Source organism: Piliocolobus tephrosceles, chromosome 8, assembly GCF_002776525.5.
Source record: "Piliocolobus tephrosceles isolate RC106 chromosome 8, ASM277652v3, whole genome shotgun sequence".
NCBI classification, from domain to species: Eukaryota; Metazoa; Chordata; class Mammalia; order Primates; family Cercopithecidae; genus Piliocolobus; species Piliocolobus tephrosceles.
The window spans coordinates 141,038,581-141,110,669 of NC_045441.1; the positions used below are offsets into that span (position 1 = coordinate 141,038,581).

Consider the following 72,089-nt stretch of genomic DNA (forward strand, 5'->3'; position numbering starts at 1 on the left):
GGCCTCCCAAAGTGCTGGAATTACAGGCATGAGCCAGCGCGCCCGGCCTAGCCAGTATTCTTAATTCCTTCCAACATGTCAAATAACAAATCTTTTTAAGATAATGAAGTCTTTAGTCTGATACAGTAATATATAATTGATAATTTAATATGAAAGCTCATTATTTTTTAATCATGTTCCTGAAGAATAAGTTATAAATCTGTGAATAACAGTCCATTAAATTAACACTTCTTTTATAGAAAGGGGAAATGGAAAATCCTATCATATTCAAGGCTAGACTTCTGCTGTGAGTTGCTGAGTTTTTCATACACACTTGGCACGCACAATTTAGAGCTTGAAAGGGAAGGTAACTGAATATTCACATCTTTTCTGCAGAGCTGAAAGTAGGAGTCTAGAGTAGAGGAAGATTCTGAATTGTACTGACCATACACCCTGATGGGGGAAAATTAGCATATTTCCCCAACTTACATATGTTTATAAATTACTTAAGTATAACATGTATTGCATATAATAAAAGTACACAAAATTCAGAAAGATGAATTATTAAAAAATATATACATTCGTGGCCAGGCGCGGTGGCTCAAGTCTTAATCCCAGCACTTTGGGAGGCCGAGGCGGGTGGATCACCCAAGGTCAGGAGTTCAAGACCAGCCAGGCCAAAATGGTGAAACCCCGTCTCTACTAAAAATACAAAAATTAGCCAGGTGTGGTGGCAGGCGCCTGTAATCCCAGCCACTTGGGAGGCTGAGTCAGGAGAATCGCTTGAGCTTGGGAGGCGGAGGTTGCAGTGAGCCATGGGAGGCGGAGGTTGCAGTGAGCCAAGATCATACCAGCCTGGGTGGCAGAGACTCACTCCAGCCTGGGTGGCAGAGACTCTGTCTCAAAAAAAAAAAAAAAAAAAAAAAAAAAAATACACACACACACACACACACACATATATTTTCATGATAAAATATTTAGTGGGAGCGTACAGGTGTGTGGGTGTGAACAGCTGCCATCCTGTTTAATTTCGTAACGTGGCTGAAGGGCAAACCCCATTGAAGGGCTGTTAGTCTGATGACTTTTTACTGTCTGCTGACACGTTCCTAAGACAGGCCTTGTTCACAAGGGAGACATCCCAGGAGGCCCCTGAGAAAGTGGGAAGAGAGGAATGGAAGGGAGGAAGGCAGCAAGCGATGTGTCCATGAAGCGGTTATCGCTGTAAGCAACTGGGCATGCCTCCTGCTGGGGCCACTCTGGGAAACCGCTCAGTGTCCGCTCACTGAGGGCTGAGCAAATCCAGGTGTTGATGCACCAAATGCCCCTGGTTGAAGGACAGCCCAGCTTGCCCCTCATGCAGCCCGGCAGGCTGTGACGTCGAGAAGACACCCTCAGAAGCCCTGGCTGTTTGGAAACTGGTGGGCCAGAGAAGCAGGCCCAGGACTGGTGGGTGGGCACAGACAGGACCTGCTGCATCTGCTAGGCTGCGTTATGAAGAACATGATTTCCAGCTCAGTTTCTTTGCAGCGTTCCTCTTAAACCCTTGAAAAGAACGTTCATGAGATAAGTGCATTTACAGTGAAATAGTTTTAACTGAATAGGTAACATACAAATGAACAAACCCATGAGGACACTACTGTAAATCCCATTTTTCCCATGGAGTTGCTCAGATACATATGTGACATGTGACACCCTGACATACAGATTGAAGGAGACTCCTGAAGTCAATCTAAATATCAAACCAATATAAATGGATCTTTTCTTGAATTAAAATGTATTAATAGAATTTCTAAAATTTTCTTCCTCCACCATATCACCTTGTATACCCCTTGAGGTGCATGCTCCCATTCGGGCCATCCCTGCACCAAAGTTCCTATCCATGCCAAGTGCGGTGGCTCACGCCTGTAATCCTAGCACTTTGGGAGGCTGAGGCAGGCGGATCACTTGAGGTCAGGAGTTCAAGACCAACCTGACCAAAATGGCAAACCCACCTCTACTAAAAATACAAAATATAGCTGGGCGTGGTGGTGCATGCCTGTAATCCCAGCAACTCGGGAGGCTGAGCCAGGAGAATCACTTGAACCTGGGAGGTGGAGATTGCAGTGAGCCGAGATTGTGCCACCGCAATCCAGCCTGGGCAGCAGAGGGAGAGAGGCCATCTCAAAAACAACAAAAAAAGTGCCTGTCCAGCTCTCAGCTAGAAATGATTCAATCCATTTTGAAGTATGCCTGACTATTCTAAATAGGTAAGAAAATACTAGTAATTGGCTGGGCATGGTAGCTCACACCTGTAATTCTAGCACATTGGGAGGCCGAGGTAGATGGATTGTTTGAGCCCAGGAGTTTGAGACCAGCCTGGCCAACGTGGTGAAACCCGTCTCTACAAAAAAATACAAAAATTAGCTGGGTGTGGTGGTCCATGCTTATAGTCCCAGCTACTCAAAAGGCCGAGGTAGGAGGCTCACTGGAGCCCAGGAGGTTGAGGCTGCAGTAAGCTGTGATCGCACCACTGCACTCTAGCCTGGGAAACAGACTGAGATCCTGTCTCAAAAAAAAGGGGGGAGAAAAAAAAAAGAGACATCTGAGAGAGAGAAAAAAGGAAAGAAAAGACGCCAGGCGCAATAGCTCATGCCTGTAATCTCAGCAGTTTGGGAGGCCGAGGTGGGTGGATTGCGAGTTCAGGAGATTGAGACCATCCTGGCTAACACGGTGAAACTCTGTCTCTACTAAAAATACAAAAAATTAGCTGGGCGTGGTGGCGGGCACCTGTAGTCCCAGCTACTTGGGAGGCTGAGGCAGGAGAATGGTGTGAACCTGGGAGGTGGAGCTTGCAGTGAGCCGAGATTGCGCCACTGCACTCCAGCCTGGGCGACAGAGCGAGACTCCGTCTCAAAAAACAAACAAAAACAAACAAACAACAACAAAAATTAGCTGGGTGTGGTGATGCATGCCTCTAGTCCCAGCTACTCGGGAGGCTGAGACACAAGAATCACTTGAACCTGGGAGGTGGAGGTTACCGTGGGCCAAGATCACGCCACTGCACTCCAGCCTGGGTGACAGAACAAGACTCCATCTCAAAATAAATAAATAAATAAATGCATTTAAACTTTCTTAAACAACAAAGGACTTAACTGAATTCCAAAAATGTGACACCAAGTTAAACATGTCCATTTTATTTAGGCAGATATATGTATATATTATTTATTTCCTTTTAAAGCAAGCTTAATACAAAGTTTAATTGCTAAAATCACTTTGATTCAACAGCCTAGAAACAGAATAGTCTTTAGTTTTACTGGGCTAGTTTAACAAATCCATTCTCTAAAGAAATACTGTTAATTACCCTGGAGTTTAAAACTTTAGGGCCAGGCACGGGCCTGCAATCCCAGCACTTTGGGAGGCCGAGGTGGGTGGATTACTTGAGGTCAGGAGTTTGAGACCAGCCTGGCCAACATGGTGAAACCCTGTCTGTACTAAAAATACAAACATTAGGCTGGCGTGGTGGTGGGTGCCTGTAATCCCAGCTACTTGGAAGGCTGAGGCAGGAGAACCGCTTGAACCCAGGAGGCAGAGGTTGCAGTAAGCTGAGATCGTGCCACTGCACTCCAACAGCCTGGGAAACAGAGTGAGACTCTGTCTCAAAAAAAAAAAAAAAACACAGAAAAAAAAAAAAGAAAACTTTTAGCCGTGAGCAGTGGCTCACACCTGTAATCCCTGCACTCTGGGAGGCACACATAGGAGGATCCCTTGAGGCCAGGAGTTCAAGGCTGCAGTAAGCCGTGATTGTGCCACTGCACTCCAGCCTGGGAGACAAAGTGAGACTCTGTCTTGAGAAAGAAAAATTTTAAGGTTTGCATAGTACTCTGCAAAAGACTATTCTATGATACATATCAACAAAATTTAACCCCACTTTCTCCAATAATAAAAAAGTGTTTTTTTAAACTGTTACTTTTTAAACAACGTGAAACTAATGAAAATTGGTTGCTGCTTTGAGAATCATCTTGTTTGGAGAAAAACATCCTGTGCTTCACCAGTTGCTGCCACGCCTTACAGAGATAGGGTCTGTAGTCTATGTCCACGTCACACTGGCGTCCAGAGGCATGAGAAGGTTCTTCCGATGAGTTTGAGGCTTTCTGCATTATAGTTTGTGTCGTTGCAAAGAGAACCAGGCGATAGTCATTTACAAGCTTCTCTAAGCACTGAGAACATTTCCTCAGAGTAGACTCCTGTAAGGTAACACTCTCTCCTCCATTGACACGGTCTATCCAGTAAAAAGCTGACAGGCTATCCAAAATCAAAAGGCAGAGAGACGGGTGACTACAAAACATACTTTCTAGTGAGTAAAGTGTAAGAAGTAAGTGGGTGCTACTACTGCAGTACACCAAAAAAAATCTTCCCAGGCAGTATTTGATTATTTCTTCAGAGCTTTGGGATAGTCTGTGCTCAAGAATTGTAACCAGCCGGAGCATATCAAAGTGGTAATCTGTATCAATAAATAAGACTTCTACTTCCAGGCCACCTTCTGATTTGGGAAGTATACATCGTGCTGTTAGGTGATAAAGCATTTCTGTTTTTCCTGTTCCTTCTGAGCCATGAAATTCAAGAATATCACCTGTGTAAAATTTAAAAATCTCAGTCAAAATGCAGTAGCTCAAGGGTAGGCTACAAAATGCAAAGTCTGCAAAAAAGTTTAAAAAGACATTTACTGGAATGTGAAAGAAAATCTAAATTCACTTTTGCCAAAATGGAGCTGTACAAGCAAATACAATAAACGAGGAAATCGGAGCCCGGTGAGAAGGTTGGAAGAGGTTAGGGGACTCTCCTCGGGCCAGGCTCACATGCTCTTCCACTTCAATGTGCGAGATTTGAAAATAAAGAGCCACAGATCTAGGGCCTTTCAAAAATCTGATTACTACCGTACACACCATTTCTGGTACTGGATTACACCATATCCATTCTTCCCCTCTTCCTAAAGTATAAAACCCTAATTTGATGAGGAGGGAAATGTGTCCACTTTAAAACTATTTTTCATGGTCTCCTTTGAAAAGGTGACCAGGTAACACAGCTGTCACCAGTGAGATGCAGGCTGCTCTCTGCCAATGATTCTTTCCTATCCAGGGACGCCTTCTGCCCGCCGCGCCCTCCTGTGGGGGTGGAGCAGCATCTGCAAGCAGTGAGGATGAAAGCGCCCCCCCCCCCCGCCAGGATGGCAGCGTGGAAGACAGAAGGTGCCCAGGACTCTGGGCATATGGAGCCCCCACCAGCCACGTACAGCCTGCCTCTGTGCCACTCAGGATGTGAGGAAAACAAGCCTCCACCCGGGCAAGCCACTAAGTTGGACGTCTATGCCCTGCAGGTGAAAGCACTCCCTAATTGGGGTTTCTCAATGTTACTGATGTTATGGGGTGAACAATTCTGGATTTTGGGGTTTCACACATTATTGAGGCAAGAGCCCATGGCTCTCAGGCCCTAAATGCCAACAGCATCCTTCAACTGAAAACAACCTTACACATTCCCAAACTGCCTTCAGTTATTCTTTGCTATTTGAATTATCTCTTGAAACCATGTCCAGCTGCATTAGAAATTATTTTCCTAGCATTAAAAATCAAAGTCAACTACTCGGAACATTAAAGACTCCAACTGTCCTTCTCTATAGGCTCAAATAACTCATTGAGGACAGCACAAGTTAAATCAAACGACACTGGGGAAGTTGCCTTGCCTCCAGAGCTTTTCCAAATGCACTCAACAGTGGCATTCAACTCTTGCTTGTCATTATTAATGTATGGCTGAACTACTTGATTGGAAACACTATGTTAAAATGCCAACTATTATCCCCAATCAAATGATGGTCTATATAAGAATTCAAGGGCTGGGCACAGAGGCTTACACGTGTAATCCCAGCACTTTGGGAGGTAGAGGCGGGCGGATCACCTGAGGTCAGGAGTTCAAGATCAGCCTAGCCAACATAGTGAAACCCTACTAAAAATACAATAAATTAGCTGGGTGTAGTGGCGGGTGCCTGTAATCCCAGCTACTTGGGAGGCTGAGGCAGGAGAAACACTTGAACCCGGGAGACAGAGGTTGCAGTGAGCTGAGATCACGCCATTGCACTCCAGCCTGGGTGACAAGAGCGAAACTCCGTCTCAAAAAACAAAAACAAAAACAACCAAAAAAAGAATTCAATTACTTTCTTATGATTAATTTTAGTTTTTTTTGAGATGGAGTCTTGTTCTGTTGCCCAGGCTGGAGTGCAGTGGTGCAATCTTGGCTCACTGCAACTTTCGCCTCCCAGGTTCAAGCCATTCTCTTGCCTCAGCCTCCCGAGTAGCTGGGATTACAGGTGTGCGCCACCACCCCCAGCTAATTTTTGTATTTTGGTAGAGACGGGGTTTTGCCATGTTGGTCAGGCTGTTCTCAAACTCCTGACCTCAGGTGATCCACCCACCTCAGCCTCCCAAAGTGCTGGGATTACAGGTGTGAACCACGGTACCCGGTCTTTCTTCTTCTTCTCAACAAACCGTTGTAAATTGGAGTATTCACAAATAATGTTTAAGAAATCTAGGCTGGGTACAGTAGCTCATGCCTGTAATTCCCAGCACTTTGGGAGGTCAAGGCAGGAGGATCACTTGAGCCCAAGAGTTAGATATCAGCCTGGTCAACATAGTGAGACCCCGACACTACAATAAAAAAAAAACAAAAACAAAAAACAGCCACCCATGGTTGTGTGCATCAGTAGTCCCAGCTAACTGGGAGGCTGAGGTTGGAGAGTCAGTTGAGCCCAGGAGGTAGAGGCTGCAGTGAGCCAAGACTGCACCAAATTTCTACCATAATCTTACATACAACTTGCAATTCTAAATTTACCTTAAGAAGAACTTTAAAAACTGATTCCACCTCAGCCTCTCAAATAGCTGGGACTACAGGCATGTGTCATCACGCCTGGCTAATTTTTGTATTTCTTGTAGAGACTGGATTCCACCATGTTGCCCAGGCTGGTCTTGAACTCCTGGGCTCAAGTGGTCTGCCTGTGTCAGCCTCCCAAAGTGCTGGGATTACAGGCATGAGCCACCACACCTGGCTTCGGCTTTCTTATAGCGCAGTGTTATCAGTTCTCATAGACTTCTCTTTTGTAGTTAAGAATTCTACACATGGCTGGGCACAGTGGCTCAGGTCTGTAATCCAGCACTTTGGAAGCTGAAGTGGGAGGATCACTTGAGCCCAGGAGTCCATGACGAGCCTGGTCAACATAGGGAGACCCTGCCTCTACAAAAAATTTTAAAAAAGAAATAGCTGGGTGTGGTGGCATGTGCCTATAGCCCCAGTCTCAGCTACTCAGGGTGAAGTGGGAGCCTGTGAGGTTGAGGCTACAGTGAGCCGTGATCATGTCACCGCACTCTAGCCCAGGCAACAGAGGGAGACCCTGTCTCTAAAAAGAAAGAAAAAAAAAGATTCCAGGCTCAAGGAGCAAAATTATTTTCATATTAACAACTGTCCATCTGATTAAAAGTTAACATAGCAGCTAAACCTGTATTCCACCCAGATGTTCAGTGTGCCCTCTCTTACTATGTCACTGAGGAGCTCCGCTGAACCCACCACTCCTACCAAGCGTCTTTTACTGCCCTATGTGATAGAGAACGAGGGGCCATGCAGAAGCGCAGACGGGAAACCAAGAAGCAGACCACAGCAAATCCTCCCTCTCCTGCTCCCAGAGAGGCAGCCAGGGAGGCTGACCCATAGCTACTCACCTTTCTAGAGTACTGCATGCCTTCAAGAGGCTGCTTCAGACGTGTCCTGTTTGCTCCTAATAACACTGAGGTAGGGAAAATAACAAACTCTATCGTCTCCCATCATCACACGGATCACACTATATAATCACTGACTATTTACCTGATTACGTTTCCTGTTAGCTTCTCTAAGGTTGGGACTTGAGTAGTCTGTCCCCAGCACAAAACCCTGGATCTTCTGAATGTGCTTCATCAGTTACCTTCTTTTTTTTTTTTTTTTTTTAATTTTTATTTTATTTTTTTGAGATGGAGTCACGCTCTGTCGTATTTTATCTTATTTTATTTTATTTTTTTGAGATGGAGTCACGCTCTGTCGCCCAGGCTGGAGTGCAGTGGCCGGATCTCAGCTCACTGCAAGCTCCGCCTCCCGGGTTTATACCATTCTCCTGCCTCAGCCTCCTGAGTAGCTGGGACTACAGGCGCCTGCCACCTCGCCCGGCTAAGTTTTACTTTTTTTTGTATTTTTAGTAGAGACAGGATTTCACCATGTTAGCCAGGATGGTCTCGATCTCCTGACCTTGTGATCCGCCCGTCTCGGCCTCCCAAAGTGCTGCGATTACAGGCGTGAGCCACCGCGCCCGGCCAGTTACCTTCTTCTTAAGATCCTCATGAGAGACAACTAAAGAATAAAAATATGAGTTTTGGTTTGTGAGGGTTAAGGGCCTAAAAGCCAATTGTGAAACTGGCATTTTAAATGGAAGCAGGTCTGGTAGGGAGCGACAGGTGGGGTGTGTGGCTTTGGTGGCAGAGCTCAGCAGGTAAGAATGTCCTAGACCAGGGTTGACACAGGGACCAACATAGGAGGCAAAGCAAGAGAAGCAAACTGCCCGGTGTGGGTCCTGCTGCCAGAGACCACAGGGTCTCACACTTAGCGTGGTGAGGGCCTCAGTCCTGCAGGTGATAGGGCTTGGCTGTGTCCCCACCCAAATCTCATTTGAATTCCCACGTGTTGTGGGAGGGACCAGTGGGGGGTCACTGAATCATGGGGGCGGGTCTTTCCTGTGCTGTTCTCGTGATAGTAAGTCTCATGGGATGTGATGGTTATTAGAAGGGAGAATTTTCCTGTACAAGCTCTCTCTGCTTGCTGCCATCCATGTAAGATGGGACTTGTTCCTCCTTGCCTTCTGCCATGATTGTGAGGCTTCCCCAGTCACACGGAACTGTACATCCAATTAAACCTCTTTCTTTTGTAAATTGCCCAGTCTTGGGTATGTCTTTATTAGCAGCGTGAAACTGGATGAATACAGCAGGTAAACCTAATATGGTGATTTAAAAGTTCTTCTGAAAGATAGGCTTGGAAGTACCTGCACACATCAAATATAGACAAAAAGTAGACTTTTTTGAGACAGGGCCTTATTCTGTCACCCAGGCAAGAGTGTAGCAGTGTGACCTCAGCTCACTGCAACCTCTGCCTCCTGGGCTTAAGCCATCCTCCCACCTCAGCCTGGGACCACAGGTCTGTGCCACCACGCCTGACTAAGTTTTGTATTTTTTTGTAGAGACAGTCTTGCTGAGTTGCCCAGGCTGATCTCAAACTCCTGGGTTCAAGTGATCCACCCACCTCAGCCTCCCAAAGTGCTAGAATTATAGGCATGCACCATCCCACCCAGCCCAAAGTAGAAATTTTTAATTCACATCATTCACATTGAGTTATTCCAGCAAAAATTTAGCTTTCAAAATGGTATGGGTTTTTTTTAATGTATCTCTAGGTGTCACAAAATGAAAATGTCCTACAGCCACTAAGATATAAGATTTAAGATGGTAAGCCAGGCGCGGTAGCTCACGCGTATAATCCCAGTACTTTGGGAGGCTGAGGCATGAGGCAGGTGGATCACCTGAGGTTAGGAGTTCAAGACCAGCCTGGCCAACATGATGAAACCCTGCTTCTACTAAAAATATAAAAATTAGCTGGGCATGGTGGCATGCGCCTGTAATCCCAGCTACTTGGGAGGCTGAGACAGGAGAATTGCTTGAACCTGGGAGGCAGAGGTTGCAGTGAGCTGGGATCGTGCCATTGCACTCCAGCCTGGGCAACAAGAGTGAAACTCCATCTCAAAAAAAAAAAAAAAAAAAAAAGGATCCAAGATGGTAATAAGGGGCTGGTTATGGCAGTCTAGGAGTAATCCACATAGAAATAATAGAGAAAAAGCAAAAATCTCTTTGATGGGTATGTAATATGGACCTAAAATTAAGGCCAAAACTAAATTTTTGAGATATATTCACAGTTAGAAGAGGCATTAGAAGACAGCTAAAACAGAAACTTAACAGGAAAACCAGGAAGAAAAACATTACCGGGCAAAAGAGACTGTTTCAAGAAAATGAAACAGTACTAAATAATAAATGCAGCAGAAAAGTCATGACAATGAAAAATGGCAGGAAAAGATCACTGAGTATGTCCAAAATAGTGGCCTTGGAGCATTAACTGTGTAGTCCACAAAAGCATATTTAACATCTTATGTTGTGAACCAAACTTTTAAAACTGAGATACTCAGAAGACAGGAGACAACGGGGCTAGCCTAGGCATTCACTGCTTCTAGAGCAACAGCAACGACAGAGCAGATTCCCACCCAGTGAAACTGAGGCAAAGAAGTGGAAGGTTCAATCCCTGCCTAAGAGATACTCTTTTCCTTTTACACATTAATAGCAAAGCAGGTATAAAAAAGGCATTTATAACAACCGGGGAAGACACTGCAAATGTGCAAGAGACACATGAATTATCATTAAGGTCCTTGAACTACATTCCTCACAAATACGTTTAATGATGAACTGAAATCAGTTTTATTGATTTTATAAACATTTACTGTTTGATCCTCAAGATCAAAACCTATAATCAAATATTATGTCCTACAGAAGGGACATCATCCTTTTCAATGTACTTGAAGTCACCGTCTCCTGTGTTTCTGTGGCTGCTATAGGATGCTTGTCCAGCCAAAGTATGGAACGTGACGACTTGCAGTAAAAAAACCCCTAAGGTTTGGCACTCGAATATATTAAACTAAATCAGAAAATCTGGATGATTTGGCCTTGACAGTTACTCTTACAAATAGAACGCTGTAAGGAGTTTGGGTAACAGATTGTCAGAAAGAGTTATGAATCTAAAGATCCTTCAAAATAAGGAAAAGAAAGGAAAAGCCAAAAAATCTATCATCTTGGTACCAGCCTACCAACTATATAACAAATATGTTGAATTTGCAGATTATAATCATTACAGAAGTAAAGAAGTAATGAATTGGTACATGGTACTGAATAACTCCTATCCAAAAAAGCATTAAAAATATGTTTACAGGTTGGACGTGGTGGTTCACGCCCATAATCCCAGCACTTTGGGAGGCTGAGGTGGGCAGATGGCTTGAGCCCAGGAGTTCAAGACCATCCTAGGCAACACGGCAAAACTCTATCTCTACAAAATATACAAAAATTACTTGGGTATGTTGGCACACATCTGTGGTCCCAGCTATTAAGGAGGCAGAGGTGGGAGGATTACCTGAGTCCGGGGTTGGTCAAGGCTGCAGCGAGCCATCACTGCGCCACTGCACTCCAGCCTGGGCAACAAGAGTGAGACCCTTGGCTGGGCACAGTGGCTCAAGCCTGTAATCCCAGCACTTTGGGAGGCTGAGACGGGCGGATCACGAGGTCAGGAGATCGAGACCAGCCTGGCTAACACGGTGAAACCCCGTCTCTACTAAAAAAAAATACAAAAAACTAGCCGGGCGAGGTGGCGGGCGCCTGTAGTCTCAGCTACTCAGGAGGCTGAGGCAGGAGAATGGCGGGAACCCAGGAAGCGGAGCTTGCAGTGAGCTGAGATCCAGCCACTGCACTCCAGCCTGGGCGAGAGCCAGACTCCGTCTCAAAAAAAAAAAAAAAAAAGTGAGACCCTGTCTCAAAAAGAAAAGTTTGGCACTGGGCACAATGGTTCATGCCTGTAATCTCAGCACTTTGGGAGGCCAACACGGGTAGATCACTTGAGGTCAAGACCAGCCTGGCCAACATGTTGAAACCCTGTCTCTACTAAAAATACAAAAACTTAGCTGGGCACAGTAGCACCCGCCAGTAATTCCAGCTACTTGGGAGGCTGAGGTTGCAGTGAGCAGAGATCAAGCTGCACTCCAGCCTGGGTGACAGAGTGAGGCTCTGTCTCAAAATAAAAAAAAAAATTATACAATAAAATGTAATATAAAATATAAAAAATAAAATAGAATATAATATAAAATATAAAATAAAAAATAAAAAATAAAATAAAACAAAATAAAATGAAACATTTGGATGAGAACACATGGACACAGGAAGGGGAGTAACACACACCGGGGCCTGCCGCTAAGACAAGTAACCCAGGTGATGGGTTGACAGGTGCAGCCAACCACCATGGCATGCGTTTATCCATGTAACAAACCTTCACGTTCTGCACATGTATCCCAGAATTTAAAATTAAGTTAAATTAAATTTAAATTTAAATTTAAAAAAAGTTCGGATAGGTGCAGTGGCTCACACCTGTAATCCCAGAATTTTGGGAGGCCAAGGTGGGCAGATCACCTGAGGTTGGGGGTTCAAGACCAGCCCGGCCAACATGGTGAAATCCCATGTCTACTAAAAATACAGATGAGACAGAGCAAGACTCTGTAAAAAAAAAGTTTACAATGGCATTGAGACTCTATATCCCCTAAATCTCTTACTACTTCAACTTAAGCTTTTCTATAACGAGTTCTGATAAACTTCTATTGTTGACAGATAATCTTTATAATCCCAGTCTTCTATCTGCTGTTGTTCCAATGGAGTACTCATCTAACTAGTTTTACAGCTACAGGATCTTCAGTAGTTTTCAGTAAACTTTTTTGTTAGTGACTAAACATGATGATGTTTTTTAATGTTTCTATAATATAATATTCTAATGTAGAAGTTGTTCCACAAACCCATTTTAACATATTAATGTCAGTTTCATAAGGCTCACCTTATTAATATCCTTCCCTATGGAGAGTGTACAAAGACCATTCTGTTTTTTCTTACGTACTTGATCAAAATTTGTGTTTTATTATGGAGAATTTTGGTTAGCAAATCTGCTGTACAAGAAATACTAAAGGGAGTCCTTCAGGCTACATGAAAGGACACTAGACAGTACCTGAAATCCAAATGAGAAAATAAAAAGCACAGGGAAATGTAACTATCTATGTAGATATAAAAGACAGTACAGGCCGGGTGTGGTGGCTCATGTCTGTAATCCCGACACTTTGGGAGGCCAAGGCGGGTGGATCACCTGAGGTCAGGAGTTTGAGACCAGCCTGGCCAACATAGTGAAACCCCGTCTCTACTAAAAATAAAAAATTAGCCAGGTGTGGTGGCACACACCTGTAGTCCCAGGTACTGGGGAGGCTGAGGCAGGAGAATCACTTGAACCCAGGAGGTGGAGGTTGCAGTGAGCCGAGATCATACCACTGCACTCCAGGCTGGGCAACAGAGTGAGGCTCCACCTAAAAAAAAAAAAAAAAAAAGGAAGGTATAAATGTGTTTTTATATTTGTAACTATTTTTTCATCTACCTGATTTAAGAAGGAAGTTGTTTTTGCGACAGAGTCTTGCTCTGTTGCCCAGGTTGGAGTGCAGTGGTGCAATCTCAGCTCACTGCAACCTCTGCCTCTCGGGTTCAAGCAGTTCTCCTGTCTCAGCCTCCTGAGTAGCTGGGATTGCAGGCACCCGCTATCATGCCCAGCTAATTTTTTAGAGATGAGGTTTCACCATGTTGGCCAGGCTGGCCTTGAACTTCTGACCTCAGGTGATCCACACACCTCAGCTTCCCAAAGTGCTGGATTACAGGTGTGAGCCACTGCACCTGGACAGAAAGTATTCTTAAGTAATCATTTTAATTATTTTTAATTCAGTAATAATATTAAATGTGCTGATGACCAGACGATGTATAATCATGTAGGGAACAGCTATAAAGTAAACAAAGCGTTTTACAAAATACAGAAATTAAGTTTGCATTAATCCAAACTAGACTGTTAGAAATTATGATGTTACTTGTAATCCCAGGGCAATCACTAGAAAAATCAGAAAAATATAGTGAAAATAATGACAAGGGAATTAAAATGGTACACTAGAAAATAACACAAAAGAAAACAGTAAAGGAGAAAGAAACAGAAAAGACATAAAACATATATAAAAAACAGACAACAAAATGACAATCATAAGCTTTTTGTCTTTGGTTTTGTTTTTTTTTTTTTCTTTTTGAGACAGAGTCTTGCTCTGTCACCCAGGCGGGAGTGAAGTGGCACAATCTCGGCTCACTGCAACCTCTCCCTCACAGGTTCAAGCGATTCTCCTGTCTTGACCTCTCGAATAGCTGGGATTACAGGCATGAGCCACCATACCTGGCTAATTTTTCTTTTTTTTTTTTCTTTTTTTTTTTTTTTTTGAGGCAAAGTCTCGCTCTGTCGCCCAGGCTGGACTGCAGTGGCACGATCTCGGCTCTCTGCAAGCTCACGGAATCCCTCCTGGGTTCACACTATTCTCCTGCCTCAGCCTCCCAAGTAGCTGGGATTACGGGCACCCGCCACCACGCCCGGCTAATTTTTTCTATTTTTAGTAGAGACAGGGTTTCATCATGTTGGCCAGGCTGGTCTCCAACTCCAGACCTCAGGTCCCACCTACCTCAGCCTCTCAAAGTGCTGGGATTAGAGGTGTGAGCCACCGTGCCCGGCCCCTGCTTTAACCATTCAGAAGTGTACAGCTCAGCGGTGTGAAGTATTTCACATTCACATTGCTGTGAAGCAATGAAGCAGAACTCCACAACTTTTCCATCTTGCAAAACTCACATTTTGCATCCATTAAACAATGACTCACTTCCTCCACCTCCGCAGCTCCTGGTAACTATCATTTTACTTTCTTTTCTGTGAATTTAACTCCCTTAACTACCTTAGAAACTACATGTAAGTGGAATCAAGCAGTTTGTCTTTTTGTCTGGCCTATTTCATTTAGCACAATGTCCTCAAGGTTCATCCATGTTGTAGCAAGTGACAGAATTTCCTTCTTCTGTAAGGCTGAATAATATATCAATTGCATGTATATATCACATTTTGCATATACCACTCAACCACTGATGGATGCTTTTCCCCCCAGGGATTCGTTATAAGTACACCGATGGACATTTAGGTTGGTTTTACCTCTTAGCTATTGTGAATAGTGCTGCTAAAAACAAGAGTGTGCAAATATTTCTCCAAGATCCTGCTTTGGATTTTTTTGGATGAATACCCAGAGGTGAGATTATGGGCGCATACGGTAGCTCTATTTTTAATTGTTTGAGGAACCTCCATACTGTTTTCCATAATGGTCGCATCGTTTTACAATCTTACCGACAGTGCAAAAGGGTTACCATTTCTCCACATCCTTGCTAACACTTGCTATTTCCTGTTTTTTTGATAGTAGCCTTTCTAATGGATGTGAAGTGACAAAGAAGAACATTTTATAATGATAAATGGGTCAACCAGCAATAAGACAAAATAAAAAGTTATGTGTGCTTAACAATACATGAAGCCCCAAAATACAAAAGCAAAAAATGATAAAACTCAGGAGAGAAACAGACAATTCAACAATAACAGTTGGAAACTTCATTTTTAGTAGAGATGGGGTTTCACCATATTGGCCAGGCTGGTCTCTTGGCCAGGCTGGTCTCGAACTCCTGACCTTGTGATCCGCTGCCTCAGCCTCCCAAAAGTGCTGGGATCACAGGTGTGAGCCACCGCGCTCGGCTATAACCTGATTTTTTAAATGAGCAAAGGATCTGACGTTTCTCCAAAGATACACAATTTGCCAATAAGCCTGTGCAGATACTCAACATCACTGGCCGTGAGGAAAATGTAAATCAAAAACCACAGAGAGATAACACTTCATACTGACTAGGATGGCTATTATCAGAAAGACAGACAATAACAATTATTCCCAGAATATGGGAACTGGAACCATCATTGCACTGTTGGCAATGCAATGACGGTGCAAATAAAATGTGAAGCTCCTCAGGAAAACAGTCTGGCAGTTTCTCAAAAGGTTAAATGTAGAACTGCCATATGACCTAGCAATGCCTATGCTAGGTATTACCTGATAGAACTGAAAACCTCTATCCACAGAAAAACATGTACACAGATAACCACAGCAGCATTATGCATAACAGCCAGCAAATAGAAACAACCCAAATGTCCATCCGCTAACAAACGGATAAGCAACATGCATACCCATGCAATGAAATATTTAACAAAAAGTGAACTACTAATATGTGTTATGATGTGGTGACAATGAATTATACAATGCAAATTATTCAAAGTAAAAGAGGCCAGTCACAGAAGATCACATATTACATGATTGCAGTTATACGAAGTGTCCAGAAAAGGCAAATCTATAGTTAGAAAGTAGACTAGTAGTTGCCTAGAGCTGGGGAACATGGGAGATGACAAGGATTAGAAATGAGCTTCTTTATGAGGAGATAAAATGCTCTAAAATCAGTTGTGGTAATGGTTGCACAACTGTGCAATATACTAAAAATCACTTAACTGCACACTTAAGTGGGTGAATTTTATCTCTATGAAGCCACTACATTAAAAGAAAAAAAATCAACCTAAGCACACGCCCTTTGTAAGTTTTCCCTGTTGTAGAAATACTAAGAGAACAATTGGGTACCTAAGGACTTCCCTATAACTCCTCAAACTTCTAAAGAAAAATAATTTCAAAATAAACTATAATAGCAGGACTTGCATAAATATCGTGTGTTGGGAGTAAGACAGAGGTCAAGGCAGATTCTGAAGATTTACTGCAGAGAAGCAAACTTCTCTCATCTGACACCAGTGAGGAAAGCTTAAAAGCTTCCTGTCATAACCTGTGTCTCATTTTTCAGTTGTACAGTTTAACCTGTATAACCTCTTGCAGGAGTATGTGTCTACATGACCTGTATAACCTCTTGCAGGAGTATGTGTCTACATGGGAGCTCATGTGAAAAATCCTTTTATAAAGCTTTATTTGCTTTTCTATTTTTTATAAAGGTTGTATTTTTACCATGCACAGGTGAATCTTCATCAGCAAACAGATTTGGTTCTATTTCTTTCAAGGAACTTCTACCTTCAAGTCGGGCAAGGAGCTTACAAAAGAAAAGAGAGAAGGAAAACTCATTATTTAAAAATAGAAAATCCTAGACATCTGTATTTATACCATTTTCCGAAAGTCTGTAAGATTTCAAAACTTTAGGCTGGGTGCTGTGGTTCACACCTGTAATCCCAACACTTTGGGAGGCCAAGGTGGACAGATTGCTTGAGTCCAGTTTGAGACCAGCCTGGGCAACATGGTGAAACCAACTCTACAAAAAATACAAAAATTAGCTGGGCATGGTGGCACACACTGTAATCCCGGCGACTCAGGAGGCTGAGGTGGGAAGATCACTTGAGCCCAAGAGGCAGAGGTTGCGGCCTGGGCAACAGAGTGAGGCCCCATCTCAAAAAAAATTGTTCCTAATTTTGTGGATTTGGAAGAAAATATGAAATAGGAAATCTAGTTTAGGAGAAATGTTGTGTTTACTTATTTTTCAGATATTTTACTTTTTGTTTATCTACCAAATACCGACAGAATGAGTCTGTACCCTCAAAGGAATGGATAGTCTAGTTTAGGATATAGGACAAACTGCTATGGCAAAATTTTTACCTTCCTTATAATTAACTTTCACACTGTAATTCTTACCACACTTGTTACAGTTACCTGCCTTCATTTGTCTGCCCCATTAGTTGTGAGCTCTTCATTTCACTGGGGAAGGGGACAAAGGAGAAAGGTGGAGAACTTCCTTGAGCAGTCACCACCTGAGCTCTCTGCTAAGTAAGACTCTGCCAGGTGAAAGGGGCACAGGCCGGCCTAGCAGACTCGCTAGCAGGGACAGGAGCAGCCGCAGTACAGAGGCTACAAACAGCACTGTGCACAGGGACGCTGTGCGCAGATCTGAACTCCTAGAGACTGTAGCAGCACCAAACAGGTAGGACACAGGGAAGCCCTAAGAGCAGAAGTCAGAGCATGGAAGGGATCCCATGTCATGTTTGGGAGCTTAGCTTTGGCTTGTAGACAACAGCCAACAGGTGTGACACGAAGCAGTGAGAAGTATTTAGCTATTTAGCACATAGTTAAGAGGAGACATGTGGGACCCCAGAGCCAGACCTGCTAGGTTACTGAGGTCCTCAGGCTTCTCATCTGTAAAGTGAGGATAACAAACAGCACCCTCCCTCGTAAGGATGATGAGGATTAAATATGTGAAAAGAGTACCTGGCTTATTATCCGCTTTTTTTTTTTTTTTTTTTTTTTTTTTTGAGGCAGAGTCTTGTCCTGTTGCCCAGGCTGGAGTTCAGTGGTGCGATTTCTGCTCACTGTAACCTCTGCCTTCTGGGCTCAAGTGATTCTCCTGCCTCAGCCTCCTGAGTAGCTGGGATTACAGGCGCCCAGCACCACAGCTGGCTAATTTTTGTATTTTTAGTAGAGACAGGGTTTCACCATGTTGGCCAGGCTGGTTTCAAACTCCTGACCTCAAACGATCCGCCCCCACCAGCCTCCCAATCTGCTGGGATTACAGGCATGAGCCACCGTGCCCAGCCTATCCACATTTCAAACAGACCATCTTGGTGGTTACTAGGGAACAGATGTGAGGAGAGTAAAACCATACGTGGAGAGGGCTGGAGTCTGTCACCCTAGTCTGGAGGAGGAGTGTCTGCACCATGACAGAAATCATTAGGACCACAGGCGGCAACCTCGGTGAAGGATTTAACTGTCACAAGGGAGACAAAACTGATTCTCCAGGGAATCAAAACTGATTCTCAGGTTTCTTGGGAATCAGCACAGATTTGACAACACTTCTATATGACAAAAGAAAAAAAATCTATCACAAATGGGAAGAAAAAGTCACCTTTTATTTGCATTTTTTTAAACCAAATCAAGTTGTGGAAAGACTTCCTGAAGTGATTAAAAGTTCTATGCATTCATTTAACAGGCGTTCGCTGAATTTCTGCTGCATATGAAGCACTGTGCTAGGTAAAATGTTGACTACAAAGATGAAGATGGCAACCTACCCTCAAAGAATGTGCAGTCTCGGTCCTCTTGCTTTATGTCATAAAACAAGGTAAAGATACAGGGTGCTTAGTTAGATCAGAAGTTCTGAAGGCATAACTGTGGCTGAAACTATTTTCATAAACAGAAAAAGTAAAACTTAAGATGTTATTTGCCTAGTTTGACACTAAGGTCGTAAAAGCAATAGTGGGTACCTGCTGACAGCTAGCATAATCAAGGCAGTGGCGTGGAAATGTATTAGCACACATCGCCAAGCACTACCTGCACTCAAGCAGAACAAACAAAACTAGCTTTATGTAAGAATGTCTTTGATGAAGTAAAAAAAAAAAAAAAATGACTGGTTTTACTAAATCGTGACCCTTGAGTACACTTTTAAAAATATTTAAAAACTATTCTTTGTGATGACATGAGAAACATACTGTGTAGTGAACAATTTAACCTTGCCCAAAGGGAGGTCTGGTTTTTGTCCTTGGCTCCTGAGCGGTAATCCTTGGAATGTCTTGCCTGATGAAAGTGTCTTTGAGCAGGGCACAGTGGCTCGCGCCTGTAATCCTAGTACTTCAGGAGGCCAAGGTGGGAGGATGGCTTGAGCCCAGGAGTTTAAGACCAGCCTGGGAAACATGGCGAAACGCTGTCTCTACAAAAAAATACAAAAATTGGCTGGGCATGGTGGCATACGCCTGTAGTCCCAGCTACTCAGAAGGCGGACAGAGAAGAATCGCTTGAGTCCCGGAGGTCGAGGCTGCAGTGAACCAAGATTGTGCCACTGCACTCCAGGCTGGGCAACAGAGCAAGACCCTGTCCCCTACCACCCCCCACCAAAAAATAGTGTCTGTTTACAAGGGAACCTTGGGCCACACAAGAATGATTTATGGTGGGGGCTTTGGGTCATGCAGTGACAGGCCAACCTGGAGGTGCTGGAAGCTAAGGTCAGCTATGCAGGCAGTTGACTATGTCCACCTGGCAGATCCCCAGTAAAACCTTTGGACATCAGAGTCTAGCTGAGATTCCCTGCTTGCCAATATTCTGTCTATTGTCACACATTGTTGCTGGGAGAATTTAGCACTGTTGATGACTCCACTGGGAGAGGACAGCTGGAAGCTCTGTGCATGGAACTTCCTGAACTTTGTCCTATTGTGTCTCTTCCCTTGGCTGATTTTAATCTAGATCCTTTTGCTGTTGCAAACCATAACCATGAGCATAACAGCTTTCATTGAGTTCGGAGTTCTTCTAGAGACTTATTAAGCCTGAAGGTGGCTGTGATGGTTAATTGTATGTGTCAACTAGATTAGGTTAAGAGATGCCCATATGGCTGGTAAAGCATGATTTCTGGGTGTGTCATGAGGGTGTTTCTGGAGGACATGAGCATTTCAACCAGTAGACTGATTAAAGAGGATCCATCCTCACCAATGCGGACGGGAATCCTCCAATCCCTCTTTTCTTGAGCTGGGACACCCATCTCCTGCCCTCAGATATCGGAGCCCCTGATTCTGGGACTTACCACAGTGCTGCCTGTCCCCCAACCCTTCACCATTCTCAAGCCTTTAAAGCCCTGGACTGGGAGTTCCACCATGGGCCCTCCTGGCTCTCAGCCCTTCAGACTCAGACTGCATTACACCACAGGCTTTCTGGTTCCCCAGCTTGCAGATGGTGTGTCTGGGAATTCTTGGCCTCCATAATCACGCTGTTAGAGTAGGTAGACAGGCAGGTGTGAGTGGGGCAGGACAGGCCCCAAGGAATGTCCAGGTGGCCTCTTCAGGAATGATAACTGGTTGCAGCTGGCACCAGGGAGGGGCAAATTTCCTAACAGGAAACATCTTGGACTTATGGGCAACAACTTCCTGATAAGATCCTAGGAATTGAGCAAATATGTCCAGGAATGTGCAGTAAGGAGCAAAATGGTGGAGTGTGACCAGTACATGACCTTCCTCTGGGAGCACTAGACCAGTAAGGGAAAATTGCCCTACGCAAGCATGCACAGAACTCCAAACACCAAATGGCACCCGTGGACCCTTTCAGATGCTGGCAAGTCACTGCACATGAGGCAATTAGCCAGCAGCCCACCCAGGGAGAAGGATGAGAGGAGACCAGGAAGGATCAGGAAATAGGGGCATTCAATATTTCAAGTTGCCCATTTGGTCCCTTCCAAGTGAACATTACTTCAAAAAATCTTCACTCCTGCCTTGAATCTACTTCTGTCTTGGCTGAATTCTTTCTTCCAAGAAGACAAGAACTGAGGACTGTGGACCCCAACCGGACTTGCCGCCCTGGTAACAATGTGAGCCAATTTCCATAATAAATTTCCTCTTATATATCTACATGTATCCTACTGGTTGTGTTTCTCCTCTGGAGAACTGTGCCTAACACATAACTCAGTGAGCCATCCAAAAGATGCATGATATGAAATCATTCCTGGGTAGATTTCAGTCCAACTCTAAGACAGACTTTTTTTTTGAGACAGGGTGTAATTTACTCCCGTCACCCAGGTTGGAGTACAATGGCACGGTGGGCCTCAACCTCCCAGGCTCAAGTGATCCTCCCACCTCGGCCTCCCAAGTAGCTGGACTACAGGCTCGTGCTACTATGTCCAGCTAATTTTTTTTTTTTTTTTTTTGAGACGGAGTCTCGCTCTGTCGCCCGGGCTGGAGTGCAGTGGCCGGATCTCAGCTCACTGCAAGCTCCGCCTCCCGGGTTCCCGCCATTCTCCTGCCTCAGCCTCCGGAGTAGCTGGGACTACAGGCGCCCGCCACCTCGCCCAGCTAGTTTTTTGTATTTTTTAGTAGAGACGGGGTGTCACCATGTTAGCCAGGATGGTCTCGATCTCCTGACCTTGTGACCCGCCCGTCTCGGCCTCCCAAAGTGCTGGGATTACAGGCTTGAGCCACCGCGCCCGGCCTAATTTTTTGTTATTTTTAGGAGACAGGGTCTCACTATGTTGCCCAGGCTGGTCTCGAACTCCTGGGCTCAAGTGATCCACCTGCCTTGGCCTCCCAAAGTGCTGCAATTACAGGTGTGAGCTACCGCACCTGGTCAAGGTCTTAAGATTTTATATCCCACATTATAGTTAGCCTTTAGGAAAACTACTTGTCAAGGTTTGGTAGAGTAACCAAGAAGAATATCTATAATTCTCTGAAAAGGTCTTAAAATACTCCTCCCTTCCCCAAAGTGACTTTCTCTGAGAGGATAGATGTTCTTCATGTACTTTAACCCGATCAACATATGATAACAGACCGCATAAGAACCCAGTTCTATTAAGCCAGATATTAAAAAGATTTGCAAATATGTAAAACGACATCACTTTTCTAAGTTTTTTCTTAGAAAAATACAGCTATTTTTCATAAAAATATGCTTTATGAAAATATTCAATGTGTGTGTCATTGTACATGAATGTAAATATTTTAAAAATTTAAATTTCTATCTCATGGACACATACAACATAAACAAAAGCTCTTTAGATTCTTCAATTTTTTTTTGGAGACAGGGTCTTGCTCTGTCACCCAGGCTGGAGTGCAGTGATGCCATCATGGCTCTCTGCAGCCGTGCCCTCTTGGGCCCATGCAATCCTTGCATATCAGCCTCCTGAGTAGCTGGGACCACCGTGACCTCTTGGACCCACGCGATCCTTGCGTATCAGCCTCCTGAGGAGCTGGGACCACTTGAACTCCTGGGCTCAAGCAATTCTCCCACCTTAGCCTCCCAAAGTGCCGGGATTACAAGCACGAGCCACCATGCCCAGTGGAATCTCCCATTTTTAAATGTGTTCTAAGTCTACAATGTGTAAGAACCACTGGGCTACAAGACTGCAAGAGTATAACTCAAAGAAAAATACAGATTTTTTTTTGTTTTTTTGACACAAGAGTCTTGCTTTGTCATCAAGGCTGGAGTACAGTGGTGCAAGTTCGGCTCACTGCAACCTCTGCCTCCTGGGTTCAAGCGATTCTCCTGCTTCAGCCTCCTGAGTAGCTAGAATTACAGGCATGTGCCACCATGCCTTGCTAATTTTTATATTTTTAGTAGAGATGGGGTTTCGCCATGTTGGTCAGGCTGGTCTCAAACTCCTGACCTCAGGCGATCCACCCGCCTCAGCCTCCCAAAGTGCTGGGATGACAGGTGTGAGCCACCGTGCTCAGCAAGACAGAGAGACTTTCATGGACAAGAAAGAGCACGTGGAAACAACTACAAAATATCTTCAAAGGCCTGTATATGAATGAATAACATCCTCATTAGATTAACTTGGGAAGACACTCCAATTGTTTACTCTTAATGCCATTGCTCAAAACACTTTAGAATCCTCGCCCCTGAGAAATCCTGGCAAAATAGTATTCAAGAAAGTATTATAGGCCAGGCGCAGTGGCTCACGCCTGTAATCCCAGCACTTTGGGAGGCCAAGGAAGGAGGATCACCTGAGATGGAGAGTTCGAGACCAGCCTGGCCAACATGGAGAAACCCTATCTCTACTAAAAATACAAAATTAGCCAAGCGTGGTGGCACATGCCTGTAATCCCAGCTACTCGAGAGGCTGAGGCGGGATAATCGCTTGAATCTGAGGCAGAGGTTGCGGTGAGCCAAGATCGCGCCACTGCACTCTAGCCTGGGTAGCAAGAACGAAACTCCATCAAAAAAAAAAAAAAAAAAAAAAAAGTATTATAATTTTATTGACAGGACTCTTCTGAGTGAAGATAGTATTGCTCCTCTTAGTTACCCACAAGGATTAGGCAATCTGCATCAGACTTTCCTCTGTTACTTAAAAAATCAAATTTCTTTTCTTTTTTTTTTTTTTTTTTTTTTTTTTTTGAGGCGGAGTCTCGCTCTGTCACCGGGGCTGGAGTGCAGTGGCCGGATCTCAGCTCACCGCAAGCTTCGCCTCCCGGGTTCACGCCATTCTCCTGCCTCAGCCTCCTGAGTAGCTGGGAGTACAGGCGCCCGCCACCTCGCCCGGCTAGTTTTTTTTTGTATTTTTTAGTGGAGACGGGGTTTCACCGTGTTAGCCAGGATGGTCTCGATCTCCTGACCTCGTGATCCGCCCGTCTCGGCCTCCCAAAGTGCTGGGATTACAGGCTTGAGCCACCGCGCCCAGCCCAAATTTATTTTCAAAGGAGAAAAACTGTCCACCATTGAGAATATCCAAAGCAATGTTTTACAATGTCAAAGCAGAGTATACTGAATTATAAAGGGGATGAAAGAACCTCCCAGAAATAGGAAATGGATTTATATTTACAAGTAATGGATAATATTAACAATTCACAAGCCAAGCGAATTGTTAATATTACAATTAACAATTGTAATTGTGGCTCACACCCGTAATCCCAGCACTTTGGGAGGCCGAGGCAGTTGGATGACCTGAGGTCAGGAGTTCGAGACCAGCCTGGCCAAGATGGTGAAACCCCATCATTACTAAAAATACAAAAAATTAGCCAGGTGTGGTGGTGGGTGCCTGTAATCCCAGCTACTCAGGAGGCTGAGGCAGGAGAATCACTTGAACCCAGAAGGTGGAGGTTGCAGTGAGCCGAGATCGCACCACTGCACTCTAGCCTAGGAGACAGAACGAGACTCCATCTCAAAAAAAAAAAAAAGAGAAACTTCTAAACATAAGCAGAAAATACACTTGTCTCCCCTTATCTGCAGTTTCATTTTCTGTGGTTTCAGTTATAGCCAACCACAGTTCGTAACTATTAAACAGAAAATTCTAGAAATACACAAGTTTTCAATTGCGTGTCATTCTGACTAGCATAATAAAATACCGTACCATCCTGTTCTGCCCCAGGTGGGACATGAATCATCCCTTTGTCCAGCATATCCATGCTGTATACACTACCTGTTCATTACTGTATGGGAAAAAACATAGTGTCTATAGGGTTCATTACTATCTGTGGTTTCAGCATCCACTGGGGGTCTCGGAACATATCCTCCATGGATAAGAAAAGAGGTGATTCAAAAATCTGACATAGGCCTATTACAGAAAATCAAAATTAATGATGTCCAGATTCAACGAAAGAGTCAATAGAAGCAAGGTATGGTCAACCTGCAGTTTCAGAAGCAAAAGAAGAGTTTGTTAAGTGTCCAGGATAAAGGGAACCCAAGTAAATTCTGCTTGACGTGACAGTTTAATCCTCTTAGGGAAGACTAATACATGAGGCATCAGAGCTTGGTGATGGTAGCCATTATGACAAACTGTTTCTCTTAATTCTCTAAGCAACCTTTCCAAGGCAAAATTTCCTAACTAGAAAAGAATACACAGTGGACATAACAATTTTAATCTATTTGACAGTTTCACTAATATTGTGAGTCAATAGATTTGATATTTGGATTGTAAATCAGCATCTGCTAAGTTCTATTATCGTAACAATAGCTATCTAATAATAGTTACTTGAGCTTACTGTGGTATTAGTACATTCTTTATATTATATCCTTTAATTGTTACATCAACCCGATTTGTTACTATTCTGTTTTTCACATGAGAAAACTGGTAAATGCCAGAGCCAGGATTTAATCAAGATCTCTGTGATTCTCAAAGCCTGGAATTTTTCTACTATGCTATACAACCTCAGTATCACTAAGACTAATCAAATATGAGTACAAGGACTAAACTGAGTTTTTGGACCTATTAAACTGAAAATCAGGCCAGGTGCAGTGGTTCACACCTGTCATCCAAGCACTTTAAGAGGCTGGGGCAGGAGGAGTACTTGGGGCCAAGAGTTCAAGACTAGCCTGGGCAACACAGTGAGATCCCACCTCTACAGAAAAATAAAGGTAAAAATTAAAAAACAGGAGGAAATCCATCTGAAGTCCTGTCTGGGCAATTATCTGACTTCTTTCAACCATTCCTTTAGTGGAAACTTGAACACTAACAAGGTGTCCCAAACGTCTTCAGCAGCAGCAGCATTGCTGGAGCAAGCATGTAGTCTGCAAAAGGGATAATGCTCAATTATACAGACATTTAATGGTAAACATTTTACGGAATCTCACTCTGTCGCCCAGGCTGGAGTGCAGAGGCACAATCTCAGCTCACTGCAACCCCCTGGGTTCAAGTGATTCTCCTGCCTCAGCCTCCTGAGTAACTGGGACTACAGGCGCCCGCCACCACACCCAGCTACTTTTTCTATTTTTAGTAGAGATGGAGTTCCACCACGTTGGCCAGGCTGGTCTCGAACTCCTGACCTCAAGCGATCTGCCTGCCCCAATCTCCCAAAGTGCTGGGATTAGAGGTGTGAGCCACCGCGCCCGGCCATTTACCAGTGAACATTTCATGCAAGTCAAGTATGTTCCAGGAACTGAGGTAAGTGCTAGGGATACAAAGATATAGCCAACACAGTTGCTGTTTTCAACTGATGGGGAGGCCGGGCATCGCGGCTCATGCCTATAATCCCAGCACTTTCTTGAGCCAAGGCTAGCAACACAGCGAGACCTCACTAGCAACGTATTTGTGTGTTTACATATTGTGTGACCTATTTAAACTAAGAAGTCAAAAGGCTATAAAAAAAAAAAAAAGAAAAAAAGGTACAATAAAGTTAGGCAGGTGCTGTAACAGAAATACACATGGGGCATTGTGAGGGCATAAAAGAGAGTTGGCTAATTCTGTTTTTTTTTTTTTTTTTTTTTGAGACGGAGTCTCGCTTTGTCGCCCAGGCTGGAGTGCAGTGGCCAGATCTCCGCTCACTGCAAGCTCTGCCTCCCGGGTTCACGCCATTCTCCTGCCTCAGCCTCCCGAGTAGCTGGGACTACAGGCGCCCGCCACCTCGCCCGGCTAGTTTTTTGTATTTTTTTAGTAGAGACGGGGTTTCACCGTGTTAGCCAGGATGGTCTCGATCTCCTGACCTCGTGATCCGCCCGTCTCGGCCTCCCAAAGTGCTGGGATTACAGGCGTGAGCCACCGCGCCCGGCCCGAGAGCTGGCTAATTCTAACCTGCATGAGAGTGACTTTTAATTTTGAGTGAGAGATTTTGGTACATAGTTATTTCAGGCACATATAAACTGTGCACTGATAGAGAAATGCCTTTTTTCCTTCTACCTGGAATATCTTGACCCTACTTCCTCCAACTAAATTCCCTACTGAATGAATGAAAATTCTGGGCATTCTTCAAGGCTCCTTCCCTCCATGAAGCTATTACTATCCTTAAGAACACATTGCCAGCCAGTCTCCCTCATCTGGATGTAAACACTTAAAAGGAAAGAGATCAATATTGGCTTGGTTACCAATTCCAAAATGCAATGCTTTATGCTTGGTAGAAACTTAATAGCTGCCTATTAAACTACAGGCAAACAAGGCATGCGCAGGCAGGACTGGGAGAAGAATGGAGAGAGTAAAGAACCTCCAACTATTTAGATGTTCAGGTTTGGGTAACTGATGCAAACCTCTATTACACAGAATTCCATGAGTACACATCCTTATGACTACCATCAAGGTACTAACAAAACATTGCTCTGTTTTAGGGCAATCAGTATATTGCCTATTTAGTAGAATACATATTATATAGACTTTTTTTTGTTTTTGAGACCGAGTCTCACTCTATCACCCAGGCTGGAGTGAAGTGGCATGATCTCAGCTCACTGCAACCTCCGTCTTCTCGGGTTCAAGCAATTCTCCTTCCTCAGCCTCCTGAGTTGCTGGGATTACAGGCATGTGCCACCATGCCAGGTAATTTTTGTATTTTCAGTAGAGATAGGGTTTTGCCATGTTGGTCAGGCTGGTCTTGAACTGCTGAACTCAGGTGATCCGCCCACTTTGGCCTCCCAAAGTGCTGGGATTACAGGCATAAGCCACCACGCCTGGCCCATACAATTGCTTTTAAACATCATTTAGAAAAGCTTACACTAGTCTGGGCATGGTAGCTCACGCCTCTAATCCCAGCACTTTGGGTGGCCAAGGTGGGTGGATCACCTGAGGTCAGGAGTTCAAGACCAGCCTGGACAACATGGTGAAACCCCCTCTCTAATAAAAATACAAAAAATTAGCTAGGCGTGGTGGCAGGTACCTGTAATCCCAGCTACTCAGGAGGCTGAGGCAGGAGAATCGCTTGAACCCAGGAGGGGGTGGTTGCAGTAAGCTCAGATCATGCCATTGCACTCTAGCCTGGGCGACAAGAGCAAAACTCCACCTCAAAAAAAAAAAAAAAAAAAACCTACACTAAAGCAGGGAGTGCTTAAATTAACCAGAAATGAATGACATGTCTAAAACAAACATGTACATAAGACCTGATATAGTTTGTCTATTTGTCCCCACCCAAATCTCATGTTGAATTGTAATCCCGGTTGTTGGAGGTAGGGCCTGATGGTGGGAGGTGTTTGGATCACAGGGGCAGATCCTTCTGAATGGGTTGGGCCCATCCCCTTGGTGATAAGTGAGCCCATGACAAGAGATCTAGTCACTTAAAAGCGTGTCACACATCCCTCTCCACTATTCTCTCTCCTCTTGCTCCCGCTTTCACCAGGTGACAGGCCTGCTCTTGTGCCTTCCACCAGGATTGGAGGCTTCCTGGGGCCTCCCCAGAAGTAGATGCCACTATGCTTCCTGTACAGCCTGCAGAACCGGGAGCCAATTAAACCTCTTTTGAAATAAATTATCCAGACTCAGGTATTCCTTAGGAATGCAAGAATGGCCTAATACAAGACCCATTTGGATAAAGGTTTATCTCCTCATCCCTTTTGTGACTAAATCTGCTTGGAAATGGACCCCACTCACTGGCAAGGTTTCAAACCAGTTTAAGCAGTGGAAAAGGTTACCTAAAGAAGCAAACATGCGAAACCAAATATTCCCAGCCTTCCTCTATAAGAGGCCTGGATTTCTACCTATATGTTGAATTTTTTTTTTTCCTTTGTCTTTTTTACCCTTGAATACAAAACAGTGAATACAATTCTTTCTCTTTTTTTTTTTTTTTTCCCCGAGACGGAGTCTCGCTCTGTTGCCCAGGGTGGAGTGCATTGGCAGGATCTTGGCTCTTTGCAACCTCTGCCTACCAGGTTCAAGTGATTCTCCTGCCTTAGCCTCCCAGGTAGCTGGGATTACAGGCATGTGCCACCATGCCCGGCTAATTTTTGTATTTTTAGTAGAGATGGGGTTTCACCATGTTGGCCAGGCTGATCTCGAACTCCTGACCTCAGGTGATCCACCTGCCTCGGCCTCCCAAAGTGATGGGATTACAGGCCTGAGCCACTGCGCCCGACCAAATACAAGTCTTAATAGTTGTACTACTGATATGTAGAGGCAATTCACTTCAAGCAAAAATGTGTGTGTAACCTGGTAGCACAGGGAAAGCAGAGAGCAGCTGGAATGAGTAGGAGGCAGAGGAGAGCTGCAGTGATGTGAGGACATGTGGGATCAATGTAAAGCTTGGCCCTTATCACCGAATTTCCTAGAATCAGAGGACTAATTCTTCATCACATGTGAAATCAGACTTCTCTGCCACTTTGAAAATTCAGTTGTCCTTCAAGGCATGGTACTGGCTCTTCAGTAAAGCGTTTGTCTAAATTTTATGGAAAAGACAACTATTACTCAAATACCATTGTTTCTAAGTATATTCCCTGAAGGGCTGCTGCTTTCAATAATGACTTTTTTTTTTTTTTTTTGAGACGTAGTCTTGTTCAGTCGCCCAGGCTGAGTGCAGTGGCACGATCTCAGCTCACTGCAAGCTCCACCTCCCGGGTTGACACCATTCTCTTGCCTCAGCCTCCTGAGTAGCTGGGACTACAGGCACCCACCACCATGCCTGGCTAATTTTTTTTTTCTTTTTTTTTTGTATTTTTAGTAGAGATGGGGTTTCACCATGTTAGCCAGGATGGTCTCGATCTCCTGACCTCGTGATCCACCATGCCCGGCCTTATAATTACTTTTTAAAAAGCAATCATCCTGTAAGAGGAAAGGGAAAATAGAAGAATACATATAAAGTAATGCGAAAATTATCTATACGTGACTATTTTTTAAAAGTTTTTTTCATGGACAGTTTATCATGATTATAGTAATAAATTTTAAATTTAAGAAGTTTCCCAATTTAATTCCATTAAATGAATCCTTAAGATTAGAAAATTTTATCAGACTGTGCTTCAAAATTTCATTTAGACATAAAAATAATCTATATGCAAGATCATAGCAAGAGGCAGGAAAGCACAAAATCAAAACTACAGGAGCTTTCTGATGGTGAAATACTCATTACCCCATTTGTATGGGAAGAATTCCACTGAAAAAATACTCTGACATCTTCTCCCATCTTTTCCTTCTCTCTTCTTCCAGGAAAGAGAGATTTTTCTATGGGTACTTTTAAGAGCAGAAACTAGACATGCATGAATCTGCCCCCTCCTCAGACAGCTTGCCTGCAGGAAGCATGCATTTTCCTGTATTCCTTCAGGGCTAAGTTGGACTGAGGCAGGCCCTTAAGAGTCCTGAGGGAAGGAAGATACGTGATCAACTGTGAGGTCCAGTACGAGGAGGACACAGAAACGAGTGCCGCACTGGCAGCTGGTGGTTGATCACCGTGATGGGAGCACTTTCAATGAACAGGGTGGAGAAGGAAGCGGAACACAGTGGGCTAAGGCTGCTGTGAGAGGAGGAAGTGGAGGCAGAGGGCACAGAGCACTCATGGCTGTGATGAAGGGGACAGAACGGGTGGAGGGTGGCGCAGAGGGAGGTCTTTTGTTTTTTTGTTTCCATTGTTTTAGGTTGGGATCCTGATGGAAAAGACAGGGAGAAAAAATGCAGAAGACAGAGAAAAATGACTGAAGTGGGAAGGACGGCACGTGTGATGTCCTTGAGGAGGAGGCATGGGACGGAGGGGACCCATCTCACAAGTACAGAAGTTGCCCTTTCCTAGGAGCAAAAATTATGACTCTATTATTTATTTACTTTTATCTTTTTTTGGCCCAAGAAGAGAAAAAAATATTACTGTAGGAAGAGGAAATTCTGAAAAGAAATGTATAATTTTCAGAAGGATAAAATCATAATTCCCCCCCCCCTTTTTTTTAGGAGCAACCCTTATTAACTGAAAATTCATAGTATTTGAGTAAATATAAAATGAACACTTGGCTGGGTGCGGTAGCTCACACCTGTAATGCCAGCACTTTGGGAGGCCAAGGAAGGAGGATCACCTGAGGTCAGGAGTTTGGGACCAGCCTGGCTAACATAGCGAAACCTGGTCTCTACTAAAAATACAAAAATTAGCTGGGTGTGGTGGTACACACCCATAGTCCCAGCTACTTGGGAGGCTAAGGCAGGAGAATCGCTTGAATTCGGGAGGTGGAGGTTGCATTGATCTGAGACAGCGCCACTGCCCTCCAGCCTGGACAAGAACAAGACTCCACTTCAAAAAAAAAAAAAAAAAAAAAGAATAAATGGTAAAGGAGTCAGGGCTGACAGGAGGGCTGCTCCACTCAGATGAGCAAGAAAGGCTTCTCCTGTTTGCTGACATTTGAGCGGAAACTGGAAGCACCTGAGGAAGTGAGCTATGTGAATTTCTGAGGGAAGCACAATCGAGGCAGAATGATCAGGAAGTGCAAACAGCTCTGACATGGAACCATGTTTGGCATATTCAAGGGACAATGTCTGAAGAAGACTGGGAGAGCAGGAGATGAGAACAAAAGGGCAAGAGACTGAGACAGAGGGTATGGGTGGAGCTACAGGGCGATGCTATATTAGAGGATAAGGACTCTGGATTTTACTGTAAACGATATGGGAGCCTCTGGGAAGCTTTTGGCAGTAGAGTCTGCTTATGTTTAAAATGAATCACTCTGGATATTATGTAGAAAATAGCCTGGGGTAAGTGTGGAAAGGTTGGAAGCAGAGACCATTTAAGTTACTGCAATAAAAGGAGGTGCTGGCGACAGCAGCAGGAATGATGGTTGCGGTAAAGACAGTGAGGAGTGGTCAATTTCACAATGTATGTTGAATGTACAGGAGACAGAATTTGCTTATGAATCAAGTGGACTGACAGGAGATATGTGAGAACAAGCAGAGTCAAGGAGGACTCCAAGGTGTTTGGAGTCCTGCTTATGCACCAGGTAGAATGAAGCCACCATTTAACAAGATAGGGAAGACCTGAAAAGCAGCAGGCTGGGGGTGAGTGCACGTGTGTGGTGGTCAATCAAGACTTCAGTTTGAGGCACATTAAGTTTTTGCCCCCAAGTTTTAAATTTTGAAAAATTTGGCCGGGTGCAGTGGCTCACGCCTGTAATCTCAGTACTATGAGAGGCCAAGGTGGGTGGATCACGAGGTCAGGAGTTCGAGACCAGCCTGGCCAGTATGGTGAAACCTCATCTCTACTAAAAATACAAAAATTAGTCAGGCATGGTGGCAGGTGCCTGTAATCCCAGCTACTCAGGAGGCTGAGGCAGAAGAATCGCTTGAACCCAGGAGGCGGAGGCTGCAGTGAGCCGAGATCGCGCCACTGCACTCCAGCCTATGCGACAGAGCAAGACTCTGTCTCAAAAAAAAAAAAAAAAAAAGGAAAACCTCCAGAGAAAGTGTAAGAATAGTACAATGAACACCCAATAACTTCATCTAGATCCACCAATTGCTAACATTTTGCCAAATTTGAGTTAACTTTTTCTTATGTTGAACTTCCCCTCATATACTTTAATATGTATCTCCTAAGCAAAAAGATATTCCTAACAAACAAAACCAAAATAATAAACTCAAAAAAGAGGAAAAAGGTATTCTGCATAATCACATTACAATCACAATCATAAATTTAACATTGATACATACAAGACTCCTCTCTAATACATATACTCTTTATTATATTTTCCCTGGATCTAGACACAATTGAGGATGAATATGTTAAATCTGGGATTCCTATTAAACATACACATAGTGATGTCAAGACGATAGAACATGAGTCTGGAATTCCAGAAGGTTGGATGTTTTGTAGTGAGAAAGTGAATTACTAGGGAAATATAGTTAGACGGGTGCCCATTTAAGATTGATGAATATAAATCTGAAATGGAGCCAGGCACAGTGGCTCACACCTGTAATCCCAACACTTTGGGAGGCCAAGGCAGGTGGATCACTTGAGCCCAGGAGTTGAGACCAGCCTGGGAAACATGGTGAAACCCCATCACTACAAAAAATACAAAAATTAGCCAGGCAAGGTGGTGTGTCCCTTTAGTTCCAGCTACTCAGGAGGCTGAGGTGGGAGCATCACCTGACCCCAGGAGGTCAAGGCTGCAGGGAGCTGTCATCATGCCACTGTCATCCAGCCTAACAGAGCAAGACCCTTTCTCAAAAACATGAAAATATACAAATTTAAGATAAAAATCAAGTCAGCCTAGTTGTGATTTTCTCTAGCAATATTCAGCTGAGTGGAAGTAGACAGTTGGTTTTCACCATGGTTAGGTAAATAGGTTAGACGTGTTAAGAGGCAAGTAATTTGATGGCAATTATAATGGAATAATTATAATGAAGGAACATGGATTCTATTCTGGGTAAAAAGGAAGCAAAGATAAAAGATGATAAGCATTATTCTAAAAGTCTGTGATTACACAACACCAATTATTATTTTACAAGAAATATTAAATATTTGTCTTATGTAATATTTGCCTCTAGCAAAAAGACCACCCTGTAGCTTTTCTTTTTAAGAAAGCCCACCTTTATTATCAGTAAATCTTTACGTTTACTATGCAGACACTGTGTTTAGTTCAAAGGATACAAAGAAGTATATGAGCTGTAAGGGAACTGAGAAATCAGTCTACCACCCTCATTTCACAAAAGTACAGCAAAGGTTAAATGACTTATCCAAAATCACAATGCTTGCTCCTGGCAGATCCAAGGTTTCTGAACTTCCAGTCCAGTATTCTCTAGATCTCAGCCTCCAAAACATGTCATTAGAAAATTCCTGGAAGAATGTACAGATATTCACAGGGCTATCCTTGGGTAATGATAATGTGGAGACATTTCCTACTTTTCACTTCAGTGCTATTGGAATTTTCTGCCATGTACATGAACTGCTTTAATAATAAATATAATGGAGTTCGTTTTTTAAAGAAAAAAAACATGGTATGCTGTGCATAGCAACCAAAACTGGACACACTTCCCATTTTTTATTTACCAATTATTTTTAAACTCAAGGAATATTAACATTCTTGAAAAAATGCAAAGTACACCATTATTTAACAACTATAAGCAAATGAAGCCATTTGGTGGATGATACCAAACTACTGCCCAAATCACTGAATCTTTTCTCACAATCTCAGTGAGACATAAAAGTAAAAATCCCACTGCTACTGTGCAAAGGTAAAAATGGACTGTCTATTGTAAACTGTAGTCAAATGCTTGTCGTCTTTAAATCAAGGGCACATATGTTTTCCACTCTCCACCTGGCTTACCATAAACTTCATCTCTAGAATCTGCTAAAAATATATTCGTTTTTTTTGAGACCGAGTCTTGCTCTGTCACCCAGGCTGGACTGCAGAGGCGTGATGTCAGCTTACTGAAACCCCTGCCTCCCGGGTTCAAGCAATTCTCCTCCCTCACCCTCCCAAGTAGCTGGGATTACAGGTGCCCACCACCACACCCAGCTATTTTTTATTTTTAGTAGAGGCAGGGTTTCTCTCTTAACTCCTGATCTGCCCACCTCAACCCCCCAAAGTGCTGGGGTTACAGGCATGAGCCACCACACCCAGCCTAAAAAAATATTCTTACAACTTTATTTTCTTGAAGACCCCGTATGAAATGTCTTTTCCCTGATATTCACAAGAAAGGTTAACTATTTTATTAGGTTCTAATTCTAGTGAATTAAAATTTTAAAGGAGGCTGGGCGCGGTGGCTCATGCCTGTAATCCCAGCACTTTGGGAGGTCAAGGCAGGTGGATCACAAGGTCAGGAGTTCAAGACCAGCCTGGCCAACATAGTGAAACCCGGTCTCCGCTAAAAAAAAAAAAAAAAAAAAAAAAAAAATTAGCCAGGCAAGGTGGCGTGAGCCTATAGTCCCAGCTACTCAGGAGGCTGAGACAGGAGAACTGCTTGAACCCGGGAGGCAGAGGTTACAGTGAGCCGAGATCGTGCCCCTGCACTCCAGCCTGGGCGACAGAGTGAGACTCTCATCTCAAAAAAAAAAAAAAAATTTAAAGTAGCTTATTTCAGTTTCTTGGGTTAGCTTATGGCTTCAGATATATTCATCAACACAATCCCTCCAAGTAAACTCAAAGTAGATGAATGTGCAAAGAAGCTAGAGTTCAAACAAATTTGGCAGTGGCCACATAGTTCCCCAAGACACTTAAAGGGAAAGAGGCTGGCTTAACTGGTTTTGTTAATAAAAAGGAAAATAGAGCAGCGCCAATCGCCTAGCTCCTATTCTCCATTCCACCCCACTCCACTCGAGTAATATGAACTAGGCTTAGGACTGCCACACAGACAAGGAAGGCAAAGGATATGATGTTATGTTCTTTGTTCCATGACTTAACTGTACTAGACTCCCGTTTTTTGGATTGGAGGCTTGTTCTGATGGCAAAAATCATCAGACCTTAACCTGGGTTTCAAATAATCATTTAAACATAAGGTTTTGGCAGGGGGCAGTGGCTCACATCTGTAATCCCAGCACTTTGGGAGGCTGAGGCAGGCGGATCACCTGAGGTCAGGAGTTTCAGACTAGCCTCGCCAAAACAGGGAAACCTCGTCTCTACTAAAAATACAAAAGTTAGCTGGGTGTGGTGGCACGTGCCTGTAGTCCCAACTACTTGGGAGGCTGAGGCAGGAGAATCATTTGAACCCGGGAGGCAGAAGTTGCAGAGAGCTGAGATTGCACCACTGCGCTCCAGCCTGGGAAGAAGAGCAAGACTTCATCTCAAAAAATATATATTTATAAAAATGTGTTTATATATATTATATACTTTCTATATAATATATATATTTTTAAATATATATATATGATTTTAACTGTAGCCGTTCTTATACTAAGCAGTGGCTCTACTCTTTAGGCACAGGGATGGTCAAACTATGGCCAGCAGGCCAAATCCAAAACACAAAGCTTTCTTGGAACGCTGCCATGTGCCTTTATCTATGACTGCCTTCCCATTAGAACAGCAGAGTTGAGTGATTGTGACAGAAACGGCATGGCCTGCAAAGCCTAAATATTTACCATATGGCCCTCCACAAAAAAGTTTGCTGACTGTTTTGAGATTGCTTCCTCTCTCATCTACATAAAAGATCCTTCATACCCCGCCCACTGCTGAGCGCTAACTTCCCAACCTATTGTCCCTCACTCCCTTTGTTCCAATTTTACAGAAACAGTTGCAGTTATCTAAATAAGCCATGTTCTTGCTTAATTCAGAATCCATGTACTCCCCACTGTCTCCGCTCTGAATGTCATCCTCTCCTTGCCAAACCATTTCAAATGGTCCTTGGAACTTCAGTCATCTCCTCCTGCATCTTCCATGATGCCCACTCCTCTAATGGACAACAAACTTTTGTGCAATACTGTAATTCTTACAGCAGCCTCCCTTACTAGTTATTTAATGGCAGAAGTTGTCTTTTGTTGCTTACTCCTATCCCTTAACCCGTAGTTGACACACAGTAAGCGCTGGACACTTGGTTCAATTCTTGAGGGGCCTCCATCGGCTTGTGTGGCTCTGGAGCTACGTGGGCTGGAAACGAATACGGGGGGGTCGCGAGAGCCAGATGCCCTAAGCAGAGACACGTGGACTACAGGGAGGTGAGGCAACCTCCGCAAACACCACCTGTTCCAGAAAAGCTCCAAATGCTCCAACGGGCGACCCCTCCCTTTTCTAGCTTTTCTTGCATAGCTTGCCACTTCCAACAGTAATTTGTGACGGGTTTTTAGACCATCTCTTGGGAGGAGAGACCTCCTATGTTATATCGATCTGGGCAGGCAGCAAGTCTTCCAAACTATGCAGAAAGGCTTCCTCCACCTCCGCCCGGTCCTCGCACCTCGGAGGACTCCAGGTTGCCCAGGGGCGGACCCCTGGCGCCCAGGTGAGTGGTGGCAGAGGGTGCCAGCATCGCCGGCGTCCAGGCCGAGAGCCCGGTCCCAGCCTGGCCAGGCCGCGCCGCCCCACGCCTCCCAGCCCCCCGGGTTCCCTCGGCTCCCCTCGCCCACCTGCGGCCTTGTTCCCATCTCCCTCGCTCCCAACCCAGCGGCTCTCACCTCGGTCCCAGACTCAGCCCTATGGAAGTCACTACACATCGCCCCGAAGGCTCGGCGCAGGAGAGACTCAACTTTCCCGCCACCAAAGCCCTTCACCAACGGCGCAGACGCCACTGCCCGTCAAACCAGCCCACCCGCGCGCGTGCGCACTGTGCCAGGCCGCGGCGGGGAGGCGGGAGCATGCGCAATAGGGTGTGCGGGCCACCACCGCCCCCAGTTCCTGTGACGTCAGACTCCCGCGGCCCCCGTGGCGCTCTCCAGTGTCTCCTTGGAGACCGGGCAGGGGTGGCGGGGACAGCTGGTGCTTTGCTTTTCTTCTCTGTTGTAAACTTTGGTTCGTTATTATTACATTAGGTAAAACTGGCCTTATGTACTTAATTTGTTTAACCATTAAAAATACTTGTACTGCACAAGCAGGCCCCTTTGTCCGTTCTCGGGTTAAAAGCCTCAGGCTGTGTGTGCGATTCCTGGTTAATTCTGGAAAAAAAGAGAAAAGTATACTATATTTAAAAGAATTTTAAAAATATACCGAGCCTGTGGATTTATCAAGTTGCTTTTTGAGGTGGGCAGGAGGATCACTTGAGGTCAGGAGTTGGAGACCAGCCTGGCCGAAATAGTGAAACCCCGTCTGCACTAAAAATACAAAAATTAGCCGGGCATGGTGGCGCACGCCTGTAATCCCAGCTACTCAGGGAGGCTGAGGCAGGAGAATCGCTTGAACCAGGGAGGCAGAGGTTGCAGTGAGCCAAGATCGCGCCATTGCACTCCAGCCTGAGCGGCAGAGCGAGACTCCGTCTCAGAAAAAAAAAAAAAAACAAAACAAAACTTTGGATGTAGTAGCACTGGCCATTATTATCAAGATGACAAAATATTTTCTGGAATGAAAAAGTTTCATGCAAAGATATACTTTTCGCCCACCTAGTTTAGTTTTCAAAAACGCTAGGAAAGAGCATGTACCAATGAAGTATTTCTCATAGGTAATATTTAAGTTGCTCATTTTGTAAATTAGAATGGTTTTGGTTGCAAGTCACAGAAAACCCAACTCTTATTTACTGAAACAAATTGGCTTTACCAGGTGACATCACTAGAAGTCCAAGGGTAAGACAGGCTTCAAGTTTAGTTTAATTGAGAGGCTTGATTAGGCAAACAAGTACCTCATTCCTTTTTACCTCAGATTCATATTTTCTACCTTGGCCTCTTCTCTACCTAGGGCTGCAGGCCCACATCTGAAACATTAACAGCCATCAGGAGTGAGATCGGTCTGGTTAGCTTAGGCCTGAGCCGTGTGCCCCACTTCTTTCGTTACTTTTTTTTTTTTCTTGAGACTGAGTCTCGCTCTGTTACTCAGTCTGGAGTGCAGTGGCGCGATCTCGGCTCACTGCAACCTCTGCCTCCCAGGTTCAAGTGATTCTTCTGCCTCAGCCTCCCAAGTATCTGGGACTACAGGCACACCCCACTACGCCTGGCTAATTTTTGTATTTTTAATAGAGACGGAGGTTTCACCATATTGGCCAGGCTGATCTCGAACTCCTGACCTTGTGATCCGCCCGCCTCGGCCTCCCAAAGTGCTGGGATTATAGGTGTGAGCCACTGCACCTGGCCCCATGTGCTCCACTTCTATCTGAAGTACAGACATATTCTTTCAAAGCACATGGGCTCTGTGGAAAGGTGTGCAGAACAGTGAATGACAACAATAATAACAAATTGTGAATCACTAACAAGAGGAGTGAGAGTGGATGCTTGGGAGGCCACCTCTACTGTCTTTTTTTTTTCTTTTTTCCCTTTCCTATGGTGCTGAACCACCTCTATCTTCATTATACCCTCTGTAATGAGGATATGTGTGTACCAAACCACATATGTAGGTCAACCCCCTCGTCCATTCCACACACTTCTATACAAAGTAAATATTTCCTCACATAGTAAATCAATATTTGAGAAAGGAGATTTTACAATTGAATAGCTGCTCTAGGCTAAATTAGTTTTTCAGTCTCCACACTGTTCCTAATGAAGACGACATGTCAGCTGAACTAGTTTAGTCCATTAAGTGTGCACCTGTTTGTGTGAGCGCAACATGGTTTTGAAATTACTTCAGTTTTAATGCTCCAGAAACATCACTTCTTGTTTAAAAGGATACTTGAAGCACTCTCACAAATTGCTGGTAGACATGAAAACATACGGTCTTTTTGGAAAGGAATTTGGCAATATCTTTTTTTTTTTTTTTTTTTTAATTAATAGAGATGGGGTTTCGCCATGTTGCCTAGGCTGGTTTACAACTCCTGGGCTCAAGTGATCCTCCTGCCTCCTAAAGTGCTGGGATTACAGGCATGAGCCATTGCACCTGGCCGAAATTGGCACTAACAAAATGACGCATTTATTAACTTTTTCACTCAGCAATCCTAATTCTAGGAATTTAGCTTGAAGTCATATTTCCAACATTGCAAAAACATGTATGCAAAAAAGCATATTGCAGCGTGGTTTGTAATTGCAAAATCCTGGAAATGGCCTAAATGCTTATACATAGGAGAGTGGGTGAAAACAACATGGCACTGCCACAAAATGGAGCACTAGGCAGCTGCGACAAAGATTGACCAAGATCTCTATGCATTTGTAAGGAATGATTTCCAGGATATAGCATTAAGTGAAAAAGGCAAAATGGGAAGGGGTGTCTACAGTTTGCTAGCTTTCTTGTAACAGGAAGTGACCTGCCACCATCTTGGAAGTGGCCCACCACCATCTTGGGAGCTCTGGGAGCAAGGACCCCCCCGCTAATACCAGGTTCAAGTGATTCTCCTGCCTTAGCCTCCCAAGTATCTGGGATTACAGGCATGCGCCACAACGCCGGCTAATTTTGTATTTTTAGTAGAGATGGGGTTTCTCCTTGTTGGTCAGGCTGGTCTTGAACTCCTGACCTCAGATGATCTGCCCGCCTCAGCCTCCCAAAATGCTGGGATTACAGGCATGAGCCACCACACCTGTAATTTTTACGAGTACAGAGTTACTGGCCCCAAAAGTTTGAGAACTGCTACACTAAAACAGTTATTCAAATCCAGTCTGGATAGTTTTTTGTTGTTGTTATTTTGATTTTTTTTTGAAATGGAGTCTCACTCTGTTGGCCAGGCTGAAGTGCATTAGCATGATCTCAGCTACTGTAACCTCTGCTTCCTGGGTTCAAGCGATTCTCCTGCCTCAGCCTCCCCAGTAGCAGGGACTATAGGCATGTGCCACCACGCCCAACTAATTTTTGTATTTTTAGTAGAGACAGGGTTTCACCATGTTGGCCAGGCTGTTCTCAAACTCCTGACCTCAAGTGATCCACCTGCTTCGACTTCCCAAAGTGCTAGGATTATAGGCATGAGCCACTGCTGCAATTTTTTTTTTTTTTTTTTGAGGCGGAGTCTCGCACTGTCTCCAGGGCTGGAGTGCAATGGCGGGATCTCGGCTCACTGCAACCTCCATCTCCCGGGTTCAAGTGATTCTCCTGCCTCAGCCTCCAGAGTAGCTGGGATTACAGGTGCCTGTCACCATGCGCAGCTAACTTTTTGTATTTTTAGTAGAGACAGGTTTCACTATGTTGGTCAGGCTGGTCTCGAACTCCTGACCTTGTGATCTGCCCACCTCGGGATATAAACCCAGGCATTCCAGCCGGCAACGGCTACCCTCTTTGGGTCCCCTCCCTTTATATGGGAACTCTGTTTTCACTCTATTAAATCTTGCAACTGCACTCTCTTCTGGTCCGTGTTTGTTACACCTCGAGCTGAGTTTTTGCTCCAGCCTGGGTGACAGAGTGAGACACCATCTCAAAAAAAAAAAAAAAAAAAGGCTACAAATTGGGTGGTTCGTTGTGTACTTGCTCAGGTGATGGGTACACCAAAATCTCACAAATCACCACTAAAGAATTTACTCATATAACCAAATACCACCTGTTCCCCAAAAACCTATGAAAATAAAACAAAAACAAATTAAAAAATAAAAAATAAACAACAACAACAAAAAACCCTATGCACCTATTAGTGGGAACACACATCCTGGTGGAGAAGATGGTGGGAAGCTTAGGAAAGCAGAAATGGAGAAGGGAGGTAACTGTAGCGAGAGCTGGCCAGAGACTGCCAGGCCCATGGGGAAAATGAGAGGCAAAGCCAGCCCAGGAGCACACAAAGGGTTTAAGCCCTCTGCTCACTGGTGGATATCTCATTCTGTTGGAAGCAAAGCATCTGATACAAACTTTACTTGGATGTAACAAAATTTAAAAACTGTTCAAAGGGATGTTAAATGAGAGGAATTGTTACATAAAACTTAATTCTGGGCCAGGCTCGGTGGCTCATGCCTGTAATCCCAGCACTTTGGGAGGCCAAGGAAGGCAGATCACTTGAGGCCAGGAGTTCGAGACCAGCCTGGCCAACATGGTGAAACCCCGTCTCTACTAAAAATACAAAAAATGAGCCAGGTGTGGTGGTGCATGCCTGTAGTCCCAGCAGCTCAGGAGGCTGAAGCAGGAGAATCGCTTGAATTTAGGAGGTGGAGGTTGCAGTGAGCCGAGGTCATGCCACTGAACCCCAGCCTGAGTGACAGAGCAAGATTCCATCTATTAAAAAAAAAAAAAAAAAACTTAATTCTGCAACAACTTAATTCTGACAGAGTGAAAAGGGTAATGGAAAATAAGCTTGTAATCTTAGAGGAAGCATGGGGTCCAGTTGGATGTGTCCTAGACCTAAGAATAGTAGAATTTCAGAGAAGGGAAAAAATAGAGCTGAAACTGTGTGGGTAGATAATTTGAAAGAGAATAGGGTCAAAGAAAGATAAGTCTCTAAAAATGAGTAAGCCCTTTTATCATGCCATTGTCATAGAGACGATATATTTTTATTAAACCAAGCATTTAATAGTTTGTGAATAAGATGGAGAAATAAGAGTAACAAAACAGATTCACTATTTCAAAATCTTTATTTCTAGAAGGCTTAAAAGACTACAGCCAATATCCTGGGACTCCTCAATGCCCCTCTAAGTATCCATCTGTCAGAAATACTAGCACACTGGCCAGGTGCAGTGGCCCATGCCTGTAATCCCAGCGCTTTGGGGACTTGAGTGGGAGGATTGCTTGAGCCCAGGAGTTCAAGACCAGCCTGGGCAACATAGTGATACTCCATCTATACAAGAAAAAATCAAATAAAATGAAGAAATAATAGCACGCATACATAAATATTTGCAAAGATGTGTACTGTATCTTTGTACTAGAAAAAGTAAAATAATACAAATATCTGTAAGTAAATGTTTAGCTTAATTATGGTGATTCCATGTAACAAAATAGTACATAGCTCTCATAGTGGATGTAAATCTATATATAGGTATGAAAATGGTATGGACAGAATATTGTTCAGTAAAGGCCAGGCGTGGTGGCTCATGCCTGTAATCCCAGCACTTTGAGAGGCGGAGGTGGGCAGATCACTTGAGGTCAGGAGTTAGAGACTAGCCTGGCCAACATGGCAAAAACCCGTCTCTACTAAAAATATAAAAATTAGCCAGGGGTGGTGGCACACACCTGTAATCCCAGCTACTCAGGAGGCAGAATCAGGAGAATTGCTTGAACCTGGGAGGCAGAGGTTGCAGTGAGCCCAGATCATGCCTGTGTACTCCAGCCTGGGCAACAGAGCGAGTCTCCATCTCAAAAGATAAACATACATAGATAGATAGATAGATAGATAGATAGATAGATAGATAGATAGATAGAGAATGATGGGAGCAAGGTGTCTCACTGTTGGGGTGGGAATTTACATATAAGCAAGGGAAGTAGGCTAGAACAATCAGTATGGTAATGGAATAGAGTTAGATGGATTAGTAAGAACTCGTATGTTACTTAATATAGATACATGTCGTAACATATATAAATATTTACAGATATGAGGAGGGTTACTATACTCATGCATATTTATGTGCTCTGGCATCTGAGAGGTCTTAGGAGAAATGATATCACAGTAGTACTGAGCACATCCAGACCATGATTTCTGCTATCATTAGAATACAATAGCACCCAGACTATGATTTCTTTTCTTTTTTCTTTCTCTCTTTCTTTCTTTCTTTTTTTTTTTTTTTTTTTGAGACGGGGTTTCACTCTTGTTTCCCAGGCTGGAGTGGAGGGGCACGATCTTGGCTCACCGCAACCTCTGCCTCCTGGGTTCAAGCGATTCTCTTGTCTCAGCCTCCCGAGTAGCTGGGATTACAGGCACATGCCCTCATGCCTGGCTAATTTTTGTATTTTTAGTAGAGATGGGGTTTCATCATGTTGGTCAGGCTGGTCTCGAACTCCTTGACCTCAGGTGATCCACCTGTGTTGGCCTCCCAAAGTGCTGAGATTACAGGCATGAGCCCCAGTGCTTGGGCTAAGACCATGATTTCTAATACCATTTTCCTACAAAAGGAATCAGGGTTTCTCCGAGAAATGGTTGATTCTAGAACTGGGGCAGAAATATACAAAATGAGTCTGAAGCTTTTTTTTTTTTTTGGAGACAGGATCTTGCTCTGTCACCCAGGCTGGAGTGCAGTGATGCAATCTCTGCTCACTGTAGCCTCAAACTCCCAGGCTCAGTGGTGAATCCTCCTGCCTCAGCCCCCTGACTAGTTGGGATTACAGGAGTGCACCACCATGACTGGTAATTTTTGCATTTTTTTAGTAGAGATGGGGCTTCACCATGTTGCCCAGGCTGTTCTCTAACTCCTGGACTCAAACAATTCACCTGTTTTGGTCTCCCAAAACGCTAGAATTATGGACATGAGCCACCACACCCAGCCTGGAGTTTTTGTTTTTTTTTTTTAATGAGACGGAGTTTTGCTCTTGTTGCCCAGGCTGGAGTGCAATGGTGGGATCTCTGCTCACTGCAACCTCCATCTTCCAGGTTCAAGTGATTCTCCTGCCTCAGCCTCCTGAGTAGCTGGAATTACAGGCATGTGCCACCACGCCTGGCTAATTTGTATTTTTAGTCGAGACAGGGTTTCTCCATGTTGGTTGGACTGCTCTCGCTCTCCAGACCTCAGGCGATCCGCCAACCTCGGCATCCCAAAGTGCTGAGATTACAGGCGTGAGCCACCGCACCCGGCTTAATATTTTTAAATGTAACAAATATACCATACCAACGTAAGATGCCATTCGTGGGTGAAACTGGGTGCTGGGTATATGGGAACTCTCCACGATTGTCTCCACTTTTTTTGTAAATGTAAAATTATAGAACTAGGCCTGGTGTGGTGGCTCATGCCTGCAATCCCAGCACTTTGGGAAGTCGAGGCGGGCGAATCACTTGAACTTCGGAGTTGGAGACCAGCCTGGCCAACATGGTGAAACCCCGTCTCTACCAAAAATACAAAAAAAAAAAATTAGCTGGGCGTGGTGGCACGTGTCTGTAGTCCCAGCTACATGAGAGGCTGAGGTATGAGAATTGCTTGAACCCAGGAGGCAGAGGGTGCAGTGAGCCAAGATCATGCTGCTGCACTCCTGCCTGGGTGACACAGCGAGACCCTGTCTCAAAAGAGAGGAAAAAAAAAAAAAATATATATATATATATATATATATATGTGTGTGTGTGTGTGTGTGTGTATACATATATATGAGCACAAATGAAACGTTTAAGGATAAACAGATTCTATTTAAAGTGGTAATTTATTGTATTCAATCACCTTTTGTATTAAAGCAAAAATGAAGGGCAAAGTGTGGCAGATATCACAATATATTTGCCAGTTATAGTAGAGAATCCCAATGATTCTCATGTTAAAAGACTAAAACATTTCATATAAATTATAAATTTCTCATAATTTATACATTTATTTTTAACTACTGGTGGCAAAAGAGTATTCTTTGCCTTGTTTAAGGTATAACTGAGTTGGGAAGCTCATTTTTACCCATTTTACTCACTTTAGACTTGAAAGTTTTTTTTATTCTTGCTAGTCTCCCAAGACCTCCTGTCAAACTGAAATATATAACTTTTTTTTTTCATTTTTGATCTTAGCATTTGTAAGGGATAAATAATTGATTAGCACAGGAATTATGGGAATATATTTAGCTTATGCTCAGCACTAAACTATTTTTAAATGTCCCCAGGCATCAACCCAAAATGTACATCCAAAGAGTGTCAATTGGAAATTGGGAAGTGGAGTGACAGTATAGATTAGAACTATGAAATGGAAAATGCAACCAGAGGAATAGCAGTTGTCAGTTTCACTGTGACTTTAACAGTCAGTTTACCTTGCTGTATTTTAAAAAATTCCTTAAATGGGCCGGGCGCGGTGACTCACGCCTGTAATCCCAGCACTTTGGGAGGCCGAGGCAGGCTGATCACCTGAGGTCAGGAGTTCGAGACCAGCCTGACTAACATGGTAAAACCCCGTCTCTACTAAAAATACAAAAATTAGCTGGGTGTAGTGGCAGGTGCCTGTATTCCCAGCTACTTGAGTGACTCAGGCAGGAGAATTGCTTGGACCCAGGAGGCAGAGGTTGCAGTGAGCCGAGATCACACGTTTGCACTCCAGCCTGGGAGACAGAGTGAGACTCCATCTCAAAAAAAAAAAAAAAAAAAAAAAAATTCCCTAAATGTCTCTCTGATAAGACTATAACCTCAGGCTAGGCGTGGTGGCTCATGCCTGTAACCCCAGCACTTTGGGAGGCTGCAGCAGGTGGATCACCAGGTCAGGGGTTCAAGGCCAGCCTGGCCAATGCCATGAAACCTGTCTCTACTAAAGATACAAAATATTAGCGCGGCACAGTGGTGGGCACCTGTAATCTCAGCTACTCGGGAGGCTGAGGCAGGAGAATCACTTGAACCTGGGAGGCAGAGGTTGCAGTGCGCTGAGATTGAGCCATTGTACTCCAGCCTGGGCCACAAGGCAAGATTCTATCTCACACTCACACACAAAAAAAGACTAAAACCTCTTTGAGGGCAGAATCTTCCCTTCCAATTTCACAAAATTTGGCTGAAAGCAGAAACTTCAGGCCAGGTATGGTGGCTCATGCCCATAATCCCAGCACTTTGGGAGGCTGACGGGGGCGGATCACTTGAGGTCAGGAGTTCGAGACCAGCGTGGACAACATGGTGAAACCCCATCTCTACTAAAAGTACAAAAATTAGCCAGCAGAGCCGAGTGTGGTGGCTCACACCTGTAATCCCAGCACTTTGGGAGGCCGAGGCAGACGGATCACGAGGTCAGGAGATTGAGACCATCCTGGCTAACTTGGTGAAACCTCGTCTCTACTACAAATACAAAAATTAGCCTGGCCTGGTGGTGGGCACCTGTAGTCCCAGCTACTCGGGAGGCTGAGGCAGGAGAATGGCGTGAACCCGGGAGGCGGAGCTTGCAGTGAGCTAAGATTGCACCACTGCACTCCAACCTGGGTGACAGAGTGAGACTCCATCTCAAAAAAAAAAAAAAAAAGATTAGCCAGGGGTGGTGGCATGTGCCTATAATCTCAACTACTGGGGAGGCTGAGGCAGGTGAATTACTTGAACCCAGGAGGCGGAGGTTGCAGTGAGCCCAGATCATGCAACTGCACTCCAGCCTGGGCCACAAGAGCAAGACTCCATTTCAAAAAAAAAAAAAAGCAGAAACTTCAAAATGAATTGAAGAAAAAGTAAAATTTTAAAAACTTTATTTTAATATAAGATAACTTAACATAAGGTCTATGCTCCTAATACTTTTTTTTTTTTTTAGACGGAGTCTCGCTGTGTCACCCAGGCTGGAGTGCAGTGGCACGATCTCGGCTCACTGAAAGCTCCGCCTCCCAGGTTCACGCCATTCTCCTGCCTCAGCCTCCCAAGTAGCTGGAACTACAGGTGCCCACCACCACGCCTGGATAATTTTTTTGTCCTCCTGATCCTCCTGCCTCGGCCTCCAAATTGCTGGGATTACAGGCGTGAACCACCATGCCTGCCAGCTCCTAATACATTTTAAGTGTAGGATATGGTACTGTTAACTACAGGGACAATGTTGCACAGCAGATCTCCAGAACTCACTCAGTCCCCATCATCGAAACTTTATGCCTGTTAAGTAGCTGCTCCCCGTTCCCCCTCCTCCAGCTCTTGGCAGCCTTCATTCTACTCTCTGATTCTTTGAGTTTGACTATTTTAGATCTCTCATATGCATGCAGTCATGTAGTATTTGTCCTTCTGTGACTAGTTTAATTCACTTAGCATAATGTTCTCCAGTTTTGTCCACGTCCTTGCATATTGCAAGATTTCCTTTTGTTTTAAGGTTCCATGATATTGCATTATATGTACATACCACCCTTGCTTTATCAACTCATCCATCCATAGACATTTAGGTTGCTTCCATAGCATTGCTACTGTGAATAATGCTACAGTGAACATTTGTTGGGGGTTGATTTCTAAAATATATAAAGAACTCCTACAATTCAACAGCAAAGCAAACACAGCAAATAACCTGGTTTTACAAAGTATATGGGACATGAACTCAAATATGAAGAATTTTTTTTTTTTTTGATAAGAAGTTTTACTCTTGTCACCCAGGCTGGAGTGCAATGGCGCAATCTCGGCTCACTGCAACTCCAGCCTGGGCAACAAAGTGAAACTCTGTCTCAAAAGAAAAAAAAACAAACAAAAGCACAAAACCCAGTCTCTACTAAAAATACAAAAATTATCCAGGTGTGGTGGCATGTCCCTGTAGTCCCAGCTACTTGGGAGACTGAAGCAGGAGAATCGCTTGAACCGGGGAGGCAGAGGTTGCGGTGAGCTGAGATCGTGCCATTGGACTCCAGCCTAGGCAACAAGACTGAAACTCGGTCTCAGAATAAATAAAGAATAAATGTGTTGAATACTGAATGGAATGAAGAGCCCATCTTCCAACCATCTCAAGGCCTGTATTAAATTAACCCTGGAATTGCCAGTGTCCCTAGGCTCCAGCCAAAAGCATATGTAGATTTTTTCTAGCAAAAGATAACATCATGGCCGGGTGCGGTGGCTCACACCTGTAATCCCAGCACTTTGGGAGGCCAAGGTGGGCAGATCACAAGACCAGGAGTTCGAGACCAGGTTGGCCAACATAATGAAATCCCATCTCTACTAAAAATACAAAAAATTAGCCTGGTGTGGTGGTGTGCACCTGTAATCCCAGCTACCCAGGAAGCTGAGGCAGGAGAATCGCTTGAACCCGGGAGGTAGAGGTTGCAGTTAGCCGAGACTGCACAACTGCACTCCAGCTCAGGCAATAGTGTAAGACTCCATCTCGGGCCGGGCGCGGTGGCTCAAGCCTGTAATCCCAGCACTTTGGGAGGCCGAGACGGGTGGATCACGAGGTCAGGAGATCGAGACCATCCTGGCTAACACGGTGAAACCCCGTCTCTACTAAAAATACAAAAAACTAGCCGGGCGAGGTGGCGGCGCCTGTAGTCCCAGTTACTCAGGAGGCTGAGGCAGGAGAATGGCGTAAACCCAGGAGGCGGAACTTGCAGTGAGCTGAGATCCAGCCACTGCACTCCAGCCTGGGTGACAGAGCGAGACTCTGTCTCAAAAAAAAAAAAAAAAAGACTCCATCTCAAATAAATAAATAAATAAATAATAACATCATAGTAGACTCAAGTTATTTCTTCAATAATTAAGACAATTATTACTTCTACTTACTTTGCTCCTCATGAACCTATTTATTTATTTATTTATTTTTAAGGCAGAGTCTCATTCTGTCACCTAGGCTGGAGTGTAATGGAGCGATCTCAGCTCACAGCAACCTCTGCCTCCCAAGTTCAAGTGATTCTCCTGCTTCAGTCTCCCGAGCAGCTGGGACTACAGGTGTGCACCACCATGCCCAGCTAATTTCTGTATTTTTAGTAGAGACGGGGTTTTGCCATGTTGCCCAGGCTGGTCTCAAACTCCTGACCTCAAGTGATCCACCCGTCTCAGCTTCCCAAAGTGCTGGGATTACAGGCACCTGGCCTGCCTATTTACTTTTCACTGTGCGAGACATTCTGTAAAAACGTAAAAATAGAAAAAAAATAGGCTCATGAGGAGTCAAATAAGTAGAAGTAATAATTGCCTTAATTATTGAAGAAGTAATATGAGTCTACTCTGATGTTATCTTTTGCTAGGGAAGATCTACTTACGGTTTTTGCAGGAGCCTAGGGACACTGGCAATTCCAGGGTTGATTTAATTTAGGCCTTGAGATGGTTGGAAGCTGGGCTCTAGTTCACCCTTATCCCTAGGGTCTAGCCCTTGAGTTTCCCAACGCAAAGCATGATTTTTTTCCCCCAAGATTTCCTCTCATTTGTAGGTCCTCCTCACCAGGTTGTCAAAACATCTGCTCAGCTTCTCAATCTTTTGTGACCTCGTTAAATGCCCTGGGAGAACAGTAGCCCTAAAACTGGACCCATCTTCTTCTGTGGATCTCAGGCCTGTAACTCTTTAATTCTTTACTGTGTTGTGAGCTCCCCCAATGCCTTAAAGCAAATTATTCTTAGCCCTTCTGCTGTATTTGCAGTTGTTTTCAGTGGAAGGGCGGTTCCTCATTATCTAGTCTGCCATTTTCAGAGAGATCAAACTCAAGGCTGATGAAAATTTTATTCTTACCAGACAAGCTCATAGTAAACAAAATACAGGGTTGCTTTTTTTTTTTTTTGGTTTAATGCCACTTTCTGTTTCTTTAGTCATTGGTGAAGATGCTATTAAAGCACTTTCTAAATAACTGAGAAGCAAGGCAGATGGCCAAACAAGACAAAGGAAAAGATCGGGTTAATTCACAAACTGTGTAGTCAGCCTGAACAATGGAGATAAAAGAGACGTTCCCCAGATTAGACTGAGCAGACATCCTCCTTTATAAAGGGCAATCCCATTTTCAGTATTTATGTCTTATTTGTTCCTTGAGGCAAATGTCTCTTTATGCAAAGCGTAAAGTAATCAGGTATTTCATCAGGTAGGAAAGAGCTCATTTTTTACTCCCTCTGTGACCTGGAGTTGTGCACAGCGTACGTCACATCAGGGGTGTCAGCAGCACCAAGGGGAAGATCCAAGCAGGGCAGGTGACCTTATAAAAAGGACTATGCGGAGTCAGGCATCAAAACAAAACACAGCATTCTAAGCTGGGCCAGAGTAACTCAGCCAAAGTGGGCATGAGCTAAGGAGGCAAGATGGCATCGGCCGTCACCAGAGGTCAGCAGACCTGGACAGGGCCACAGCAGCTGGAAGGAGCTTGGTGAGACACTGTACCTGGGACAGTCTGCTTTCTTCTCCTTGTTCAGTGCCAGCCTCTTTCTCGACGGGACCCGTCCAAAGGAATGCAAGGGAAGGGGATTTCACACTGGCTTCTGTGGGCAAACAGGGAAGTGGAATTTTTTTTTGTTTTTTTTCTGTTTTTTTGAGACAGAGTCTCACTCTGTCGCCCAGGCTGGAGTGCAGTGGTGCAATCTCGGCCGGCTGCAGCCTCGGGAAGTGGAATTTGATACCTCTCCTCACAGGCAATTGCAGCCTCCAGAAGCAAAAGCCAGGGTGCTATTTCCCCAGAGTGGATCCTCTTTCTCTCCCTGGCTTGACAACTGCTTCAGGACAGGGATAATGTTTGTTGTTAGGATCTGCTATGGTGCTGATTTGAAACTGAAAAGCGGATTAAATGCAAAAGCAGAAAAGCATAAGGAAAGAATCAAAACAGGGTCGCAACCTTCTCTCCTGCCTTGGTCCGACCAGCACTGCTCATCCAGCATTGCTGTGCTCCCGAGAGGCGAAGGCCCCTTTCTCCCCTCCTCTGGAAGGAAACGGGGCAGAACAAGATGACCTCACTTCCCCTGCCTCTCTCGCCTCTTCTATGTCCACCTAATAAACTATGAATTAATAGGGAACTTAGTGATACCGTCAGGACCCCATCCTTACTCAAAGTAGGAATTCCTTTTACAAATTTGTGTCTCGTGAGCTGGGCGTGGTGGCTCACTCCTGTAATCCCAGCACTTTGGGAGGCCGAGGCGGGCAGATCATGAGGTCAGGAGATCGAGACCATCCTGGCTAACATGGTGAAACCTCGTCTCTACTAAAATACAAAAAATTAGCCAGGCGTGGTGGTGGGCACCTGCAGTCCCAGCTACTCAGGAGGCTGAGGCAGGAGAATGGCGTGAACCTGGGAGGCAGAGCTTGCAATGAGCCTAGATGGTGCCACTGCACTCCAGCCTGGGCGACAGAGCAAGATTCCCTCTGAAAACAAAAAGAGAAAAATTTGTGACTCCTGGTTGACAAGACCCTGCTTAAGTGCTATCAAAATCAGAAAAACTGTTAGGACATTCCTTTATTTTTGTTTCATTGTATATTAAAATACATGCAGGGCTGGGCATGGTGGCTCACGCCTGTAATTCTAGCCCTTTGGGAGGCTGAGGCAGGCAGATCAATTGAGGTCAGGAGTTAGAGACCAGCCTGACCAACATGGTAAAACTCCTTCTCTACTAAAAATACAAAAAACATTAGCTGGGCATGGTGGCACGTGCCTGTAATCTCAGCTACTCAGGAGACTGAGGCAGGAGAATCGCTTGAACCCAGAAGGCAGAGGTTGCAGTGAGCCGAGATCACACCATTGCACTTCAGCCTGGGAGACAGAGCGAGACCCTATCTCAAAATAAATAAATAAATAAGGCTGGGCACGGTGGCTCATGCCTGTAATCCCAGCAGTTTGAGAGGCCAAGGCGGGTGGATAAACTGAGGTCAAGAGTTTGAGACAAGCCTGGCCAACATGGTGAAACCCGATCTCTACTACAATACAAAAAAATTAGCTGGGCGTGGCCGGGCGTCATGCCTGTAATCCCATCACTCTGGGAGGCTGAGGCAGGCAGATCATGAGGTTAGGAGTTCGAGACCAGCCTGGCCAGTATGGTGAAGCCCAATCTCTATTAAAAATACAAAAATTAGCCAGGTGTGGTGGCGGGTGCCTGCAGCCCCAGCTGCTTGGGAGGCTGAGACAGAAGAATCACTTGAACCTGGGAGGTGGAGGTTGCAGTGAGCCAAGATCACATCACTGCACTCTAGCCTGGGCAACAGAGTGGGACTCTGTCTCAAAAAAAAGAAAAATATATATATGTAAAATAAAATAAAATACATGCAGAACAAAAGAGTGTGCTGGGCAGGCCATTCCCCACCCTTCTTCAGTCTCCCTCCCTGTGGCAACCATTGTCAGGTTTCTATGTTTGTGTGTGTTTTTTTTTTTGAGATGGCGTCTCTCTCTATCGCCCAGGCTGGAATGCAGTGGCACCATCTTGGCTCACTGCAAGCTCCGCCTCCTGGGTTCATGCCATTCTCCTGCCTCAGCCTCCCTAGTAGCTGGGACTACAGGTGCCCACCACCAGGCCAGGCTAATTTTTTGTATTTTTAGTAGAGACGGGGTTTCACCGTGTTAGCCAGGATGGTCTCGATCTCCTGACCTCGTGATCTGCCTGCCTTGGCCTCCCAAAGTGCTGGGATTACAGGCGTGAGCCACTGTGCCTGGTCTCTATATGTTTTTAATAGGAGGGTTTTGTACATGTGAAATATGATAAAGCACACTTACTTCAGCCAGCACCACACATATATTTTTATACACAAATGACAATAGGCTGTGCATGGTGGCTCACACAGTACTTCAGGAGGCTGAGGAGGGAGGATCGCTTGAGGCCAGGAGATCGTAACAGCCTGGGCAGCATAGCAAGACCCCATCTCCACAAAAAATAAAAGAAATTAGCCAGGCATGGTGTCACACATCTGTAGTCCCAGCTACTCGGGACCCTGAGGATGGCTTCAGTCCAGCAGTTCAAGGCTGCCATGAGCTATGATTGCACCACTGCCCTCCAGCCTGGGTGACAGTTCAAGTCCCTGTCCCAAACAACAACGACAACAACAACGAAAATTACAATATAATTGTGGATTAATTCCATTTTTTTTTTCTTTTGAGAAAGGGTCTCACTCTGTCACCCAGGCTGGAGTGCAGTGGTCTCAGCTCACTGCAGCCTCAACCTCCCCAGGCTCAGATGATCCTCCCATCTCAGCTTTCTGAGTAGCTGGGACTGCAGGTGTGTACCACCATGCCCCGCTAATTTTTGTATTTTTTAAATATATAAAGAGAGGGTTTCATCATGTTGCCCAGGCTAGGATTAAATTCCATTTTGAGCACTCAAATTGACAGAAAGTTTTACCTAAAGTTGAGCTGGTCGGGCGCGGTGGCTCACGCCTGTAATTCCAGCACTTTGGGAAGCCGAGGTGGGTGGATCATGAGGTCAGGAGATTGAGACCATCCTGGCTAACATGGTGAAGTCCCGTCTCTACTAAAATTACAAAAAATTAGCCGGGCGAGGTGGCGGGCGCCTGTAGTCCCAGCTACTCGGGAGGCTGAGGCAGGAGAATGGCGTGAACCTGGGAGCCGAGATCGCACCACTGCACTCCAGCCTGGGCAACAGAGTGAGACTCCGTCTCAAAAATAAATAAATAAATAAAATAAAATTGAACTAAAATCTTGGTGGATTTCAAGTGGTTAGTCTTTGTTTTGGCTTCCAGAACATCGTAGAATGAGTGGAGCTGTTCTATGCACTGTGGAGTGATCTTGCTCTGCAAGATTTTCAAGACAGCGATTGCGTTTCTCCTCTAACGTCTACTTCTCTCTCTCCCATCCCTGTACCACTTGATTCATTGCCAGTCAAAATATTTCCAGTTTTTTTTTTTTTTTAACAGTTCCTCCTGTGGCATTGTGGAATTGAAATAATTATATGTATTTCTTGCCAAAGAAAAGCATTCAGAATAGGAAGTTTGCTTTGAGTTAGATAAAAACAGTTAATTACTTTTGTTGAATGGTTTGTTTGTTTTTTCTGTTATAGCATCATTATGCTATTATGTAGCCTATATTATGCCATAACACTAGGTTGTGGAGTGAAGACTTTCCATATCTGAATTATCTGTATTTCGCCTGTGTCAATAAGATACTCATGTGATTGTTTTTTTTCAACTGGAAAAGTAAACTTTAAAAATCAAGATAACTTTTTTTTTTTGACAGTTTCAAGTTTTGCTCTTTTGCCCAGGTTGGAGTGAAGTGGCGTGATCTTGGCTCACTGAAACATCTGCCCCCTGGGTTCAAGTGATTCTCCTACCTCAGCCTCCCAAATAGCTGGGATTACAGGCACTGCCACCACACCTGGTTGATTTTTTGTATTTTTTTTAGTAGAGATGGGGTTTCATCATGTTGGCCAGGCTGATCTTGAACTCCTGATCTCAGGTGATCCACTTGCCTCAGCCTCCTAAAGTGCTAGGATTATGAGCGTGAGCCACTGCACCTGGCCAACTTAAAAAATATATAGAGTACACCTTCTAAATTGAAAAAAGTTTTAATACATTTTATAGTATGGCATGTTTATAGATGGTATCAAATTTACTAATTGAAAAGAAAATACATGGACTAAATGAAAAGAAATTATAAATCGCCAGCTATGTAAACTCTCCATTTACCTGAAACTGGTTAACTATAATAATCAGTAAATTTGCCAGGTGCGGTGGCTCATGCCTGTAATTCCAGCACTTTGGGAGGCCGAGGCGGGTGAATCACTTGAGGTCAGGAGTTCAAGAGCAGCCTGGCTAACATGGTGAAACCCCATCTCTACTAAATACACAAAAATTAGCCAGGCATGGTGGCAGGTGCTTGTAATCCCAGATACTTGGGAGACTGAGGCAGGAGAATTGCTTGAACCTGGGAGACGGAGGTTGTAGCAAGCCGAGATTGCACCACTGCACTCCAGTCTGAGCGACAGAGCAAGTCTCCATCTCAAAATAATAATCATCATCATCGTCATCAATAAATTAGGCTTTCTTCCTCAGAGTTATGGAAGTGGAGCTACTTCAGGATCTGTATTTATCAAATAATTTGTGCTTTGACATAAAGATCAAGACACAAAATTGCAGGAGATATTTCAGGACAGGTGGAATTTCCTAAATTCTTAAAATGCATGAACAAGGGTGTTAAATAGAGTGAACCCCCGTTGCTCTTCAAAGAATCAGTATGTCAGTATGTTCAGCTCTCTTATTCTTTGATTCTCCATTTTAAAGTTTAACTTCCTGGTTCTCTTTTCCCCCTTGCTTCTAGTTTCAGTAAACAACTTTCCCACCAGTCCTAATCAGTAGTTCACATCTGTCCCCTGGTCACCTGCTTTGACCTGAGTCACCTCTGGTCACCTGCTCTGACCTAAGTCACCTTTAGTTACCTGTTCCTAACCACCCTTCCCACCAAACTACTCACCCACCTGCACTCCAGCTCGTATTCCTGCTCTTTTAAAAATAGCCAATCAGAATTAGCTTAGACCGTGTGGTCCAACCCTAGCCAATAGGGGAATGACACGGCAGTAGGGATTACCTGCGGCAGGAATAAGAACTCCTGCCCCTCCCCTGTCCAGGTGTGCTCTCACCATTGTTCCATCTGCAAGGAGCACCCTTTCTGCAGAAAGCAAAAATTGCCTTGCTGAGAAAATTAAATATATGTTTGAGTGCTATATCTTTGTGGCACCAAGGAACAAGCATTTTGCATTTCTAACAAAGGTAAAAAAACACTGTATTTGAATCAGAAAACTTGGGGTTGTGTCCCAGATTTGCCTCTTTTAGTTTTTAGTGTGTTTGTACTGCAGTTTCCTCATAATGTCATAATCATCATTAACTATTTAGTGAGCATTTACTATATGCCAGTCACTGTACTAAGTGCTTTACAGAGATGATCTATGTAATCTACACATCAACCCTATGAGGTTCATGCCCTTATTAATCTTGTTTTACAGATGAGAAACAGGCTCAGAGGGGTTAACCAGCTTGCCCAAGGACACTCAGCCCTGAAGAGAGTTGAAATTTCATATGCAAATAGCCCAAGCCTTGCCTCTCCCATTCCAGAGGTAATTCTGGTATACTTTTTTGTAAAGTTCTTTCTTGTTTGTATGTCCTTCAATCTATTCTACTTTACACAGTCAGCCGGGTCTTCTTTCAAGATACTTCTCAGATGATTCTTTTCTAAAAACTCTAACTGGCTTTTGATTTGCATACGTTAAACTTCATATTTTCTAACCTGGCATTCAAGGCCTTTTACAATGTGCTCCAATTCATCTTTGGAGACACAGCTCCCAGAGATTTAACTGCTGCCACTTGAACTTAGTGAAAAGCCTCTCAGGTGTCACCTGCCCCCACCCTGCTTTTTTTTTTTTTTTTTTTTGAAATGGATTATTGCTCTGTCTTGCCCAGGCTGGACTGCAGTGTCATAATCTTGGCTCACTGCAGCCTCTGCCTTGGGGGTTCCAGTGATTCTCCAGTCTCAGCCTCCTGAGTAGCTGGGACTACAGGCATGAGCCACCACACCCGTCTAATTTTGTATTTTTAGTAGAGACAGGGTTTCACCATGTTGGCCAGGCTGGTCTCAAACTCCTCACCTCAGTTGATCCACCTGCCTCAGTCTCCCAAAGTGCTGGGATTACAGACCTGAGCCACGGCCCTTGGCCAGGTGTCACCCTTTTGTGAAACGAGATTATTCCTGTCCAAAGGGATCTCTGCCTACCTAAATGGAAATCCTAAGGCAAGGACAGTGAAATTATTGTATTTCCCTAAATGTAATATTGCATATAGTTATTTGTGTGCATGAATTATCTCCTTTATTATCCTATAAGAAGATAGAGACCAATGTGTAGAAAGCTATGTATGGCTCTTTCCAAACCCATTTTGGGAGTTCAGGGAGTATTTCCAGAAGACGTGGATTGCTGGCTTTTCCCAGAAATGAGACCTGCAGGGAGGTGTGGCCCCTGAGGGGGTGGAATCGCTAAAGCTCAGGATCACTTCTACTTTGCTTTGCTAACCAAAGAAAGCTGTTAAGCCTCCGCCATAGGGATCAAATGGAAATGTCCCTCCCTCCTAGGCAGAGCTAGTGCCTTGGGCTTCGTTGCACTGCAAGTTTACTTGGAAAAAATTTTTTGAGCTCTTCTTCAGTATTTAGACAGTCATTCCCTAGAATCTTTCATCCTGTCTTGAAACTAGAATTTGACACAGTGGGTTTAGGTTGAATGGTTTAGGCAACCAAATTAATCGTGGCAGTCAAAAGTCCCTTTGCATTTTTCTTTCACAGTCCTCCCATCAAGCTTATATATATATATGAATGAGATGGAGTTTTGCTCTTGTCGCCCAGGCTGGAGTGCAATGGCGTGATCTTGGCTCACTGCAACCTCCACCTCCCAGGTTCAAGCGAATCTCCTGCCTCAGCCTCCCTAGTAGCTAGGATTACAGGCATGTGCCACCATGCCTGGCTAATTTTGTATTTTTAGTAGAGATAGGGTTTCTCCATGTTGATCAGGCTGGTCTCGAACTCCCGACCTCAGGTGATCCGCCCGCCTCAGCCTCCCAAAGTGCTGGGATTACAGGCATGAGCCACCATGCCTGGCAAGCTAATATATTTAAATGGTTGTGAGATAGACAATTAAGCATGGCCCTTCACCTTTTTACAATAAGGGATCACAGCGAGTGGGACTGAGAGAAAAAAAATTACTTGACTTGTGGCCTTGTAAAAAGACAACTAGCCAACGCTGCCTCCTAGTGTCTAAGGTAGACACTGCTTGAGGGATTTGGATGTGAAGCTGTGGTTTGTTGGAGGGGAGGTTTTGCGGTATGTGTGAATATCTATTAACTGGCCAGCACAAGCTATGGATTAAAAAGTTTAATCATGGCTGGGCGTGGAGGCTCACGCCTGTAATCCCAGCATTTTGGAGGCCGAGGCAGGTGGATCACCTGAGGTCAGGAGTTCGAGACCAGCCTGATCAACATGGTGAAACCCCATCTCTACTAAAAATACAAAAATTAGCCGGGCATGGTGACACATGCCTGTAATCCCAGTTACTTGGGAGGCTGAGGAAGGAGAATTGCTTGAACTTGGGAGGCAGAGGTTGCAGTGAGCTGAGATCGCGCCATTGCACTCCAGCCTGGGCAACAAGAGCAAAACTCCGTCTCAAAACAAACAAAAAAAAAGTGTAATTATACAATGGATCCCAAGCAAGGAACTTTTGGCTTTTTGTGACCAGGATTCAAACCAGGTCTACACACTCCCACGCCTTCGTGAGCCTGGCACGTGGAAGTGACATCCCAGGAGTGGCAAAGGCAGGCCCCGTGTGAAAGTGCTCAGTTTCCTCAATTTTTAAAACATCGTGTGAGCCCAGAAACATGTCTGAGGACCACATCACTAAGGTGCAAATTTACATTTAAAGGATTTTATTTATTTATTTATTATTTTTTGAGAAGGAGTCTCGCTTAGTCACCCAGGCTGGAGTGCAGTGGTGTGATCTCGGCTCACTGCAAGCTCCGCCTCCTGGGTTCACGCCATTCTCCTGCCTCAGCCTCCTGAGTAGCTGGGACTACAGGCACCTGCCACCAACCCTGGCTAATTTTTTGTATTTTTAATAGAGATGGGGTTTCACCGTGTTAGCCACGATGGTCTCCATCTCCTGACCTTATGATCCGCCCGCCTTGGCCTCCCAAAGTGCCAGGATTACAGGCGTGAGCCACTGCGCCCGGCCTAAAGGATTTTAAATGGGAGAAAAGAGATTTTCGTTCTCTTGGAGCTTCTTTTTAATTCTGAGAAGTTGCCAAACCTAGTGAACTCTGCTACTGAGTTTGCGAACATGAGAAACTCGTTATTCCTCAGCACAATAGGTGACACCGGCTCTTGTACAATAGGTGACACGGGCTCTTGTAACCTCGGTTGGCTTTGTGGGTATGTGACCCATGCAAACAGGTCCTAAACACGCTTGGGAGTCCCACACTTGGTTCGAGACTTCAGTTGCTATCTTGAAATTCTGAATGCTTCTGACCAGGGGACAAGCATCTTCGTTTTGCACAGAGAACTGCGAATTATGTGGCAGGTCTTGGATGTAATAGAATTTCCTACCTTTGCTTCCGTTCTCTTCTGCCTATTTCCTGCCCATCCTCTACGTCTTTGGTATGGGGCTATGCCCTAAACCTTACCCAGAAAAAGAGAAAAGGCTTGGCAATAGTAACAGAAATCTGTCCCGTCTTTTGCCTCCCAACTCCAGAGGAGTTTGTGTCCTCTTTTGATTTTTTTTAATTTTATTTTTATTTTTAATACAGGGTCTGGCTCTGTCACCCAGCCTGGAATGCAATAGAGCAATGATGGCTCACTGCAGCCTTGACCTCCTGGACTCAAGAAATCCTCTTGCCTCAGCCTCCTAGATAAAACTACAGGTGCACACCAACATGCCTGGCTAATTTTTTATTTTTGTAGAGACAGGGTCTCACTATATTACCCAGGCTGGTCTTGTACTTCTGGATTCAAGCAATCCTCCCCACTTGGTTTCCCAAAGTGCTGGGGTTAAGGCATGAGCCACCGCACCCCAGCCACGTGTCCTCTGTTGAAGTGCACCTGCCAGGGTCACCACACAGCAACGATGGCAAGGCCTGTGCATCATTTGTTTTGTCATCACTAGTGGCTCCTCTCCAGTTACCATATTTATACCAGCACTATCTTTTTTTTTTTCTTTGAGGCAGTCTCCCTCTGTTGCCCAAGCTGGAGTACACTGGCATGATCTCGGCTCACTGCAACCTCTACCTCCCTGGTTCAAGCGATTCTCCTGCCTCAGCCTCCCAAGTAGCTGGGACTACAGGTGTGCACCACCATGCCCGGCCAATTTTGGTATTTTTTGGCAGAGACAGGGTTTCACCATGTTGGCCAGGCTGGTCTCGAACTCCTGACCTCAAGTGATCCACCTTATAATCACTTGTGTGCTCATCTGACGTGATGGCATGGTAAGAAAATGAGACTGGGCCGGGCGTGGTGGCTATCGCCTGTAATCCCAGCACTTTGGGAGGCTGGGGTGGGCAGATCACCTTAGGTCAGGAGTTCAAGACTAGCCTGGCCAACATGGTGAAACACTGTCTCTACTAAAAATATAAAATATTAGCCGGGCGTAGTGGTGGGCACCTGTAATCCCAGCTACTTGGGAAGCTGAGACAGGAGAATCGCTTGAACCCAGAAGGCAGAGGTTGCAGTGAGCTGAGATCGTGCCGTTGCACTGCAGCCTGGACAACAAGAGCAAAACTGTCTCAGAAGAAAAAAAAAAAGGAAGAAAAGAAAATGAGACTGGTTTCCAGAAGCCATTCAATAGAATCAGCCTCAGGTTTTCTTCTTTTTATATCGTCACATCAACTAGCTGATTAGACATCTGCTGTTGGGAGACAGTTTGAGAGGCATTACCAACACTTTTGCAGCCCAATAATGAACATTCCTAGTGACCCAGAACAAACTCCCAGTAACCCAGAAACCACTTTTCAGTGACTGCAAGAAGAAAAGCTCTACCGTAAAAAGCAGAAAGCTTTTTAAATGACCATAGAATCACCTTTCGAAAAGTTGCCTTAGGGCCAATTTTCGAAGTAGACAGGTTCTCAGCATTAGGGCCTTAATGACACAATTACCACCACCCTCCTTATTTAGTCGGATTCATTAAGCCCTTGGTTTCCATGAACTAAATCCAGCCCTTTTGTTGGCGGTTGAGGTAATAAATGGTAAATGGCACCTTTCTCCAGCACCCATTTGATTAGTTTAAAATGACCTCATACTAGTGTCACAGACTAGTGTGACTCAGCCTGATGTCATCAACTCCTGTTAAATGACTGCTAATTCCCCGCGGCAATCAACACCTTCCCAAAAGCTTCAGCAGAGAAGAGTCTTAAAAGCCTTTTGTTCTAACTTCTTTTTTTTGGACATTGTAGAATAGGCGTTAGCCTCGGGTTAATTGTCTCTGTGGACATAGTAAGTCTTTAATGCTTAGTGTCTTGCATGCCGACAACTTGTTGAGAAGGAGCCACCCCTTCGGTTCCAGTTTTTAGTAAAAGCTATCTTCTAATAAGACTAAGTGGAATAAAAAAATCAAAATCCAAGAACCAATTTACTCTGTTAGAGAATATTAGTCAGTGTTCCAGTTCGTGAATTATTAATCATAACACCTGACATTTGTCTTGTTCTTCTCCCTTCATCAAAGCACTTTCTCATTTATGATCTCCTTTGACCTTGCCATGCACCTTTCAGACAATGGGGAAGCCATTGTCCCAGCAGGGACCAGAGAGGTGCTGGTGAGTGGTGGAGAATGCCACATTCAGCAAGAGGAAGATGCTTAGAAATCTTTCTCAAAATCAGCAAGTAATACCTTAAAATTAAAAACAAGAAGAAAAGGGCTGTGATCCGGGAAAGAAAGGAAACAGGGGCAAAGAAAAGCAGGAAAGAGGGGAAAAGGGAAGGAAAGAGGGAGGGAGAAACATTTATATGAATGGACAGCAAATGTCAACTCTCCAAATCTGAAGGGAAACACAGTAGTGTTTTAAAAGAATTAATGGATGTCAGTAGTTTTAAAATGGACACCTTCCTCTTTTCACAGAAAATTTCTGGGCTGTTTGACAGCACCACTGAGAGCAGCTAGAATGTGAATGGCGGGGATATTTTAAAAGCTCAGAACTACAGCCCCTGTAATCCCCAGCACTTTGGGAGGCTGAGGCGGGTGAATCGCTTGAGCCCAGAAGTTCAAGACGTTTGGGCAACCTGGTGAAACCGGCAAAACCCTGTCTCCACCAAAAACACAAAAATTAGTCAGTCTCATGACCTTGTCTCAAAGAAATAAAATGAAATAAAAGCTCAAAAGTGCAAAATGAAAGGACGAAAGCATGCGCATAGGGCAAGAGTATGTCTGTGCAACAGCAGGGGTCCAGCTGAGCTTAAGGGACCATGATTCCTCTGCTCTCTTAGGTCCCATCCTTGGATTTTACAGTATCTGTAGTTGCCCCCATCTCATCCTTCTTTTTTTTTTTTTTCTTTTTGAGATGGAGTCTAGCTCTGTCGCCCAGGCTGAAATGCAGTGGTGCCATCTCGGTTCGCTGCAACCTCCGCCCTCTGGGTTCAAGCAATTCTCCTGCCTCAGTCTCCCTAGTCACTGGGATTATAGGCGCCCGCCACCACCGCTGATTTTTGTATTTTTAGTAGAGACGGGGTTCATGCCAGGCTGTTCTTGAACTCCTGACCTCAGGTAACCCTCCCGCCTCAGCCTCCCAAAGTGCTGGGATTATAGGCATGAGCCACTGTGGCCCATCATCTCATTTTTCTTTATGGGCAGAAACCTGCCTCCATGTGGTGAAAATGGTCTTTTACCCACTCCATGGGCACTAGCTTATTTCTCTGTGACTTACTCATGCCTGGCCTATTACCTAGTTGAATAGATCTGCCCTGTGTTTGACTCTCAAGTAAAAACTCATCCTAAGGTTGATTTTGAAGCAGGAGAATACGGCCTAAGAGGTGGAAAACCTAAGGACTTCTTAGAACTAAATCAAATAGAAACACTCCAGCTATGGCAGGAAATATCCTCTTCATTTACATAGGGTGTACACCGAGTAAATAACTTTGTAACTTCACTTTAGCCTCTTCATTTACATACAGCGCACACCAAATAACCAATGGAAACCTCTAGAGGGTATTTAAACCCCAGGAAATTCTGTAACCAAGCCCCTGAGCCACTTGCTCGGGAGGCTTCCACCTTGTGGAGTGTGCTTTCATTTTCAAGAAATCTCTGTTTTTGTTGCTTCATTCTTTCCTTGCTTTGTTTGTGCGTTTCGCCCAATTCTTTGTTCAAAACGCCAAGAACCTAGATAGTCTCCACCTGTAACAATTTGGCAACCTGACAAGATTGAGAATTGGTGTTGACAATTAGGTGTTTAAAAATAACGTGTGCTGGGTTGGGCGCAGTGGCTCACGCCTGTAATCCCAGCCCTTTGGGAGGCCGAGGCGGGCAGATCACAAGGTCAAGAGATCGAGACCATCCTGGCCCACATGGTGAAATCCCGTCTTTACTAAAAATGCAAAAATTAGCTGGTCGTGGTGGCAGGTGCCTGTAATCCCAGCTACTCGGGAGGCTGAGGCAGGAGAATCACTTGAACCCGGGAGGCAGAGGTTGCAGTGAGCCACGATCATGCCACTGCACCCCAGCCTGGGCGACACAGGTAGACTCCATCTCAAAAAAAAAAATAATAATGATAATGATGATATGTACTGGATATGTGTCCTGATGGAGTTTCCTCAAGTAGCCTGGCTGGCTAGAGAGTAATAATCAACACTCGGTTGTTTATTGAGCATTTTATTTTGTGTTCTATATGGTAATAGGTGCCAGTAATAAAGCTTACATTTAACAAGTGCATCGTTGGCTTCCAAATCATGTTCATAATTGTTTTCCCGCAATCTTGTCACCTCTGAGGTGGGTGACAGTGTAGGTATCATTCACTCCTTTCGGCGTGTGAAGAAATGGGCACTCAAGGATGAAGGGACTTGATAGAGACTCTGTTTTCTATTAATGACCAAGATGTGCCAAGATATGACCCTCTTTTCCCTCGCCTTTTTCCTTCTTTCCTCTCTTCCTTCCTTCCTTCCCTCCCTCCCTCCCTCCCTCCCTCCTTCCTTCCTTCCTTCCTTCTCTTTCTTTTTTTTGAGGCCAAATCTCATTCTGTCACCCAGGTGGGAGTGCAGTGGCACGATCACAGCTCATTGCAGCCTCAATCTCCTGGGCTCAAGCCATCCTCCTGCCTTGGCTTCCCGAAACGCTGGGATTATGGGCAGGAGCCACCGCAGCCAGATATGACCCTTTTTTTTTTCTTTGAAACAAAGTCTTGCTCTGTCACCCACGCTGGAGTGCAGTGGTGTGATCTCAGCTTACTGCAACCTCCACCTCCCGGGTTCAAGCAATTCTTCTACCTCAACCTGCCAAGTAGCTGGGACTACAGGCGTGTGCCACCACGCCTGGCTAATTTCAGTGTATTTAGTAGAGACAGGGTTTCACCATGTTGCCCAGGCTGGTCTTAAACTCCTGACCTCAGGTGATCCGCCCACCTCGGCCTCCCAAAGTGCTGGGATTACAGGTATAAGCCACCACGCCTGGCCTCTGAGGCCTCTTTCTAAGGGCACTAATCCCATTCATGAGGCTCCACTCTCAAGCCCTAATCACCTCCCAAAGGCCCCTCCTCCAAATATCATCACACTGGGGATTAGGGTTCAACACATACATTTTGGGGAGACACAAACATTCAGACCATAGAGGCAGAGAATCTGGGATAGGCCAAAAAATTAGCTGGGTGTGGTGGCGTGTGCACCTGTAGTTCCAGCTACTTGGGAGGCTGAGGCGGGAGAGTCGCTTGAACCCAGGAGGTGGAGGTTGCAGTGAGCCAAGATCGTGCCACTGCGCTCCAGTCTGGGCAACAGAGCAAGACTCCATAGCAAGAAAAAAAAAATTATTTGGGGGCTGAGGCAGGAGAATCGCTTGAACCCAGGAGGCGGACGTTGTGGTGAGCCAAGATCTCGCCTGCCATTGCACTCCAGCCTGGGCAACAAGAGCGAAATATGTATGTATATATTTATTATTTTTATATTAACAGTGTTGTGTTAACTTGTGGGATATTTTAATTCCATGAGTCAGTTTGGGCTATTCTAATTCCATCATTCCCTTGAGAACCAAAATACTTGCTGTGGAGGAAATAAGATACAAATGCAATATGAAAGAGTTAACGGAAAACCACTGTAGTCCAAAATTTGTATTTTAAATATTAATATGAGCTCATGAGGTATTTTTATCTTTAGATATATAATTTTTAGTTCCAGCCAATAGAAGTCAAGAGACAATGAACAACCCAGTAGGAGAAAGCATGCCTCCTTCTCAGACCATAGTCTTGTAAACCATTTCCTGTCGAAATCAATCAGAGCAAGGCCAGGCGCAGTGGCTCACACCTATCATCCCAGCATTTTGTGAGGCCAAGGTGGGAGGATTGCTTGAAGCCAGAAGTTTGAGACCACCCTGGCCAACATAGTAAGACCCTCTCTCATTTTATAAATCAATCAATCAATCAATCAGAGCATCTTCAAGAAAATGGCTAGTTTCCGATCTGGGGCAGGAAATGTATAAGATAAGCTTGGAACACCTTGACATATCAGAAAGCAAGGACACTATCAAAGACCACTAAAGTTATGGCAAAAGGACCTAAAGAAGCCCTCGCTGGCCAGAGACTGGACCATTTGGGTTTCAAGAAAAATAAGAATTAGAATGAATTAAAATCCAACAAGTAGGCCAGACATAGTGGCTTACAGCTGTAATCCCAGTACTTTGGAAAGCCGAGGCAGGAGGCGTGCTTGAGCCCAGGAGTTTGAGATTACAGTGAACTATAATCCTGCCACTGCACTCCAGCCTAGGAAACAGAGACCCTGTCTCTGAAAACCATAAACAATCAACAGTTATGCTTAAACAAATAAATTTGCAATAATGTATGTTTTTATTTTTATTTATTTTATTTTAGTTTGGAGACAGAGTCTCACTCTGTCACCCAGACTGGAGTACAGTGGCACGATCTCTGCTCACTGCAACCTCTGCCTCGCAGGTTCAAGAGTGTCTCCTGCGTCAGCCTCCTGAGTAGCTGGGATTACAGACACGAACCACCACACCTGGCTAATTTTTGTATTTTTAGTAGAGATGGGGTTTCACCATGTTGGCCAGGCTGGTCTTGAACTCCGTACCTCAAGTGATGTGCCCACCTCAGCCGCCCAAAGTGCTGGGATTACAGGCGTGAGCCAGTGTGCCCAGCCACAATAATATATGATTTTGATTGTTTACCTTCTGAGGATGATAGGAAACCAATTCATGCTTTGAAAACTTAGTAAATAAAAGGAAATAATCAACTATGTATCCTGCCTTTCCTATAAGAACTTTACCAATAAGTTACTTAGGGGAATGGTAGCTTCTTCTTTCCTTTCTTTTGAGACAGTCTTACTCTGTCGCCAGGCTGGAGTGCAGTGGGACAGTCTCAGCACACTGCAACCTCCACCTCCCGAGTTCAAGTGATTCTCCTGCTTCAGCCTCCTGAATAATGAGATTACGGGCTTGCACCACCATACCCAGCTAAATTTTGTACTTTTTTTTTTTTTTTTTTGAGACGGAATCTCGCTCTGTTGCCCAGGCTAGAGTGCAGTGGTGCGATCTGGGCTCACTGCAAGCTCCATCTCCTGGGTTCACGCCATTCTCCTGCCTCAGCCTCCCGAGTAGCTGGGACTACAGGCGCCCACCACCACGTCCGGCTAATTTTTTGTATTTTTAGTAGAGACGGGGTTTCACTGTGTTAGCCAGGAAGGTCTCGATCTCCTGACCTCGTGATTCACCTGCCTCAGCCTCCCAAAGTGCTGGGATTACAGGCGTGAGCCACCACGCCTGGCCATTTTTGTACTTTTAATGGAGACAGGGTTTCACTATATTGGCCAGGCTGATCTCTAACTCCTGACCTCAAGTGATCTGCCGGCCTTGGCCTCCCACAGTGCTGGGATTACAGGTGTGAGCCACCACGCCTGGCCATTTTTGTATTTTTAATGGAGATGGGGTTTCACTATATTGGCCAGGCTGGTCTCTAACTCCTGACCTCAAGTGATCTGCCGGCCTTGGCCTCCCACAGTGCTGGGATTACAGGCGTGACCACCGCATCTGGCCCAGGGGTAGCTTCTTATGAAATTTTTTCAGGCTGGGCGCAGTGGCTCATGCCTGTAATCCCAGCACTTTGGGAGGCTGAGGTGGGCAGATCACCTGAGGTTGGACGTTTGAAACCAATCTGACCAACATGGAGAAATCCCATCTCTACTACAAATACAAAATTAGCCGGGCGTGGTGGCACATGCCTGTAATCCCAGCTACCCAGGAGGCTAAGACAGGAGAATCTCTTGAACCTGGAAGCAGATCCGACGGTGGACCGAGATCATGCCATTGCACTCCAGCCTAGGTAACAAGTGCAAAACTCTGTCAAAAAAAAAAAAAAAAAGAAAAAGAAATTATTTCAGGCTGGGCACGGCAGCTTATGCTTGTAATCCCAGCACTTTGTGGGAGGCTGAGGCAGGCAGATCACAAGGTCGGGAGTTCGAGACTAGCCTGGCCAACATGGGGAAACCTCTACTAAAAATACAAAAATTAGCCAGTTGTGGTGGCAGTCATCTGTAATATCAGCTACTCGGGAGGCTGAGGCACGAGAATCACTCGAACCCAGGAGGCAGAGACTGCAGTGAGCCAAGGTCACGCCACTGAACTCTAGCCTGGGCAACAGAGTCAGACTCTGTCTCAAAAAAAAAAAAAAAACAAACAAAAATTAGTCGGGCATGGTGACATGCGCCTGTAATCCTAACTACCTGGGAGGCTGAGGCAGGAGAATCGTTTGAACCCGGGAGGTGGAGGTTTCAGTGAGCCAAGATCGCACCACTGCACTCCATCCTGGGTGACAGAGCCAGACTCCATCTCAAATAAATAAATAAATAAATAAATAATTTCAGTTTATAGATTAAAGAATTAGAACGTCACCATTTTGCAACTCTAATGAACTAATAGATCTAGACACTGGGTCTCAGTAGCTGCTAACATGAAAGAAGAGAGAAAAACAGATACAATGTGTGGTCTGATGAAAGAACAAAATACAACCTCTAGTTATGCCAAAGGGATCCCGCCTCAATCAGATCGAGCCTCCAGGTCCAGGAACAAGTGTTCCTGAGGCTGAAATCTCAGACGTTGCTGGTGCAAGTGTAAATCGATGCAGCCACTTCGGAAAAGTATTGACGGTAATGCCTAAATTTAACATATGTCTACTCTGTGGCCCAGCAGTTCCAATCCTAAGTATACATCCAAGATGAGGGAAACACACGTACTTCAAAAGACGTGTATGAAAGTGTTCATAGTGAAAGAATAAATAAGGCCTAGTATTAGGACAACAGGATAACTATAGTCAACAGTAATTTAATTGTACATTTAAAAATAACTAAAAGAGTATAATTGGATTGTTTCTAACGCAAAGGAAAAATGCTTGAGGGGATGGATACCCCATTTTCCATGATGTGATTACTAGGCATTGCACCCCTATATCAAAATATAATAATAACATTAAATGAACACTTCAAATATTTTATTCAACTAATTCATTAATGAGGAAAAGGGTAAGATGTTAAGACTGGTTCAAAGAACAAATGAGGAGCTAGGTATTTATAACCATGTTAATAAATAAATATTAGGATAAAATTGATGGATCCAAAACTGGTTAATATCCTAGAAGGCACCAGACCATAACCTTTGGGGTTTTCTTTTTTGCTGGATGAAAATTATTTGCATCTCTTTTTGTTTTGTTCTGTTTTTTGGATTTTTTTTTTTTTTTTTTTTGAGACCCAGTTTCACTCTGTTGCCCAGACAGATGTGATCTCGGCACACTGCAATCTCTGCCTCCTGGGCTCAAGCGATCCTCCCACCTCAGCCTCCTGTGTCGGTGGGACTACAGGTGCGTGCCATCACGCTCAGCTAAATTTTGTACTTTTTGTAGAGACAGGGGTCTCACCATGTTGTCCAGCTGATCTCAAGCTCCTGAGCTCAGGTGATCCACCCACCTTGGCCTCCCAAAGTGCTGGGATTACAAGCATGAGCTACCATGCCTGGCCTTTTTGGTTCTGGATTTTGCGGGGGGTTATTTTTAGAGACAGGGTCTTGCTCTGCCGCCCAGGCTGGAGTGCAGTGGCACAATCATAGCTCACTGTAACCTCGAACTCCTGGGCTCAAGCGATCCTCCCACACTTGGCCTCCCAAAGTGCTGGGATTACAGGCAACAGTCACAGCCCCCAGCCTGCATTTCTACCAGACAAAAATTTCTAACTTACAGGCAACTTCTCTGAGCCTGGGAACTTTAATCAATAGTACCTAGTGGTTGAGCAAAGTGTATTCCCTAGATTGTCCCGCTTGGATGCACCTTTGTCCTTGTATGTCATTGAGGAGCTGTGTGGTTTACCTTTTTACCTTGCTTTCAATTTTGGATAATTTTTCTTACCGTCCCCTTACTCTTCTCCAGAGTCTACACTCAATTCTTGTTAGTCTTCCATCTTTTCTTTTTTTTTTGTCTTATGAGATGGAATTTCGCTCTTGTTGCCCAGGCTGGAGTGTAATGGTGCGATCTTGGCTCACTCTACCCTCTGCCTCCCTGGTTTAAGTGATTCTCCTGCCTCAGCCTCCCAAGTAGCTGGGAATACAGGCATGTGCCACCACGCCTGGCTAATTTTTTTTGTATATTTAGTAGAGACAGGGTTTTTCCATGTTGGTCAGGCTGGTCTTGAACTCCCCACCTCAGGTGATCCACTCGCCTTGGCCTCCCAAAGTTCTGGGATTACAGGTGTGAACTGCCGTGCCTGACCGAGGCAATTTTTAAATCAAATTAAACAACACAATAATTACTCTCAATCCACAGATATTTTTGGAGTTGCACTGGACAAGTTAATATAACACTCTTGCTGTAACTGTGTAATAATCAAACCAACACAGGGAGACCAGCCTTTGCTTATGATAAAAAATAATCTTTTTTAAATGTTTCCAAGGTGGGGAGACTATTTAAAAAATTATCCAAAACTTGACAATAGGTTCAAAAGGTGTGTGACATGTTCTTTCAAAGCCAAACTAGGGCAAAAGCCCATCCAGGGTTTGCCCAGGGGAATGTTGACTCATTCTTTACTATTGATTACACTTGAGTATATAAGACACTATTACAAACTCTTAGCACCTTGCAGGAATATATACTTCAAACTTCTCTTCAATTTTAAGTCATCTTTTTTTTCATTTGTTAAAGTTTCTTTTTTAAAATTATTTTTGAGGTGGAGTTTCGCTCCTGTCACCCAGGCTGGAATGCAGTGGTGCGATCTTGGCTCCCTGCAACCTCCACCTCCCAGGATCAAGCGATTCTCCTGCCTCAGCCTCCTGAGTAGCTGGGATTACAGGCACCTGCCACCATAGCTGGCTAATTTTTGTGTTTTTAGTAGAGATGGGGCTTCGCCATATTGGCCAGGCTGGTCTCAAACTCCTGACCTCAGGTGATCCACTGGCTTCAGCCTCCCCAAGTGCTGAGATTACAGGCATGAGCCAATGTGCCCAGCCTCGGTAAAGTTTCTAAAAACTCTGTATTGAAGGCAGTTTTTTTTCTTAAAAAGTGATTGTGGATCGATGGTTTAGCTGGTAATTAGGAAATATTATACTCTTTTAGTTGAGCTTTATTTATATCTATGTTAAGATTTATATTAACTAGGCAAATCTAATTTTCCATTTATCCGCTGAAGACACCGACCAACATTTGAGTGCTTTCGATAGTTGACAGCAGTCAATCTATCAACTTAAAATTACAATTATGAGAATAAGGCTCGTCAATTCTTTTTAATTTTCTTCTCCAGTGGAGTGAGTGTTTTGACTGCTAGGCTGAGTGAAGCAAAAGACATATAATATTTTGATTTTATTTGAGCATTTAAGTTTCATATTTTGAATAACACAGTCAAGCACAGCTATTAATTTGTTTTTTTGATACAGGGTATCTCTTGCTCCATCTCTGAGGCTGGAGTATAGTAGTGTGTTCACAGCCGCCTGCAGCTTCTACCTTCCAGGCTAACGTGTGATCCTCCTGCCTCAGCCTCCTGAGTAGCTAGGACTACAGGTGTGTGCCAGCTAATTTGTTTTTATTTTATTCTATTTTTTGTAGAGACAGAATCTCTCCATGTTGCCCGGGCTATACAGCTATTAATTAAAAAAAATTTTTTTAGGCCGTGTCATATCTGTAATCCCAGCACTTTGGAAGGCCAAGGCGGGCAGATCACTTGAGGTCAGGAGTTTGAGACCAGCCTGGCCAACAAGGTGAAACTCCTTCATACTAAAAATACAAAAATTAACTGGGCAAGGTGGTGGATGCTTGTAATTCCAGCTACTTGGGAGGCTGAGGCACAAGAATTGCTTGAACCTGAGAGGTGGAGGTTGCAGTGAGCTGAGATCACACCATTGCACTCCAGCCTGGGGCTACAGAGTGAGACTCTGTCTCAAAAAAAAAAAAAAATTTTTTTTTATTTTTAGCTAAGCATGGTGGCTCACACTTGTAATCCCAGCTATTAATACTTGGGAGGTTGAGGTGGAAGAATCACTTGAGGCCAGGAGTTTAAGAGCAATCTGGGCAACATAGTGACACTTTGTTTCAAGGAAAAAAAAAAAATTCTTTTGAAAGCATGAAATGTCTTGGAGTACATATCATTTACATATGATGTTACGACATCATAAAGTAGAGCAGGTACAGGGTCCCTTGATAGTTCTGCATCTCGATTTTCAGGGTAACTCAGCTTATTTTTCTTCTAGGGGAGTGATACTTTAAAAATCATTAGGACTTTCACTTGAAGGAGAGCTGAGAAACGCAATGAGAGAAGTTAAAAATTAACCTGGCTTATTTTACTGCTTTTTAATATTCTGGAGTATAAATCATTGTAATAAATGGTCAGTTAAAATAACTGATTTCTCTCTCATTACAATTGATAGCTGAATGTGAGCCGAAAGGTTATGCATGTGCAAGCAAATGCATTCCTGGTAGAAGAAATCATTTGAGCAAAGACCTGCAACTTCTTGTTCACTATTTACAGGCAGTGATGAAACAGAAACTTTGGGAGGTCTTTTTCAGGAGAGGCAGATAAGTAAGATACTTCCTGAAGGCTGGGCATGGTGTCTTACACCTGCAATCCAGCACTTTGGGAGGCCGAGGCGGGTGGATCCCCTGAGGTCAGGAGTTGGAGACCAGCCTGGCCAACATAGTGAAACCATCTCTCTGCTAAAAACACAAAAATTAGGCCGGGTACAGTAGCTCACACCTGTAATCTCAGCACTTTAGGAGGCCGAGGTGGGTGGATCATCTGAGGTTGGGGGTTCGAGACCATCCTGACCAATGTGGAGAAACCCCGTCTCTACTAAAAATACAAAATTAGCCGGGCATGGTGGCACATGCCTGTAGTCCCAGCTACTCGGGAGGCTGAGGCAGGAGAATGGCTTGAACTCGGGAGGTGGAGGTTGTGGTGAGCCCAGATCATGCCATTGCACTCTAGCCTGGGCAACGAGAGTGAAACTCTGTCTCAAAAAAAATAAAAATAAAAATAAAAAAAATTAGCCGGTCATACTGGTGGGTGCCTGTAATTCCAGCTACTTGGGAGGCTGAGGCAGGAGAATCGCTTGAGCCTGGGAGGTGGAGGTTTTGGTGAGCCGAGATCATGCCATTGAACTCCAGCCTGGGCAACAAGAGTAAAACTTTCAGTCTCCAAAAAAAAAAAGATACTTCTTGAAGATCTTTGTCCACATTTTCTCCAGGTTGTTTTTTCTCCATCA

At 44.4% G+C, this 72,089-nt stretch overlaps 1 protein-coding gene across 2 annotated transcripts; it reads right to left on the reverse strand.

Annotated features, from left to right (window-relative positions):
- Nucleotides 1-3,201: 3,201 nt before the first annotated feature.
- On the reverse strand, nt 3,202-37,040 carry XRCC2 (X-ray repair cross complementing 2). 2 transcript variants are annotated; one of them, XM_023225490.1, is made up of 4 exons: nt 36,910-37,040; nt 16,787-16,868; nt 7,719-7,783; nt 4,467-4,588 (listed from the first exon to the last, which is right to left on the reverse strand). In XM_023225490.1, exons 1-4 carry the CDS (start codon nt 36,946-36,948, stop codon nt 4,526-4,528), a joined length of 249 nt encoding a protein of 82 aa, XP_023081258.1. In that variant the 5' UTR covers nt 36,949-37,040; the 3' UTR covers nt 4,467-4,525. The 2 variants fall into 2 exon arrangements, with proteins under 2 accessions (XP_023081257.1, XP_023081258.1); XM_023225489.1 differs by lacking the exon at nt 7,719-7,783 and having other exon boundaries at nt 3,202-4,588.
- Nucleotides 37,041-72,089: the final 35,049 nt, after the last annotated feature.

Bases quoted from the DNA above. Each gene is read 5' to 3' on its own strand.
- XRCC2 (XM_023225489.1), bottom strand. From the start codon at position 36,948: ATGTGTAGTGACTTCCATAGGGCTGAGTCTGGGACCGAG. The intron at 16,869-36,909 runs GTGAGAGCCGCT...TTCTTTTGTAAG, and splicing joins GGGCTGAGTCTGGGACCGAG to CTCCTTGCCCGACTTGAAGG. The intron at 4,589-16,786 runs GTAAAAATACAA...AATTTTACACAG, and splicing joins TGAAGATTCACCTGTGCATG to GTGATATTCTTGAATTTCAT.